At 42.7% G+C, this 71,733-nt stretch overlaps 2 protein-coding genes, 2 long non-coding RNA genes and 1 pseudogene across 6 annotated transcripts; 3 read left to right on the forward strand and 2 right to left on the reverse strand.

Moving 5' to 3' along the window:
- Positions 1-9,464: 9,464 nt before the first annotated feature.
- Positions 9,465-24,461, forward strand: ZNF582 (zinc finger protein 582). Of its 2 annotated transcripts, none has more exons than XM_008528650.2 (5): positions 9,465-9,622; positions 11,211-11,297; positions 12,559-12,685; positions 12,944-13,039; positions 22,050-24,461. In XM_008528650.2, exons 2-5 carry the CDS (start codon positions 11,289-11,291, stop codon positions 23,366-23,368), a joined length of 1,551 nt encoding a protein of 516 aa, XP_008526872.1. In that variant the 5' UTR covers positions 9,465-9,622; positions 11,211-11,288; the 3' UTR covers positions 23,369-24,461. The 2 variants fall into 2 exon arrangements, with proteins under 2 accessions (XP_008526872.1, XP_008526873.1); XM_008528651.2 differs by having other exon boundaries at positions 9,494-9,622; positions 11,211-11,314.
- LOC139073672 (solute carrier family 25 member 36 pseudogene) lies at positions 20,436-21,693 on the reverse strand (annotated as a pseudogene).
- A 3,066-nt stretch (positions 24,462-27,527) lies between the features above and the next one.
- Positions 27,528-33,049, forward strand: LOC139073579 (uncharacterized). The gene is made up of 3 exons (XR_011522470.1): positions 27,528-27,656; positions 32,647-32,751; positions 33,018-33,049. It is a non-coding gene; the product is annotated as an uncharacterized lncRNA (long non-coding RNA).
- A 7,603-nt stretch (positions 33,050-40,652) lies between these two features.
- On the reverse strand, positions 40,653-42,565 carry LOC139073576 (uncharacterized). Its single transcript, XR_011522467.1, has 4 exons — positions 42,433-42,565; positions 41,905-42,102; positions 41,720-41,798; positions 40,653-41,227 (listed from the first exon to the last, which is right to left on the reverse strand). It is a non-coding gene; the product is annotated as an uncharacterized lncRNA (long non-coding RNA).
- Positions 42,566-42,606: 41 nt separating this feature from the next.
- Positions 42,607-57,381, forward strand: LOC103556519 (zinc finger protein 331-like). 2 transcript variants are annotated; one of them, XM_070558680.1, is made up of 4 exons: positions 42,607-43,058; positions 48,691-48,774; positions 50,094-50,220; positions 53,323-57,381. In XM_070558680.1, exons 2-4 carry the CDS (start codon positions 48,769-48,771, stop codon positions 54,174-54,176), a joined length of 987 nt encoding a protein of 328 aa, XP_070414781.1. In that variant the 5' UTR covers positions 42,607-43,058; positions 48,691-48,768; the 3' UTR covers positions 54,177-57,381. The 2 variants fall into 2 exon arrangements, with proteins under 2 accessions (XP_070414781.1, XP_070414782.1); XM_070558681.1 differs by having other exon boundaries at positions 43,057-43,136.
- Positions 57,382-71,733: the final 14,352 nt, after the last annotated feature.

Here is a 71,733-nt window from a genome sequence, read left to right on the forward strand (position 1 = left end):
TGAGGTGGCATCCCACATGCCACAACTAGAAGGACCCACAACTAAAAATATACAACTATGTACCAGGGGGCTTTGGGGAGAAAAGGGAAAAATAAAATCTTAAAAAAAAAAGATTTGCCTTGAGATAACATTTGTGCCAATCCTCCTCTATTTTGTATGTGGGTTGCCACCACAGCATGGCCACTGCCAAGTGGTGTGTAGGTCCACAACCAGGAACCGAACCTGAGCTGCCAAAGCAAAGTGTGCTGAACTTAAATGAGGCCACAGGGCCAGCCCCCTAGCATATCTAAATTTAATGTAATAATCTAAGTACATAATCTTGAGTAGTAGAGATTTTCAACACAAATTATCCATAATCAATCTATAAATCAAAATTGGGATGAATTTATTATGAGCCAGGCCTGAGGAATAGAGCCTGGGGGGGCCTACTTCCCCAAGGAAGGACTCACACCCAAGAAGTGGGGTGCACAGCATGTTATATACCATCTTGGAACAAAGAGCATACATCACATATGACAGGAATCTCTCTTTTTACTACTGTCACGAGATGCTTAGCTGACACAGCAGGTCAGTGGTCACAAGGTGAGCAAAGCAGGTCAGTAATTAATCCTTAGTTTCCAGGAAGAGATGCTTATCCTTAAGGAAATGCCAATATGGGGTAAAGCCACATCCCTATTTTCAAGGGCATCATTCTTGTCTGTGGGACATTTTAAATGTTTAAAGTAGATATACAATGCATGCTCAACAGGCCATGTCAGGCCTTTCTGGGGAAACAAAGTCAGGCTGAATTAGTTCTAAATCAAATGGCTTCCTCATACACTCCAATATATCCTATTGCTTTTCATTTATTTATCAAGATAAAATATGGAATCCTCAGAGACATATCAAGATAAAATATGGAATCCATTTATTTTGCCCTCAATTGTCACAATGAAGATGCAATACATTTATTTTTTCATGAGTTAGCATTGGAGCAAATTTAAGTCTGTAATCTATTTTGAGTTAGGTTTTGTAAGAGGTGTGAAGTCAAAGATCTCTTTTTTTTCTCTTTTGGCTATAGATGTCTATGGCTCCAGGACTATTTGCTGAAAAGGCTATTCTTCCTCCACTAAACTGCTTTTGTACCTTTATCAAAAATCAGTTTAGGCCAGCCCTGGTTGCCTAATGGTTAAGTGTGGCACTCTCTGCTTGAGTGGACTGGCTTCAGTTCCTGGGTATGGACCTATACCACTCATCTGTCAGTGGCCATGCTGTGGCAGCAGCTCATACACACACACAAAAAGGAGGAAGACTGGCAACAGATGTAGCTCAGGGAGAATCTTCCTCAGCAAAGAAAAAGAAAATCAGTTCAGCTATGTGACAAGGACTTGTATCCAGAATATGTAAAGAATACTTAAAACTGACTGATAAAATACAAATAATATAATTTTTAAATGGGCAAAGGAACCCTCATACATTGCTGGTAGGAATTTAGAATGATGCAGCTGCTTTGAAAAACATTCTAGAAGTTCAAAGTTTAAACACAGAGTTACCATATGACCCAGTAATTTCAGGCCTAGACATACACCTAAGAAAAATGAAAACATACATACGTGCAAAAACTGCTACCTGTTCACAGCAGCACTATTCATAATAGCCAGAGATGGAAACAACCCAAGTGCCCATATCATTCAGCCATGAAAAGTAATACAAGTAATGAAGTACTGATACACAGGCTACATGGATGAACCCTGAAAACATTATACTGTGTGAAAGCCAGTCATGAAAGACCACATATTCTATTAGTCTACTTATATGAAATATGCAGAATAGGCAAATTCAGAGACAGAAAGCAGATGAATGGTTGCTTTGGGCTGAGGGGAGGGAAGGGAGAGTGACCACCAATGGATACAAGATCTCTTTTTGTGGTGACGAAAATGTTTTAAATTTAGATATGGTAATAGTTACACAGCCCTGAGAATATACTAAAACACCATTAAACTGTATACTTTGAATGGGTGAATTGCATAGGATGTGAATTTTATCTCAATAAAATTGTTAGAATCAATTGAGCATATTAGTGTGGGTTTACTTCTGGATTCTCTATTCTATTCCCTTGACCTGTGTGTGTATCCCTTTGTCAATTCTCTCCATTGTCTCAATTACCGTAGCATAACAGTAAGCACCAATATTGGGGAGAGTAATTTCTCCCACTTTATTCTTTGTCAAGATTGTTCAGCCATTCTAGAGCCTGTGCCTTTCCATATAAATTTTAGAAAAAGCTTATCTATGTCTACAAAATACCTTGCTCTTATTTCCTTGTGCTTGGTTTGGGTTTATTTTTGCTCTTTATTTTTGCTCTCCTAGTTTCTTGATGTAGAAACTTAGAATACTGACTGGAGACCTTTCCTTAATTCTAATGTAAGCATTTAGTGCTATAAATTTCCCTTTAGCACCGCTTTAAATATGTACTACATATTTTGTTAGGCTGATGTAAAGAAAACCTACACTCTTCCTCCTGTGTTTCTCCTGTACTACTCACACAGAACATGTCATTACACTTCTGACACCAGACGTGTGAGGGTTTTTTTGCCCACACCAAGCAATTCTGCAACACCAGCTGGGTGTCCTACAACTTAACCAATTCTGACAGAATCTACCTGGAGATAACATCAGATCTCACAGATTTAGGGCTCAGTGCCATAAGACTGCCCTGTTTCAGATGCCAATCACAAGTCCCACTTGTCACCAGTGCTTCTGACCGACCGGCTATAAATCAGAGGATCCCACAACCCCCTCCCTCGGGTTTGATTAATTTGCTAGAGATGCTCACAGAACTCAGGAAAACAGTTTACTTACTATTTACCAGTTTATTAGAAAAGGATATGATAAAAGATACAGATGAACATCCGGATGGAAGGGATGCACAGGGCAAGGGATGTTGGAAGGGCCCACTTCCTGGTTCGTAGACATCCATCTTCTTCCTGTAACCTCACAGGGTGGAAGGGGTGAGGGAGCTCTCCAGTTCCACCCCCATGACCCAATCATCTCCCAAAGGTCTCACCTCCAATACTATCACTTTAGGGATTAGCTTCCAACATACGAATTTTGAGGGGACACAAACATTCAGTCTATAGCACTGAGCAAATAAATTAAGAGGGTTCAAGTGTATATTATCTATAAAACTTTCTTTACAAATAAATACATATTTGAAATATTGAAATACTGCAAATGTTTGAATTTTCTTCTAAGTAACTGAGAGACAAACTTAAAACTGGAAAAATAATATAGATAATTGTCAGTAATAACAGTAAAACAGCGTTAATCCTGAATAATTGCTATTAATGAAAAACACAACATAAAAATAATCACATGCACAGTTTTGTTTCCTTCATTTTATAGATTGTGTGTCAGAAAAGTTACGGGAGGTGCCCATGGTCATAGTCTCATGGGGAGTAAGAGGCTAAGATAGGGTTAGAATCCACTTTGTTGTTGTTTCTTTCTGTTCTGAGAGAGAACCAAGCACTACAGGCTATGGTCTCCCCACAGGTGATCTCGTTCACGTGATAATGGCTGGTCACATCCACGGAGAGAAGGAATGTGGCAGAAGCATGAAGGTAGCTGGGGGTTTACAGGAGAGGGGAGCTAGTTACTCTGTATCTGCTTTGGCACAGGAGAGGGAGAGTGACAGTGATCTCTTGGGAGGTGGTTGACAAGGCAGCTGTGGATTTGATTGAGTAGGGAGGCATCAAGACATTCATGTAGTGAAAGTGAAAGGAAGAGGTAGCCAGCCTCCAAGACTGCCCCCAATGATCCTTGCCTCCTAGTATTCAGATCCTTGTGTAGTCTCCACCCACAGTGACTCAGTCAGAGCTGGTCTATGTGACCAACAGAGTATAGTGGTGTGTGACATCAAAGGCTTGGTTAAAAACGTCAATGCAGCTTCTGGATCACTCATTTTAGAGTAAGCCAGCGACCACGTCGTAGAGACACTCAATCGGCCTTACGGAGACGCCCACAAGGAGTGGAACTGGGGCCTCTCGCCCGAAGCCAGGACCAACTTGCCAGCCATGTGAGTGAGACTCCTGGAAGCATATATTCTGGTTCCAGCTAAGCCCTAGATGACACCCTGACTGCACCCAGCTAAGCTGCTCCCAAATCCTCGACTCACAGCCACTGTGAGACAGGATCAATACTGACTGTTGTTTAAGCTGTTAAGTTTTGGGGTAACTTCTGCAACAACAGGTAACTAATCCAGAAATCAAAGAAATCAAAATTATGAGAGACAACATCAGAGAGTAAAAAATAAATCCGAATGACCCAACATAAAATAGGAGCATTAAAATTAAGAAACTAAAAGAGATGAAAGAAAACTATCATACAGAAGAAAAATTTTGGTCTTTCTTTTAAAATAACCATGTAACATTTACAATCAGTCATTTATAAGTCATGAAGAAAAGTTTAATAGATCTTCATAGTACAAATTTGACACAGAGCATTGATTCACCACACTTTACAGCATAACACATTCCAAACAGACTGAAGTGCATTTGAAACATCCCCACACAGTTCTACAGAAAAATAAAGATGCACATATAACTTAGGGGCAGGAAAACAACTTTTGAGCAATATAAAAGGTAGAGAGGATAGTGAAAAAAATTTGATATGCCTCAGTACATAGCAGAATAATACAAAATAGCTACCTGATAAAAATATTTCCCAATTTAAGATTCTAGTCCAGACATCGCCCCTGAAATCATGCTCAGTATTTCCACTTGTATGTCTAGCAGACATTTCAAACTGTCACGTTCCAAACCAAACACCCAACCTTACCTCCACAGATGTCCTCCTCTCCAGGTCTTCCTATCTCAGTTAATGTTTCTGATCTTCCAGTTTTTCAGCCCAGAATTCCCTAGTTATTGACTACTCCTCTTTCTCTTGCTACTCCATCCAATAAGTCGGCAAATCCTGTCAGCTCCAACTTTAAAATATATATGGAAGCCAACCTCTTCTCATGTCCTCTTCTGGTACCATCCTGTTCCTAGATTAGGCCTCAGGTGGTCATTCAGCGGAAGAGAGAGACGGTTGGCCCAGAGCCGCAGTCCCTTCTAGGAAATGTAGTCCAGAGCCCCACAGGTCAAGACAAGCAGAGAAGGCAACCTATCTGCCTGATCTGAGTCTGTTCTGTCATACTGGCCAGCCACAAACAACCTCTCCCTACTTGGGGATCTGGGGTTCCTCGCCTTCAGCCTCAGTATGTGGTCCTGTCCAAATTTGTTCCCAGTTACGTCACCCAGCTGCCTGACACTCACAGCCTTATGAGACCCAGCCAACCCTACAGGACTGACCAGAAACATTGATATTAATTCCATCCTTTGTGGTTTTCTTGGAAGTGTCCGGCCTAGTACAAGTCTGGAATGGCCCAGTGACTCTCCTTTGGGCACCCTCTCATTCCATCTCCTCCAGGTTCCAGCCCAGAGTCCAGAGCTCCAGTCTCTTTATTTGGTTCAGTTTCCATGAGGCCTCGTGGCCTTTGTGACATCATGAAGCAAAGGTCCTCTCTGAAGACGCTTTCTCCAAGGTTCCACCACATTGGCTCACTCACCACTCAGAAGGCAGAGGCAGGGGCCAGCCCAGTGGTACAGTGGTTAAGTTCGCACACTCCGCTTCAGCGGCCCAGGGTTTGCAGGTTTGGATCCCAGGCACAGACTTACACACCACACATCAAGCCACCGTGTGGTGGTGTCCCACGTACAAAACAGCGGAAGAGCGGCACAGATGTTAGTTCAGGGATAATCTTCCTCAGCAAAAACAGAAAGATTGGCAACAGATGTGAGCTCAGGGCTAATCTTCCTCACCAAAAACAGACAAAAGAGGCAGAGGTAGCATTTCCTCCACCCACAGGTGCTGAGGTCTGGTTTGGTGGAAATACCAACTCATCCGCTCCACCAGCTGCGTCCTTTAGCAAGTCATTTAACCTCTCTCCATCTCCATTTACTTCATATACAAAACGAGGAAAATACCTGTTTCATACTGTAAATATATGTGAAGCACAAAGCACAGCTTTTAATATGATTAGTTTGGGAATGTTGGAATCAGACAGCTTCTCAACACCAAGGAGTCTTTCAAAGAGGTGAGAAGAAAACTTTTCTTGAAGAACAAAAGGGACAGGATCCTGAGAATAGTGGGAGTTTAATTAGACACAGCAGGGCATTTGTCCTCTCACCCTTCCTTCCCTCCTTCAAACATGCTCAAGCCAAGGCCAACAGGAGTGAGATGAGAAGCACTCCTTCAGGCGTGACATTTAAGGGGGCACCAAGAAAACTCAGTAATCAAAAAACATAATAGTTTAGGGGGCCAGCCCTGTGGCTCAGCAAATTCCAATCACTTCAGTTTCCCCAAGCTCTGTTATTTGTCTCAACTTAGCATATCTGTTCTGCTTTGCTTGGGTTCCTCCTCCCTGCATTGCGGTCTGGAATACGCCTTCACAGAGAAAGCCACTGTAATTGTACGAGCTCATTTATTTCCTTCTCTTGCAGGGATCAGAGTCCGGCACTACCAGTTGTCCAATGTCTGAAATGACTTGTTTCCTACATATGATCTAGTTTTCTATTTGCTTATAAAGTGGGACGACAAGTTTAGTACTATTACAGCATCATAGTTAGAAGCAGGGAATCCTCCGTGATATTTTTTGAGCATTTCCTTACTTTTTAGCACAAGATATTCCATACTCATCTTATACTTTCCCCGCCCCAATCCTGGCATCAGACATTTCTCCAAGAAGCTTTGGTTCCTTTCATTAGAGAATGGAACTTACAAGCCAAGGTCTGGACACTAGGTATGGACAATAAGTATCATTGATACTGGGGCATCATTGCTTCTAGGCCCATTCACCAAAGAGAAACAGAAAATATACAAACACATAAACACTTTTTCTTAAAGCAATAATGAGACTAATGAGTTTATTTTTTTAATGAATTAAATAAACTTTATTTTAGAAGTTTTTGATTTACAGAAAAATTGCAAAGATGATACAGAGTTTCCATATACCCTGCACCCAGTTTCCCCTACCTTTAACATCTTATATTAGTATGGTATTTTTGGTAAAATTAATGAAGCAACATTGATACATTATTATTAACTAAAGTCCACACTTTATTTTTTCTTAGTTTTTATCTAATGTCCTTTTTTTGTTCAAGGATCTCATCCAGGATACCACAATATTTATAGTAGTCATGTCCCCTTAGGCGCCTCTTGGTTGTGATGGTTGCTCAGAATTTCCGTTTTTAATGACTTTCACAGTTTTGAGGGGTTCTAATCAGATACATTTGTGTGTGTGTGTGAGGGAGATTGGCTCTGAGCTAACATCTGTGCCAATCTCCCTCTATTTTGTATGTAGGATGCTGCCACAGGGTGGTTCGAGCAGTGCTAGGTCCGTGCCTTGGATCCAAACCTGCAAATACCAGGCCACAGAAGCGGAGCACATGAACTTAACCACCAGGCCGCCGGGACAGCCCCTGGTCAGATATTTTGTAGAATTTTCCTGAATTGGCATTTATTTGATGTTTTGTCATTAGACTGGTGTTATGTGTTTTTGAGAGGAAGACCATAGAAGTAAGGTGCCATTTTCATCACATCTTATCAAAAGTACTTGCTATCAGGATGACATCACTATGGCTATTAACCTTATCACCTGGGTGAGGTACACACATTTTTAATGATGAGTTCACACGAATTCAACACCACAGGATTTACGCTTGCTTTCTATTTCTCTTCTCCCACAGTAAAACACTGGCTCCCAACAAACCAATACAGTATATTTATTCACGTGATCAATCTTACAATGTATACAAAATAGTTTCCAAATCGCCACCACAATGCTATTACCAAAAAAATCTAAGCTGAGGTCAGAAGTTATTTGCATTTTTTGTTTTGTTTTTTGTTGTTATACATTAGGACTACTAGCTCCTTATCTGAAATATATAGAGTCATAAATATCTTTTGTTTGTCATTTGTCTTTTGCCTTTACTTTTGGTGCATTTTGCCTTATAAAAGTGCTTTAGTTTTATGTTCTCAAAGATAGCAATCTTTAAATCTGGACTTTTGAGTCATAGTTTTTCCATACATCCAGGCTATATGGAACTCATCTCTGTACACGTCTGGTACCTGTATGGTTTAATTTAGACCTCTGATCAATTTGGGGCTTATTCTTTTGCATGATGTGAGGTATGAGTCCAATTTTCTTTTTCCAAATGACTATCCAGTTATTCTCCAAGATTATTTATTAAAAAGTCCATTTTTACCCCAATGATTTGCCGCCCTTATTATACACTAAATTTCCCTCTGTATTTGATAATGTTTCTGGACTTTCTACTCTCTTCTACTGGTCTGACAATTCCTGAGCCAATACCGCAGTTATAATTATAGAAGCTTTCTAGAATGCTTTAATATCTGGCAGCGTCAGCACATCTCACATCTTTCCTTTCTTGGAGTATTCCCAGCCATTCTCGCATGTTTATTTTTTTATTTGACCTTTAGTGTCAACTTGTGTATTTCCAAGGTGAAAGACAGCGTTGGCATTTTTGTTGGGTTTAAATTAAATTTCTAAACTAACTTAGAGGAACTGACATCCTTGCAGCAACATGGACACGAACAAATGTCAGATAAAACGTTTCAAGAAGGCAGGCACAAGAGTACATGTTCTAACGGAAACAAGATCAAACCCAGAGACCAGAGCTCAGGACGCTGGGCCCGGCTCGAGGACAAAGGTACCACAGGGAACCTTTCCCCTCGGAGACCAGGCAGGACGGGCCCGACCAGCACGGGGACCCCGGACCCCGACGGACAGGACGAGTCGAGTCCAGGGCTTCTCACACCCTCACACCCCAGAGGTGAGCCCCTGTGGCAGGAGGGGACTTGGCCGAGACACGTCACCTCATAACAGAAAACTCCTTGCATCGCATTGAAAACACACCTGCCGCTTTTGCATTCCCCCTCACGATCTACATTTATTTCGGCTTAGATGGAAGGCTTAAAACTAGTTACCAGATAAACTCTTGGGCTTTTTCCTCCCTCCAAACCTCCTGGTAAAATGGCTGCTCCACGGAAATGGTGATTTAATAGGTGAGAAAAATTTCACACAGACACAGGTTTCACAGTCACACGCCAGCGTGCAGCCAGCGCTGAGGGGCTCCGGTCACACACTCAACGACCAAGTCAGAACCAGAAACGACAGGCACCGTCACAGGAACCCCGCACACACGGTGACCCACAGTCACCCGCAATCAGAGAGAGGATCCCGCGCAGGCCGCACCCGCCACGACACAGACCTTCACACGGCGACCGCTGCCATCGAACAGCTCCGTCGAGTCCCCCAGGGTCCCCCACACGCGCACGGGCCCCGCCCACCCCGAAACATCGCGAGATCCGCTTTGGGGCTTCACTTCGGCCTTTACTCCTAGAAACTACGTTTCCCAGAAGAGACTGCGGAGCTGGCCCAATCGCGACGCAGCACCGGCGGGGTGTTGTGCGTCTGCGCCGTCTTCCGGCTCCAGGCGGCAGGTCCGCCGGTGCCGAGGGGAAAGCGCGCGCGGGGTTACGGGAGGCGCGACTGTGGTGGCACCTGGATCTGAGGTGGCGGCAGGTGAGGGGCTTTGGAGCGTGCCAGACGCTCCGAGGTCCTTGCGGGAGGGGGCGCCGCGGTCGGGCGGGACTCGGGCCTGGGAAGAACCGGAACGTCTCGCCCCAGCGTCGGTCTGCGGCTTTCCCGGCTCTGGACTACATTTCCCATCGGCCCCCGCTAGCGCTCCCTTTCTGCGTCTAGGCTCATAGCGCGGGTCCTTGGAGCCTCTAGGTGGTGTGGAGGGGTCCCAACCCCCTGAAAATGCCTGTGGATGTTTTACATTCATTTTTACGCGTGTCTTTTTTTTTTTTTTCCAAATCTGGGACGAAGTCTTGTTTCATGAGATTCTCAAAGAGCAAGACCCCAAAAGATTTGGAACCACTAGTTTAGAAGCAGAGGCTTATACTTGGGAACATTTTAGATAATCTTGTTCAAAATCTATGTCCAACAAGAGGGAAATGGTTGAGTAAATCACGGGCCACTCATACAATAAAACATTATACAGCTAATACAAATAATGCTGAAACAGTGGTCATAGTAAGGAAAAATGCCTATTACATGATATTAAGGTTCATAATTATCTCATTTACACATTTAGAATTAAATATTTGTAACATGCCAGGCACTGTCCTAAGTTCCTTTATAAAATGCTACTAGTATAATGATGAACTCAAGAAGTGGTTAAATGACATCTGTCTTAATACTTGGATATTTTCTATTCCAGTTTTGTTTTTGTTTTTTGGGTTTTTAGCTCATGTTAGTAGGTGGGTGGGTTTGACTTCTTTTGCTGAATGTTCTCATGTTGTACAAAGGGTCCAGTTGTGAATATCTTTCATTGTGGGTTAATGTTGCCCCACATCATTTTTGATAGTTGCTTGGCATCTGTCATACGGCTGTGCCAAAAATGATTCAACCACTTGCCTACTTGTCAAGGACTGTTATGTACTAATTTTGTGTTTCAGCAAATATTGTGCATTCAGCTTTGCTCACTGTAATGTCTCCGTGCAGGGGCATATTTATGTGATGGTAATGGAATACTGGGCCTGCTCCATCTAATTTGCCCATTGCAACCACACCCCATTTGTTGACTCAAGGCAGGGTCCACAAAGTGGCGTCCAACAGGCCTTAGGTAGTGCTGTGGGGTTCTTTGTGAATTTGGAAGTTGGATAAAGAGCCAGGGAGACTTGAGGGCGTTACATTGTGGGCATGAGAGAGTTAAATGGTCTGGTTCTGGAAAGGCTTCGTTGTGGGCTGGGCTGATGCAGTTCAGGCAGACTGTGCTCCCTGGCCTGAGGACAGCCTTCCTTGTCCTTGGGACACCATGTGATCTCAGTCACTGTCCCAGGTGTGAGCATCCCAACCTCAGATTTGCATCAGTAACAAGATGGAGTTCTCTGGGTATTTAGGGGAAATGGGAGAGAAAGAGCCACTGGTTCCCTGTCTCCTTGCAGGAGTTAAAACTGGGTTTCCTGGAATTGGGTGAGGGCCACAGTTTGTCTTAACTCTCTCTAGTTTTTGTGGGGGTGGGAGTTAAGGGTTTACTTGTAACTGTGGCATTCTGGGAGCTGTGAGGCAAGCCTGGCCTCATGTTTGCTCTTTCCTCCTCCAGCTCTGCCATCTCAGGACTCTGCCCTTCCCCAAGAGGAACCAGGAGGACGACCCATCAGCCCATGGAATTCTAAAAGTCATGTCCCTCGTGAGTTTTAAAATCATGTAAATATTTGCTTTCCTTATCCTGAAGCTTCTCACCTGGTTTTATCCAGGAATCTGGTTCTCAGAGGTTCCCATTTTCAGGAATTAAAAAACCAGGCAGCTAGTACCCTCTCCCCTTGCCCTCTCCACTCTGACCAATGCCCATGGATTTATTCTGTATAGCATCCCACATCTTCTGATGGCTTGTCATTCTGCCAGGAGGCCAGATGGAGCAGAAATCATTTCCCTGTATAACTTGAGAGCATCCCTTAGAGGAACCGAGGTTTGATGAAATAGAGATGAATACTTATGAGGAACATCCCATAGGAAAGCAAGGGAACAGGTCTTGGTTGGTCTCGATTTCAGTGTAGGGCTCAGTCTCCTGCTTTGGGAGGTATTGATGGTTGGGTGTGTACTTGAGGCTCAGCTGGGAATTCTTGAGAGATTAGATGCCAGGATTAAGGTCCACTTTGGGGTTGAACAGAGCATTTGAATCTGGGTCATTTTCCATCAGCTTCTTCAGCTTAAGAGCAAGAGAAGGGCAGAGCTAGGGACTGGGAGACCATCAGCGAGAGGGCTGAATCGTTCAGAATCTGGATAGTCAGTGCTCGGAAGAGCCTTCAGAGATCCGATCCAATCTTTGCATTGAAAACAAGAGAAGAGTTAAGTCATTTTTCCCACTAGATAGAAAATTGTACAGCTAGTAAAAGTAATCTTAGTTCAGGAATTTTCTCATAAGGAAAAATACTTGTGATATGTTCTGACATAATGATGAATCTATGTCTTCAAGCAATTCTCAACTTACATGAAAATCCTATTTTCTAAGATAGAAAATATTTCTTTAATAGAATATTCAGGGGTAAGTCTATCAAAAATTGTTGGTCTGGCCTTTTTGATTATTCCATAAAAGTAGAAATTATAGGTTTCACATTGAGACTGTAGACATGCCAAGGACAGAGTAGGCCATGTGCTTTATTACACTGTTTTTGTCAAAATTGGGAAAACTCCATTTTGCTGGGTTTTAATTTTCATCCCAGACCTGGGTATAAGAGCTTTGGTTTGTAGTAAAAAGGAAAGTTCAAGAGCATTTGAACATTCTGTTTTACTCAGGCCCATTTTCTCCTGTCACGTGTTCACTTTGGAGGCCTCCAGCCTTCCTTTTCACCAGAACACCCATTCCTGCAAAGACCCCCTCCATCTCCTCTCATCCCACCGAGAAACATTTCCTTGAAATATGCATATATCACACCTGCCTGTTGTTCCAGGGGTCAGACTTGTTCAGGGATGTGGCTGTAGTCTTCTCCCAAGAAGAGTGGGAATGGCTGGCACCTGCTCAGAGGGATTTGTACAGAGACGTGATGTTGGAAACCTATAGCAACCTTGTCTCACTGGGTAAGGTGACCTGGCCTCTTAATTTGGACATTACCCTCGGGCACTTGTGTTCCTTCCTTGTCAATTTCGGGGTGCCTTTTGAGCGGTTAAAAGGCAGCTCCATGGGCTGAAGCTACATCTTCCCTAACCCTCAGGTGACTGTCACATCTTTTCCTGGCTCTTCTTGCAACTGCCTTTCCTGATTGATGACCAGGCCCTGCATCATAATTCTGGGGACCCACACCATAACCCAGTGGCATGTTTTTTCTTCAAATCCAGGTCTTGCCATTTCCAAACCTGATGTGATCTCCTTCTTGGAGCAAGGCAAAGAGCCCTGGATGGTGGAGAAAGTGGCGACAGGAGGCCTGTGCCCAGGTGAGTGAGGCCTGTGTGGGGAGAGAGAAGCCATCGCAGATAACCATCCAGGTGGTCTGCAAGGAAGCAGGCCCTTTGAGTTAGAAAATTTTCCAAGTTGCCAAACTCAGAGGTCAGATCCCAGTCATCATCTTCCTTAGCTTGTCAGCAGCATTTGACAAAAGTGGTTGCCTCTTCCTTCCTGAAATAGTTCTGTGTGTTTGGGTCATCACTACCTCTTGTTCTTGCCTACATCATAAGCCATCCTCAGGGGCCAGCCCCAGTAGCCTATTGGTTAAGTTTGGCGTGCTCTGCTTTGGCAGCCTGGGTTCAGTTCCCAGGCGCGGACCTATACCACTCGTCTGTTAGCAGCCATGCTGTGGTGGTAGCCCACATAAAAAGAAAAAAAGGAAGACTGGCAATGGATGTTGGCTTGTGGCAAATCTTCCTCACCAAAAAACAAAAAACCATCCTCAGCCTTCTTTCTTGGATCTTCTCACCATTTCTAAATGTTTGAGCACCCCAGGTCTCAGACTTCAGCCTCTTCTTTTCTGTTTATTTCCATTCCCCAGGACCTCCATTACCAAGCTATAAATACCATTCATACCTGTGCTGTCTAATATGGAGCTACTGGCCTCCTGTGGCTATTGACATTTAAATTAATTACAATTAAATACATTTTAAAATTCATTACCTCCGTTGCACTTGTCATATTTCAAATGTTTAGTAGCCACTTTGTATCGAATAACGCAGATACAGAACATTTCCATCATTGCCAAAAGTTCTGTTGGACAGCCTGAGTTACTACCTTCACCTTCAGCTTCTCCCTGAAACCCCAGATACGTATAACCAACGCCTTCTCATCATGTCCACTTGGATGTTCACCAGGTACTTCGAACTTAACAAGTCCAAAAGGGAGTCCTCGATCCTCCCTAGCAAATCTACTCTTCCCCTTTCTTCTGCACTTTAGTAATAGGGGACTCGATTCTACTACTTACTCAAGTCAAATACTCTTGAAGCATCCTTGACTCCTCTCTTACACTCTTAGTCAGTCTGTCAGCAAATCCTGTTAGCTCTACCTCAAAATATATCCAGAATTTAACTACTTCTCACCAACACCACTGCTACCATGCACATCCACACTACCGTCATCTTTGGCTTGGACTATTGCAGTAGCCTCCTCCCCGTCCTCTGCTTCCACTTTTGTCCACTACATTGTATTATCCACACAGCAGCCAGACTGACCTTCTCAAAACTTCAGTGAGAGGGGCCAGCCCTGTGGCTGAGTGGTTAAGTTCACATGCTCTGCTTCAGCAGCCCAGGGTTTGCCAGTTCTGATCCTGGGCGCGGACCTACACACTGCTCATCAAGCCATCCTGTAGCGGTATCCTACAAAGAACTAGAATGACCTACAACTAGGATATACAACTATGTACTGGGGCTTTGGGGAGGGCAAAAAACAGAGGAAGATTGGCAAGAGATGTTATCTCATGGCCTATCTTCCTCACCAAAAAAAAATATTTGAAACAAAACAAAACTTCAGCGAGGATGTATCCTGCTCAAAACCTGCCAAAGACACCCCATTTCACTTAAGAGAAACCCCAAAATTGATACCATGGACTAGCAAGCGCTATGTCTTTGTCCAATATAGAAGCCACCAGCCACATGTGCCATTTAAATTTTAGTTCTAACTAAAACTAAATAAAATGTAACATTCCATTCCACAGTCACCCTGGCCGCATTTCAGATGCTCAGTAGCCATGTGTGGCTGGTGGCTGCCATATTGGACAGCACAGACTAGAACATATTAGTATCACAGAAAGTTCTGTTGGTCTGTGTTGCTCTGTATGATCTGCCTCCCCTCTGATTTCATCTCCTGCCACTCTCCCTGTTGCTCATTCCGTTACAGCCACACAAGCCTCTTTGCTGTTTCTTTCACATAGGGGTTGGCCAGTGTTTTCTTTAAAGGGCTGGACTGTAAATATTTTAGGCTTTGCCAGCTGTCTGGTCTCTGTCACAGCTACCCAGCTCTGCCGTGGTAGCTCGAAAGCAGATGATACGAGTTTACCAGCCCCAGCTTTGGCATGGCAAGCAGGCTTCTGTCTCGGGGCCTCTTCCCTCACTGTCCCCTCTGCCTGGGGTGCTCCTGCTCTGAGTGGGGGTTTCTCAACCTCAGCAGTGTTGACATTTTGGGCGAGATAACTCTTTGTCGTGGGGGCTATCCTGTGCATTACAGGATGTTTAGCAGCCTCCCTGGACTCTATTCACTAGATGCCAGTAGACCCCTCCCCTCATTTGTGACAACCATCAACATCTCCAGACATTGCCAGATGTCTCCTGTGGGGAGAATCTTCCCTGACTGAGAACCAAAGTTACAGTGTGACATGAGACCAAAAACATATCGATAAACAGTTTCCACAAAGTACAGTGAACTGTAAGAGAATTTCAGATGGGGAGCAAAGAACTAAGCATTACAGGTATGGTCGATTCATCCACACTGACATGGTCATCGGCCCCTGGGAGTGGGTGAGGTCAGCTGTGGAGTGAGCACTGGGAGAGAAGGCATGTGCTGCCGTGTCACCTCCCATACTCACGGTGCCAGGGATGAGGACGTGGGCAGCTTCGGGGGCTGTTATTCTGCCCACCACCCCTATAGTGTCAGAGAATAGATTTGTGCTTTTGTTTTGTCTTTTGAGTTGTGACGGCACATATTTGTTTGAGGTGCTCAATTTTTTTACTCCTTAGATGTGTGGGTTTGTGTCATATTTAAAGAGGACTTCCCCTTCTGAGGTTATAAAACGAGTCTCCTATGATTTTCTCTAATTTATTTATGATGTTATTTATGATCTGTATGGAATTTATCCCACTCTTAAGTTGTGATTTCACGTTGCTTTCCAGATTGTTATGGAGTTATTCAAACAGCATTTATTAACTAACTTGATCGTTTTACCACTGTCTGTAGAGCCACCTTTATCATCTGCTGTTGTAACACTGTATTTGGATCTATTTTTGGACTTTTTATTCTACCTCCTTAATCTCTCTAACCATGTGTGTCCATCCCATACTGTTTTAATTATTGAGGGTTTAAATGTATTTTAAATATCCAGTAGAATTAGTCCCTCTTCATTCTTATTTTCAGAATTTTCTTGGCTAGTCTCATTTATTTTTCCAGCTGAACTTTATTTATGTATTTATTTTAAGGTATCCTTTTTTGGTGAGGAAGATTGGTCCTAAGCTAACATCTGTTGCCAATCTTCTTTTTTCTCCCCAAAGCCCCAGTACATAGTTGTATATCCTAGTTGTAAATCCTTCTAGTTCTTCTGTGTAGGATGCCGCCACAGCATGGCTTGATGAGTGGTGTGTAGGTCTGTGCCCAGGATCCAAATGAGCAAATCTCAGGCCACCAAAGCAGAGCATGCGAACTTAACCGCGATGCCACTGGGCCAGCCCCTGAGCTGAACTTTAGAGTCAGAATACTGATTTCCAAAAACAAAATTATATAATTTTTTTTTTACTTGTTGTAATTAGTAAATTATAAATTTACTGAGATCATGGTAAATTTATAGATTCATTTGGGAGAAAACTGATTTATTATGTAGCGTCTTCTCTTGAAGAACACAATAGGCTTTTCCCTTCATTGATGTCCATCCCTGATGAAGGTTTTAACATTTTCTTTATATAGATCTTGTACATTTCTTACTACATTTATTCTTTGGTATTTTATATTTATTGCTGCTATTGGAAATGGCATAATCCATAATATAATATGGCATTCATCCACAGTATACTCCAACTTGTTATTTTTTATATATGACAAAAGCCATTTATATCTTCAGATTAATTTTGTAGCTAACCCAACTTACTGAATTTTCTGTTTATGACAGTTTTTCACATAATTCTCTTGAGCACTCCAAGTATTCAATTATATCATCTGCAAATAGTGAAAACGTTTTTGCATTTTCTACCTCTGAGATTTTTCTCTCTTGCTTGATTAGGATGCTGATTATGTAGTACTCCCAGAACAATGTTAATGGCGATATTTACATATTAATCTTGTTCTCAACCTATAGGAATATTTTTAGTGTCTTCTCATTAAGCATAATATCAGATTTAGGAATGAGATAGGGATATTTTATTAGGTTAAAAAAGTACTCACCTTTTCATATTTTAAGTTTTTTTCTTTCAATCTATAAACTCTGGATTGTATGAGTAGACCTAATACTAAACTCCTAATACTGAATAACGACTCTATAAACATTCAAGTGTTGCATTCTTGAGCCAATTGTGGTAATTTATAATTTTTCTGGAAAGTGTTCCTTTTTAATTTTTTTTTAAGTTACAGTAAAATATATATAACAAAATTCACCTTCCTAAAGTGTATAGTTTATTGGCATTTATTATATATACAGTGTTGTACAACTGTCACCATTATCTAGTGTCAGAATATTTTTATCACCCTGTGATATTGTGATTTATAACAAGAAATATATTTTTGGTCTTCATCTCTGTTTGGCACACAGCTCTTAAAACCCTTGGACTCTCTGAAGGCATAAGTATCTCCTTATATGCTAAGGAGATGACTAGTGGCTGGGATCTCCTGGATAGCTTCAGGATGAGGGCTGGTTGAGAGGGGAACTAATTATGCAATGAGAGGGTTGGAACTTTCAGCTCCACCCCGCAACCTTCAGGGAGGGGACAGGGGCTGGAGGTTGAGTTAATCACTACTGGCCAGTGATTTAATCAGTGATGCCTATGTTATGAAACTTCCATAAAAACCCCTAAAGTATGGGGTTCAGAGAGCCTGCAGTTTGGGGAACACACGGAGGTGCTGGGAGGGTGGCACCCAGACACAGCATGGAAGCTCCACGTCCTTTCCCCCATGTCTTGCCCTGTGCCTCTCTTCCATCTGGCTGTTCCTGAGTTACATCCTTTGTAATAAACTGGTAGTCTAGTAAGTACACTGTTTTCCTGAATTCTGTGAGCCGTTCTAGTAAATGATTGAACCCCAGGAAGGGGGTCATGGGAACCTCCAATTTATGGGGCAGGCAGAGGCAGTCTTGTGGGACTGAGCCCTTAGTCTGTGGGATCTGACACAGATAGTGTCAGAATTGACTTAAATTTGTAAGTCGCCCAGTCAGTATCTGCCAGAGAGTTGGAGAATTGCTTGGTGTGAGGGAAAAACCCACACATATTTGGTGACCAAAAGTGTCAGAAGTAAAGTATGGAGAGCAGAGCTGTGTTGAGAAGTGTGTTTTTCCTAGACATACCCCCAAAAGGAAACCCTGTAGCCATTAAGCAGTCATTCTTTATTTCTGCCTCCCCCCAGCTCCTGGCAACCACTGATCTGCCTTCTGTCTCTATGGATTTGCTTTTTGTGGATATTTCACATAAACAGAATCGTATAATATGGGGTCTTTTCTGTCTAGCTTCTGTCACTTAGCATTATGTCCTTTAGGTTCATCCATATTGTAGCATGTGACAGGATTTCCTTCCATTTTAAGGCTGTATGTATATGCCAGGTTTTTTTTTTTTTTTTTTTAGTGAGGAAGATTTGCTCTGAGCTAACATCTGTTGCCAGTCTTCCTCTTTTTTTTTTTTTTTTTTTTTTGCCTGAGGAAGATTAGCCCCAGAGCTAACAGCTGTCCCCATTTTCTTCTATTTTGTATGTGGGGTGCCACCACAGCATGGCTTGTTGAGTGGTGTAGGTCTGCACCCGGGATCCAAACCCATGAACCTGGGCCACTGAAGCGGAGCATGCCAGATGCCTCAGGGCTGGCCCCAGCCACGATTTTTTTATCCATTAATCTGTTGATGGACATTTGGGTTGCTTCCACCTCTTGGCTTTTGTGAATAATGTTGCAACAAACATGGAAGTGTAGATATCTCTTGCAGATTCTGCTTTCTGTTCATTCAGATATATACCCAGAAGAGAATTTCTGGATCATATGTGGTAATTCTGTTTTCAATTATTTTAGGAGCCACCATACTGTTTTCCATACGGACTGCACCATTTTACATTTCCACCAAAGGGTTCCAATTTCTTCACATCTTTGTCAAGACTTGTTGTTTTCTGGTCTTTTTTTTTTTTTTTTTTTTGGATAGTGGCCATCCTAATAGCTGTGAGGAAATATCTCTTAGTTTTGGTATGCATTTTTCTAATGATAGTGATGATTAGTAGTTCCACTTGTCTGTTTTTGCTTTCGGTGCCTGTGTTTTTGGTGCCATATCCAAGAAATCATTGCCAAATGCAATGTCATGAAGCTTTCCTCCTATGTTTTCTTCTAGGAGCTTTACAGTTTTAGGTTTTACATTTAGGTCATTAATCCATTTTGAGTTAATTTTTGTATATGGTGTAAGGTAAGGGTCCTGCTTCATTCTTTTGCATGTGCATATCCAATTGCCTCAGCACCATTTGTTGAAGAGACTATTCTTTCCCCATTTTGTGGTCTTGGCACCCTTTTTTTTTTTTTTTTTTGAGGAAGGTTAGCCCTGAGCTAACTGCTGCCATTCCTCCTCTTTTTGCTGAGGAAGACTGGCCCTGAGCTAACATCCATTGGCACCCTTTTTGAAGATCATTTGACCATATGCATAAAGGTTTATTTCTGGGTTCTTTATTCTGTTCCATTGGTCTGTATGTTTGCGTTTATGCCAGTACCACACTGTTTTGATTACTGTAGCATTGTAATATGTTTTGAAATAAGGAAATGTGAGACCAACTTTGTTCTTCAAGATTATTTTGGCCATTTGGGATCCCTTGAGGTTGCATATGATGAAACCAAACATTTTAATGCTAAGACTGTACATAAGATTTGTAGACATTATTTAATTGGTTGTCCAAAAACAGTGACTATTAATGTTATATAATTAACTTTTAAAATAACTCTGTCAGGTCCTGTCAGGAAAATGTGAAAATAATACAGAGGACCTCACTTCTTTTATTGCTATTTTGCAACTCTACAGGGAGTTGAACAGAAGCCAGAAGTTAGAAAATTATGACTGTCAGTACTATCTTAATTTAGATGAGTGCAGAAGTGCTCATGGAATAAACAATACTATACTCTGACTGCCATAAATCAACAAAACTCAACTGTGTTAGGTGTCTGTGGTAGAAAAAGTGGCAGTTTGGAGAGAGGAGTGCTTTTAGTTTATGCCCGTAGGGGCAGCTGAGGGTTTTTTGGTTTTGTTTTGGGGGGTTTTTTTTGAGGAAGACTGGCCCTGAACTAACATCCATTCCCAGCTTCCTCTACTTTATATGTGGGATGCTTGCTACAGCATGGCTTGATGAGTGGGGTATAGGTCTGTGCCTGGGATCTGAACCAGTGAACCTCAGGCCGCCAAAGCAGAGCATGTGAACTTAACTGCTACGCCACTGGGTTGGCCCTGACATTGCCAAAAAGACCAAGGAGTGTGTGATCACTTTAATTCCTAAAACCAAACTTCCATTTGGGCATAGTTACATGTTCCCAAACTAATTTTCTTCTGTCCACCAAGCTGGCTTTAATATTCCATGGTCCACTGCAATCTTTTGGTTGTCCTTCTTTATAGGATGGCAGTTGGATGTTGCTAACCATTGAGTAAACTGACCACCAGTTCATAGGTAGCCAACATAATGGCTGTTTGGAATCTGTCTGACCAAAGTTGTTAGACCATAGTAAAGAGACCCCTAACCTTCCTCTTGAACAACCAAACGTGGTGTTTGAAAAAATATCTTTACTTTGTGCCCTCTTCACATAGTCTTGTTACAGCTTCACATGGATGCACTGTGATTGTGGCACAGGTTTCTGAGGTGACACAAGATCATTCTCACAAAATGATGCTTCTTTCACAGACTCCTTATCATCTTCCATCATCGAAGTAATCTTTTATTCCAGTAGTTTCTGCGTAATATTTTCACAAATAACCAAATGAATAACAGTCCCTGATATGCTACCATATGAAGCAGACATGCCCCTATAAAGTCCTCTTGGGTCATCTGTCTAATACACTTCATGAGCACATTCAAAAGCACCCATTTGCTTTTTCCCATGGTTCCTTGCATCAGGCTGTAACCAACTCTTTAGTAGCCAAATGGGATTGGTTGCTGTGATTGTAGTAAAATAAGCCACTGCAGCCAAAACCATGCATGGGGCAGAATCAGGATCAAATACACCATTCAACTTTTCCTTGCAGTTTGAATAAGCGGCAAAGAATGTTCTGGAAGAGGCAATCCCCAATAAACTGGAGCCTAATCCTCTTAAACAAGGAACAAGACTGCTTTTCCCAAGGTCACCTTCAGGCAGTGGAAAGATCCAGGAGAGGCTGGTCCAGTTGACACTAGCTCTAGCTATGATGTTCAGCTAAACTTCAGAGATAGAAAGCATCACAACAGAAGACCACAGATGTGTTATTACACCTTCCAGTGGATGTGTGCGAATGGCCTCCTGTACCACCACATCCGCTGGCAAGCAGATGCACCACTGTGTTCCTCTGACCAGACAAGGATCCAGCCACCCCCCTCCATCATTTTTTAAAATCAACTTTATTGAGATATAATTTATATTCAACAAAATGCATGCATTTTAAGTATAATATTTTTATGAGTATTATCAAATGTATACAGTTACGTAACTACCACTACAGACCAGATAGGGAACATTTTCATCACCCTGAAAGGTTCCCTTGTGCTCCTCCCACATAGTTGCTCATAGCCTAGCCCCAGGTAACCAACAATTTGTTTTCTGTCACTCTAGGTTATATTTGTCTTTTCTAGGTTTTCACAGAAACACTCATTTTTTTTAAAACATGGTTCAGAGATGATTCTGATCCACACTAACATTTTAGAACTACCCTTATAGAGTCTTTCTCTCTGATTACTTCCTCTCAATTTATGGTATTTCCTCTTTCTCTGTTCTACTCGTCCATTTCCTAATTGCTTAGACACATTCAAGAGTTTATAGGTATTAAGTCTAAACTTTCTAGTTTTTACTATAGAAGTTCCTTTTTCTGCAAAAGGAAAAAGCAAACACATAGTTGCTGTTTTGTTCTTTTTCAGTATTGGAGTCCAGGTATGATACCAAGGAATTATCTCCAAAGCAGCACATTTATGAAACACAGTCACCCCGGTGGGAGATAATGGAAAGCCTTACAAGTTATGGTCTTGAGTGCTTGAGCTTCCAAGATGATTGGGAATGCAGAAGCCACCTTGACAGACAACAGGGGAATCCAGATGGACATTTGAGTCAAATGATAATCAGTCATGAAGAAATGTCTACTTTCGACCAGCAAGCATCCCTTACTTTTTATCACAAAATTCATACTGGAGAAAAACCCTATGGATATAATGAATGTAGAAAAGACTTCTGGCAAGAGGACCTCCTTATTAATCATCAAGGAATTCATAGTAATGAGAAACCCTATAAATGTAAGGAATGTGGGAAGGCCTTTAAATATGGCTCACGACTAATTCAACATGAGAATATTCATTCTGGCAAGAAACCCTATGAATGTAAGGAATGTGGAAAGGCCTTCAATTCTGGCTCAAATTTCATACAACATCAGAGAGTTCATACTGGTGAGAAACCTTATGAATGTAAGGACTGTGCAAAGGCCTTTAGTCGAAGCTCACAGCTGATTGAACATCAGCGAATTCATACTGGCGAGAAACCCTATCAATGTAAGGAATGTGGCAAGGCCTTCAATCGGATCTCACATCTTAAAGTACATTACAGAATTCATACTGGTGAAAAACCCTATGCATGCAAGGAATGTGGGAAGACCTTTAGTCATCGGTCTCAGTTAATTCAACATCAGACTATTCATACTGGCAAGAAACTCTATGAATGTAAGGAATGTGGGAAGGCCTTTAATCAAGGCTCAACTCTTATTCGACATCAGAGAATTCATACTGGTGAAAAACCCTATGAATGTAAGGCATGTGGGAAAACCTTTAGGGTGAGCTCACAACTTAAGCAACATCAGAGAATTCACACTGGAGAGAAACCCTACCAATGTAAGGTCTGTGGTAGGGCTTTCAAACGGGTCTCCCATCTTACTGTACATTATAGAATTCATACGGGTGAGAAACCATATGAATGTAAGGAATGTGGGAAGGCCTTTAGTCATTGTTCACAACTGATTCAACATCAGGTAATTCATACTGAGGAAAAGCCTTATGAATATAAGGAATGTGAGAGGACTATAAATCATGATTCAACTATTCAACATCAAAAGGTGCATAATAAAGAAACACAAGTGGATATAATAAATGTAGAAAAGCCCTCCATCAGCACTTATCCCTTATTAATCATCAGAGAATTTATGTTAGCAAGCAACCATGTGAATGGAAGTAATGGGAAGAGCCCACTAGCTTAGGCTAAGCACAAATTATTCATTCAAGTGAGCATGCCTTCAGCCAGAGCTCTCCTCTGTCCTTTGTCATAATATTCATACTGAAGAAAAACTTCATGGATGTAAAATGTTTAGACCATGTTTGTCAAAGAAGCAAGGAAAGGTTGGAAAAAATTTTGTCTCTAACACATTCTAGAATCACATTTTCTAACCACAGTGTCATAACTTTAACAATAGCCAAAAGTTTTAAGTTTCTTGGAAATTAAAAAGAAAAAAGCCAAATTACTCTTGGTTAACAAGGAAATAAATCATGCAGTTACCATGAATGGTAATGAAAAGAATGACAATGAGAGATCTGGGATGTGGCTAAAGCTACTCAGGAATTTTTATGGCCTTTCAATGCACGCAAGACATGAAAACCTGAAAGATTATACTCAAATATACTGAATGTACTAACCACTTTCAGAAAAATATTAGAAGAAAGAAGCCAGAAAAGAGAATACCAAACACTCAGATGATGAAAGAACAAATTAATGGAAAATAAAAATCGAAAATGATGACATAGAAAGTGGTTGTTACTTTATCATCTCAGTTTTTATTTCTTCCTGATCCAAGAGTAAACTAAATTTACAACAGGGTTTCTTAATTTCCACATTGTTTAATTGTTTTGGGTTGCCTTTTATAACTTCTGTCACAGATAGAAGGGGTTGGTTGCCTACCTAGCAGCCATACCCAATTTCCCTTCCTGTTGGTGCATCTGTGTCTTGCCTTAGAATCTGAAGATGTCAGATGCTAATTTTCAGCCTCCTTTGCAGCTCAGGATGGCCCATATGGCCAGTGTGTTCCCAGGATCTATAGGGGCTTCTGGAAAATATTTTCCTCATTCAGAAGACAGATATATTTGGAAGACTCCTTCCCTATCATTTCTTGCTTTTAAACATTTTCCTATGAGAATATGATACCTGGAGCTGCTGCAGCCATCTTGGAACTAAAAAGAGAAACAGGATCTCAGAGAAGCTGACCCAGAGCACTGACAACATTCAGCTTCAAGGCCAATTCTGGAATGCTCTCTGATGCCTTGTTATGTAAGAAAAATAAACCTTTATTGCTGAAGTTACTTTTAGTTGGATATTTTGTAAACTTGCAGCCGAAAGCATCCTAAATAACATAACTTCAAGTTTTATTTTATTATGATGGGTAAATGTGGCCTGAAAATAGCTTCTTTTTTGAATTTGACATTTTTCTTTGTGGCTAAGTACAGGATTGATTTTTGTATGTGTCCCATAACACTGAAAAAAATATATTGTACTTTTTTTGGATACAAGATTCTATTTAAGTCAGTGGATTATAATGATCAAATTCTCCTGTTCTTACATAATTTGGTATACTGGATCAGAATTTCCTAAAACTGAGTTTTTTTAACTAAGATCTTGCATTTCCAGAGATTTTTACTCTTTATGTTGTTTGACCTATAAAGACATGTAACTTTACCCCTATTTATGAATCATACCTTTTATTATATAATATCCCATTCTGTCGAGTGTAGGGGTCAACAAACCAAATCTGGGCTGCTTCCTGTTTTATAAGTCAAGTTTTATTGGAACACAGCCATGCTCGTTTATTTACATATTGTCTCCAACTGCTTTTGCACTACAACAGCAGAGCTGAGTGGCTGTAACAAAGACTGTGGCCGTGAAGCCCATATTTACTGTCTGGTCCTTTAGATAAAAAGTTTGCTAAACTTAGCCTAGTGTAATCTTTTTGGTATTTTATTTTCATACTGTGTAATACAAATATTAGTGATTTATCTTTGTTTACCTGGTATGTTTTTGCCCAGCCATTTATTTTCAACCCATCATTTTAGTTATTTCTTACAAAAAACATACAGCCGATTTTTTAAAACTCAAAATATGAATTGTTTTCTACAGGGAAGTTCACATTTTTATTTAGTGTAATAATTTAATTTTATTCCTTTCATTTCACATTGTGTGTACTATTTATGTTATCTTGGTCTTTATCTTTCCTTCGCTGGCTGATCATTCCTCTTTTCTCTTGCTAAATTGGAACTTCCCACTGAGCTTAGGGTAGTAGTTATCTCCCCATTCTTAATCATTATTTGGGCAAAATGAGAGCACTATTATAGTCCTCTTTAAGGACCCTTGTAATTACAGTGGGCTCATCTGGACAATCCAGGATAATCTTGTCCTAAAGTCAGCTGGTTAACAACCTTAATTCTATCTGCAATTTAATTGCTCCTTGCCATGTAACATAACATTCACAAGTTCCTGGGATAAGGATGGAGACATCTTTGGAGGGCCATAATTCTGCCTACCACAGTAACTGCTTCTGTCCTGCATTGGGCAAGAGTTTCTTTCTGTCCTTAGAATTCAGGAACTTCAGCAGGATATGTTTAAATAATCTCATGTCTTTTTTCTAGCCTAAGGAAATTTTCCTCTAAATAGTGTTTAATTAGTACTTCTCAATTGTTCTATTTCATTTCTATTTTAAAACTTTAACATCTTGAATAAGCAGTATATCCTCATGATTCAAAAACCTGAAGATGTAAGAAAAGTGTGCAGTAAAAATATAGGTATGCTTCCTATCCTTTTTCCCTCCTGTCTATTATACCAACAGAACATTACCTTCCTGGGCTTGGATTCTCCAAGTGTGAAATTCAACCTCTCTATGCCTAACTCACCTTTTAGTATTGGTAATCATAATTCCTCCAAATAACTCCACATTCAGATTAGATTTTCTTTATAGGAGAAAAAACAAAACAGATGTAGAAAAGTTGAGTGACTTGCTGAAAAACACAAAGCCAGGAGGTGGGTGGTTGAGTTGGTATTTCCACTCAGGTCTGTGACTCTAAACTCTTCCATCAAACACGATGCCTGCAGAGAAACACTCCTCTAATTATTCCAGCCCCACAGAGGTGGAATCAAGGTAGTCAATTCCTTAGAGAAAGCAGGATCAGAGATGGAAGACGTCTGCCTCACGACATCGCAGAAGCCATGAGGGATGATGGAAACAAAACTCGGGTTCTGGGCCTGGCTCAGGCACAGACTGCTGCCTTGAACAAACTTTGGGACCATCTGAGGGAAAGCATCCTTAATCAGAGAATGGGCATAGTAGCCATGCGTATCCCAGACCCGTGCTTCAGGATGGGCAAGGCCAGCTCTGCAGTGCAAGGCTTCTGCAGTTTTCCAGGGCCATCTTCCAACCGGCAAAAGGAAAGGAACGTCTAACTATAACGTCAGAGCCAAGACTGGCCACACCAGAGTAAGAATTGTTTTAAAGCCCATCTTCAGATTTTAAGATTTTAGGCTGATTTTGGATTTTCCTCCATCATAATTGTGAGTTTCTTTAACATAAAAATCATGTTTTCATCGTGTTTTATATTTTTGTCCTTTGCTGCAAAACTTCAGGGTAATAAGAAACCTGGAGTTATCATCATATTTATAAATGGGGAAAGCAAACCCTAAAGAAGTTATCGCCCCCCCCCCCCCCCGCAGGCAACCACACAGACCCCTAGCCCTACACTCACGTTCCTGCCCACGCGGCCCTGTATCACCTCAAACCTGAACGGTTTCCCAACAACTGTGGTCACGCTCATACCGCGGGACTGAAGGAAGGCTGAGTCACACACTCTGAGTCACGGGGTCACCCACACACACACACGTCACACACAAAGCCGCGAACCCCGAAGCCAGCCACGCTCGCCCACGCGCCCCCCACACGCGCTCGTCGCCGCACCCACCGTCTTCGTCATTCGCTCGTATCCACTGGCCTGCTTCTCCCCACAAACCGTCACGTCACACACGGGCTGCCCCACACCTCACACTCGGAGCAGTACGCAGGGCACGTATGACAAGTGACGTCCCACAGCCACAAAAACTCACAGACGAGGGTCCGGTCCTAGGCCGCCTGACGAGGCCAAAGTTGAGGGGTCGAAAGGCCGGGCTCCAGGCATAACTGGAGCCAAGTACCGAACTACACATCCCAGAAGCCACTGCTGCCGGGGTCCAATCACCGCCCGGATCCGTCTTCCCAGCATCCCTTGGGCGACCGGCCCTTTAGAATGGGCGGGCCGTGGCTCCTTCGCCTCTGGACTATATTTCCCAGAAGGGACTGCGGGTCCCCGTGGGTCTGGCGCCTCCAGGTTCCTCAGGCTGGGCCGGAGACTGAGCTCCAGGCGTCCGGGGCGGGACCCATGCGGCGTCTCTGCGCCATCTTGCGTCAGAGCGATTGTCGCGTGTGAGGGCGAGCGGGAGGCCCTTCCGGTCCGCAGCGCGGGAGCTCCTTGGCCAACACGGTACGGAGGGCAGTACGTTGAGGCTCGCGGGAGCTTGTTTTTTTAAAATAAAGTTTATTTTCTTTCTTTTTTTTTTTGGAGGAAGATTAGCCCTGAGCTAACATCTACTGCCAATCCTCCTCTTTTTGCTGAGGAAGACTGGCCCTGAGCTAACATCCCTGCCCATCTTCCTCTACTTTATATGTGGGACGCCTGCCACAGCATGGCTTGACAAGCGGTGCCATGTCCGCACCCGGGATCTGAACCTGCGAACCCCCAGCCACCAAAGCGAACGTGCCAACTTAATTGCTGCAGGACCAGGCCAGCCCCAATAGCAGTTTTTTAAATTTGCATTTTCCTTAGGAAGAGGACTGTAGTTGTATGACTTCTCGAAGGTCTCTGAGCCTCCCCCGTATACGGTCAGAGAACACTCGAGCCCGACAGAAGTTAAAGCGGAAAAGGCAAGTTTTATTCAGAAATTATTGCCATATGGAAGAGAGAGCTCAGCACAGAACTGGGCTCCACTCCGAATATAAGAGCAAGTAGGGATCTTAGCCAAGGAGAGGGCAGAGGTCAGTGGATGGAGAATTACTATGAAAACATCAAGGATAAGGGGAGATTTTGGCTAAAGGGACTCAATAGGATTCTTTCTGAAGGCGGCCAGTGCTATTGAAGGTGAGGGATGAGGAATCTGATCAGATACCACGGGTGGGGGATTTTTGCTAAACTGACCTAGCAGAATTCTTGCTAAAACTGGACTAATTGGGCCAAGGACAGAGCCCAAGACTGGGGCCTTGAGGGCTTAGAGAAGCTTGACTAGAGTTAGTTCAACGAGAGAGTGAGACATCTATATGGGTGTATCAATAGATCCGATACAGATATTTATGAATATAGATCTCTATGTGTCTATATTTATGTGTAAACGTTTGTTGATCACCATGTAGCAAGCACTGTAATAAGAGCTTTGCATAGTATAACTCAATTCTCACAGCACCCCTCTGAGGTAACTAGTGTCATCAATCCACTGTAAAGAGCGGGGAACTGAGGCATAGAGAAGTTGAGGATCCTGGTGCAGCTGCCATTCCAACCCCAGGCAGTCTCACTCTAGTTTGTTCTCTTAATATACCATCTCTCAAAAATTTGGAACCACTGGGGGGCCGGCCCCGTGGCCGAGTGGTTAAGTTCACGCGCTCCGCAGCAGGCAGCCCAGTGTTTCGTCGGTTCGAATCCTGGGGGCAGACATGGCACCACTCATCAAGCCACGCTGATGCGGCACCCCACATGCCACAACCAGAAGAACCCACAACTAAGAATATACAACTATGTACTGGGGGCTTTGGGGAGAAAAAGGAAAAAATAAAATCTTTAAAAAAAAAAAAAAAAAAAAAAAAAAAAATTTGGAACCACTGGTCCAGAAGCAGGTGTCTGGGAAAGACCTTAAGGACTTGTCCAAAAGGAGTGCTCTACAATCAATGACTGGGCAAATCATAGACTTCTGTGTGAATCTCCCAGGTCCATCCATGTGGTGGAGTACTATACAGTTAATAAAAGTTATATTTTTGAAGAGTTTTTGATCTCTTTATACCTTTTAAGACATACTTATTTTATATTCTCTCTCAGTTTATGCTGTTACTTTGTTCTTGTTCCTGATTTGGGCTTGTCCACTGCTCTTTGGCCAATAGCAGCCAGCCTCATGCTGCGTGTGGCTCCAGTGAGCTTGTGTCTGGTCCTTGGGGCCACGGGGGCAGCTCTGCCAGGTCAGAACCCCACCCAGTATCCCCATCGACGTTTCAGACATTGCGTTGCTGATCTGGCTGAATCCTTCCTCCTGAACCAGGAACTCTGGCGATTTTGGAAAATCAGAATGGGTGGGCCACCTCATCCTTGTTTACTCATTAGGGCTGGAGACGGTTCCTTAGGGTTGGGGATGGCTGAGATATGTCCATGACCTCCCCATCAACCTCATTGTGTTAGTTTTCTATTGCTATATGATAAATTATCACAAGTTCAGAGGCTGAAAACAACATAACCTTCAGTATCTCCCAGTTTCCATGGGAGTCTGGGCACGGCTCAGCTGGATCCTTTGCTCAGGCAACAACCAAGGTGTTGGCCACACTGTGGTTCTTACTTGCAGCTCAGGTCTTCCTTCAAGGCCACTAGTTGTTGGCAAAATTCATTTCCTTACAGTTGCAGGTACCCATTCTCTTGCTGGCTGTCCACCAGGGTCACTCTCAGCTCCTCGGGGCCATACCCCTCCATGGGCAGTCCAGAACATCACTGTTTTCTTCGTCAAGGCCAGCAGGAGCATCTCTTTCTTCTGCTTTTACAGGGCTCGTCTGATTAGGTGAGGCCCACTCAAATTCATCTTCCCTTTGGTAACTCAATGTCAACTCATCAGCAGCAGAATGGGATGGGAAGGGCAGAATTAAGGGGTGGGCAACATCTTGAAAGTCTGTCCAAAATGCTCAGTATGCTCCCGAACACTGGAAGGCCAGTGCAGGAAGGAGGAGGAAGAGAATTGCAACCTGTCCTTCTGGGAGCTGTGAGCAAGCCTGACCTCTCATGTTTCCTCTTCCTTCCTTGGCTCTGCCTTCTCAGGACTCACCCTTCCCCAGGGGAGGAGTCTGGAGGAGGACTCATCAGCCTTTGCTATTCTGAAAGCCATGTCCCAGGTGAGCTGTGCTTTCTTTCTCCTTCCTTAAGCTCTGGTCACTTCATATGATTGAAGGAATATCTCCTGCCTCAGTCTCACCCAAGCCTGCAATCTCTGTTTTTTCCCATTTGAGACGGTGAAAGGAACCAGTGGTCCTGAGCCCTCACTAAGAATCCATCTCCTCTCTGTCCTGGGTTCATGTGGTCAGCACATCACTTAGAATCTCCTATCAGTTCAGTTCTGCCTGGAGGCTTGATGGACCGGAAATGCATTGCTTGGCAGAAAAATGAAAGACTACCACATGGAGTATGATTTGATGAGCTAATATGTTTAAACACACATAATAATGCTTTAATGGTAATCCACAGACGAGGGTTTCCTGTTGGACAAGATGGGCAGTGGTGTTGGTTGGTCTCTGCTGTGGTCTGAATGTGTCCCCCCAAATTCATATGTTGAAACCTCACCCCCAAGGTGATGGTATTTGGAGATGGGGCCTTTAGCGGGTGACTAGGTCATGATGAATGGGATAAGTGTCTTTCTAAGAGAAGCTCCAGAGAGATCCCTCGCCTGCTTCCACCATGTGAGGACACAAGAAGTTGGCCACCTGCAACCTGTAAGAGGCCCTTCACCAGAACCCAATAATGCTGGTACCTGATCTTGGATGTCCAGCCTCCAGAAGTGAGAAATTTCTGTTGTATATAAGCCACCCAGACCACGGTACTTTACTACAGCGGCCCGAATGAAGCCAGAATGTCTCAGTCTCAGGATGTGATGACAGTGCCTTCTTTTCCAGATCTTTTGAACTGGGGATGGCATTTGGGAGTTTGGTTATAGAACCTGGGATATTGCCTGGGAATCCCTTCAGGTGGATGTCTGATCCAAGGTCAGATCTGAGGTTGAGCCACATGTGTGAACAGTGGGCCACATGTGTGTGAGCCTGGAATATCCTCCATCAGCATGCTCTTACTTAGGAGCAAGGAAAGGGGACAATTAGGGGAATGGGCTAGGTGAGACTAGCTGGAATGCAGGAGTTCTTGAAAATCATAAACCATCAGAGCTAGGAAAATCCCTAAAGATATCTAGTTTGACCTCAGTGTCCAAAAATTTAAAAAAGGTTGAGTCACTTGGTACAATTTCATGGGAAAGTATGTAGCCAGTAACAATAAATCTATAGTAAAGGATATGACCCAGTAAGGGAGGGTAATATGCAGACACAGTGATGAACCTGACTTTTCAATACATTTTTAAATAACATGCAAATCTTATTTTCTAATACCTAACAGAGAGTCTGTTAAACATTTTGGAATGATTCCATGAAAAAATTGTTTCTCTAGTTCAAGATTTCTGAACCTCAGCACTAATGACATCTGATGCTGATAATTCTTAGCTTTGGGGGGCTGTCCTGTGCACTGGTGGATGGTCAGCAGCATCTCTGACCTCTACCCACTAGGTGCTAGTCGTGTCCTCTCCCAAGTGGTGACCACTAAAATGTCTGCAGGCATTGCCAGATATCTTCTGGGGGCAAAACTGCCCCTAATTTACAACCACTTCTCAAGTTTAACTTTTCTTGAAACATTTTATTATGAAAGCATTCATTTAAGAAATATCAATGTGTTGCCATATTTGCTCCCTAATTTCTGAACAGAAGGAGAGAAGAATTCAGACATAAGAAGTTGTGCAGTGAGCTTCTATACAGTTTCATTTATTGTGAAACCACTGAACTGAACTCCTTGTTCTTTGAAGTGTTTTTTGATGGAAATATCTCCCTTTATGAAGTTGTGTTGCTCTTAGTAGACATATCAAGAACATGTAGACCACCTCAGTTGCCAGTTTCCTCACTGTCCTCACCCTGCCTCACCTTATTCCCTTGATGTGTCTCCCCACTTCCTACAATGTCTTTTTCCATCCTTGCGATTTTCTAGTCATATTTACTTCAATGGCACAAATCCTCAATTTGTTTCCGGGTTAGTGGTGGTTAGGGATGTGACTATGGTCATCTCTCAGGATGAGCCGATCTCAGAAGGATCTGTATAGAGAATGATGCTGGAGGACTTCAGCAACTTCAACCCTCTCGGTAAGACGTTAGCACCCCCTGGAAGGTTGAAATTTGCCCACAGGGATATCTGCTGCCTCTGGTGTGAATTTCTGGGGTGCCTTTCAAGTCTCTGGTTGAGTTTCTTCTCTGTTCTCAGTGAGATTGTATAGAATCGGCTAACACCTGAAGAAGCTTCTTCCCCATTCCAAAGATGACTTCCTCCTCTTCTCTGGCCTTTTCTAGTTTCATTTCTTCATGGATAATGAGGAACCAGATATGAATTCTGGGACACCCTCTTTACAACTGTGTTCCATCTCTTTCAGTGTATGCAGGTTTTTCTATTTCTAAGCTGAATGTGATCTCCTTCAAGGAGCAAGGAAAGGAAGCCTGGGAAGTAGAGAGTGATGTCACACAAAGCCTGCACCCAGGTGAGTGGAGGATGATCAAGGGCAGTGGCACTGTAGGTAGTGGCCCAGGTCAGTTGGGAGGGAGCCTGGAAATTGAGGTAATGCCTGGAAAGATCCCCTCAGAGTCCCTAGGGTTACAGAGCAGAGTATGACCCTCATCAGCACACACTCTTGCAGGGGGCATCTCTGACTCATGAGCCACTCCTCGTGCGTCTCTCCATTCAAAGAGGAACTCGTCTGAGAGCAGGTACTAGAATAAGCATCTCTGCTTTTTCATTATCTTTCAGATTGGGTATCCCAATGGGAGAAAATGGAAAAATTTATAAACAAAGATCCTGAGGACCCCAGCTTCCAAGATGACTGGAAATGTAAAGGCACATTCAAGAGACAACAAAGAAATAGGAAGGAAATTCCAGTCAAGTCATACTCACCCGTGAAGAAATACCCACTTGGAGACAGCAAACATCCCATAACGTGCTTCAGAAAGTTCTATCTGGAAGTAGGCCCTATGTGTGTATTGAATTTACAAAAGGTTTTTGGCAGAAGAAATCTCTTAATCATCAGAAAACTCATACTAGTGAGGAATATTACAAATGCAAGCAATGTGGGAAGGACATTCTGATCTTCCTCAACATCAAGGGATTCATACTGGGGAAAGACCCTGTGAATGTAAAGAATGTGGAAAGGGCTTTAGTTCTGTATCACTCTTTACCCAACAACAGAGAATTCATGCTGGTGAGAAACTCTGTAAATGCAGGGTTGTGGAAAAACCTTTATTTGGCTCTCACAACTTAATATACATCATAGAACTCACATTGGTGAAAAGACTTATCAATGTACTGAATGTAGAAAAGCTTTTAAAGGTCACTTATCACTAATTACTCAACATCAAAGAATTCATGCTGGAGAAAAACCCTATGATGTAAGGAATATGGAAGGGCCTTTAGAGGTATCACACGACTTAAGGAACATTGAAGAATCCATGCCAGTGAGAAGCCATATAAACGCAATGAATATGGAAAGGCCTTCAGTTGTCGTTCACATCTTCCTCAACATCAAAGAAATCTTATAAATCTAAGGTTTGTGGGAAGGCCTTTAGACAGGGCTCACAGCTTAACCATCAGCAGAGAATTCACACTGGTGAGAAACCACATAAACGTGATGAACGTGGAAAAGACTTTGGTTGGATTTCGCAATTTAATGTACATATTAGCAACCACATTAGTGAGAACCTGTGTCAGTGTACTGAATGTGGAAAAGCCTTTAGTCACTTAACATTAGCTATGCAACATCAGAGAATTCATACTGGTGAGAAATCCAATGAATGTAAGGCATGTGGGAAAGCCTTTATGATTATCTCATACCTTATCCAGCATCAAAGAATTCACACTGTTGAGAAATCCTATAAATGCAGTGAATGTGGAAAGGCCTTCAATCATCGTTCATATCTTCCTAAATGTCAGAGAATCCATACTGGTGAGAAACCTTATAAACCTAAGGTTTGTGGGAAGGCCTTCAGGCAGGGCTCAGACCTTAAACAACATCAGATAATACACACTGGTGAGAAGCCTTATGAATGCAAGGAATGTGGGAAAGCCTTTAGTCAGTGTTCACAACTTATTTGACATCAGAAAATTCATTCTTGATGTATTTAAAAATGTGGGAAGGCCTTCAGGCACTGTCATCTTCCTGAACCTTAAGGAATTCATGCTACAGAAAATCCCTATAAATAAGTGAAGGAAAGACTTCACTGCTCTCATCTCTCAGGGAATATCAAATAATTTATAATTATGTATAACCTTGTCAAATGGGGAAATGCTTTTTGGTTTGACTCATGTTACATTCATCAGCAGATTGATCATCACATTCATCACCAAAGACCATATTTATATGATAATGTAGAAACACTTCCCAACACTACCTTCATTAATTATTGGAAAATTCATACTGGCAAACAACCACATAAGTGGAGAAATTTTGGAAACCCTTTAGCTTAAGCTAACCCTAATTTACATAAAAGAATGCATAAGATAAAGTAATCCTGTGAATGTCATGTGTGTGGGAAGTTCTTTAGCCATAAGACTTTTTTTTTTTTTTTTTTTTTTTTGAGGAAGATGAGCCCTGAGCTAACTGCTATCAATCCTCCTCTTTTTTCTGAGGAAGACTGGCCCTGAGCTAACATCCGTGCCCATCTTCCTCTACTTTATATGTGGGACACCTACCACAGCATGGCTAGCCAAGCAGTGCCATGTCCATACCCAGGATATAAACCGGTGAACCCTGGGCTGCCAAAGCAGAACGTGCGCACTTAACCACTGCACCACCGGGCCGGCCCCCTGCCATAAGGCTCTTTTAATCAGAAAATTCATATTGAAGACTGTAAGTAAAAAATCTCCATTCAAAGCTTATCATTTATTGCACACCAGAAAATATATAGTGACTAAAACTCCAGGCATTTAAAACAACAGTTAAACATGTATCAAAGAAGTTGAGGAGGGTGTGGAAAACTTTGTAACAAATCATAGGGGGCTGTAACTCAGTAAAAATGTAATAAATTAGACATCAATGAAAATAACATTTATGTTACCTTCTACCTAATATTTTCTGCTTCAGTGAAATCATGATAACACTATGAAGTGAATGAAAGCAATACAAAACAAAACCTGTGGGATGTGGCCACATCTATACTCAAAAAGTTATAACCTTAAATGCACTTATAGACCAGAAAACTACAAACACTAAAATAAGTGAACCAGAGACCTCTTCATAAGCTAGAAAACAAACATAACTAAGCAACAGACAGAATTAAGGGGAAAAGTGCATTGAAATTTAAAGTGAGAAGTAGGTCTTATCAACCTTGAAGGCTTTTCTTTAAAAGGGTAATATAAACATGTAGCAAATTTCATAAAAGTACTATACAGTATTACTAAAATGAAAAAGAGATAGTAACACACATAAAGGACATTACAAAATAAGGTGGAACCCTTTACATTTTTGATGCCAATAAATCTCAAATTTTAGATGAACTTCACTTCCTAAGAAGGAAAAACTAAGTTTCCAGAATTGAGTAAAGATCAGCAAAGGACAGATTTTTTTTTTTTATGAGGAAGAGTGGCCCTGAGCTAACATCTGTGCCCATCTTCCTCTATTTTGTATGTGGGACGCCTGCCACAGCACAGCCTGATAAGCAGTGGGTAGGTCCCTGTCCAGGATCCAAACTGGTGAACCCCAGGCCGCCAAGATGGAGCATGCAAACTTAACCACTACACCACCAGGCCAGCCCCTTGTTTGCTTTCTTTTGAGTTTTGAGTTTTCTTTATATATTCCAGGTATAAGTCCCTTATTACATATGTGATATGCAAATATTCTTTCTAGGCTGTTGTCTTCATTATCTTAGTGTTTTTTGAGGGGTAGAAATTCTAAATTTTGATGAGGAATTAATACATATCATTTTTATCTTTTATGGATTGTGCCTTTGGTGTCATATCAAAGAAATCTTTGCCTAACCTAAAGTCACAAATATTTCCTCCTTAAAGTCTCATAGTTTTAGGTTTCCATTTAGCTCTATCACATTTTTGAGTTGATTTTTATATATGGTAAAAGAGGTGGATCAAAGTTCTTCTTATTTCTATTTTTGCATATAGATATCCAGTTGTTCCAGCACCAACTGGTAACTTTCCATTCTCTACTTAATTGCTTTTGCTTCCTTTTCAAAAATCAACCGATCATAAATGTACAAGTTTATTTCTGGACTGTAGTCTGTTCCATTAACCTCTTTTTCTGTCTTTATGCCAAAATACTGTCTTGATTACTTTAGCTTTACAAGCCCTGAAGTCAGGTAATAAAAGCCCTCCAAATTTACTTTTTCAATTTTTTTTAACTATTCATCTTTTGCAATTTAATATGAATTATAGAATCAGCTTGTTGATTTCTATTAAAAAGCCTACATAGATTTTGATTGAGATGTTGAACCCACAGATGAGCTTTGGGGAGAAGTGATGTCTTAATATTGAGATTTCCAATGCATAAACATAACATGTCTCTGTATTTCTTCAATATTTCTCTCAACTGTGTCCCATACTCTTTAGTATACAGGTCTTTTAAGTATCTCATATTTTTGGTACTATTGTAAGTGATATTTTAGTTTCGATTTCTGATTTTCTGATGCTAGTATATAGAATGATCTTATATTCTGCACCTTGCTCACTTAGGTCTAAAGTAACTTTTTCTATAATCCATAGGACTTTCTACATGATCATGTGATCTGCAAATACAGTTTTACAGCTTCCTTTCCACTCTGCCTTTTGCTCTGTTTCTTGCCTTACTGCACTGGCTAAAACCTCCAGGACAGTGTTTAATAAAAGCAGTGAGAGCAGACTTCCTTGTCTTTTTTCTTGATCTTAAGAGAAAGGCATCCATAAATATGACGTTGGCTATAGGTCTTTTGTAGAGAGCTGTCTTAGTCAACTTGGGCTACTACTACAAAATACCACGACTGGGTGGCTTAAACAAGAACATTTATTTCTCACAGTACTGGAGTCTGTCCCTAGATCAAGATGCCGGCAGATCTGGTGTCTGGTGGGCCAGGTCTTACACCTCCTTTGGTGTCTAAATCCGCCTCTTCCCTTATGAGGCCTGGGAATTGTAATATAGGACTTTCTTGTTTCTCCTCCTACCAACGAATCAATCCTTCTCTGCTATCCACAGGCAATCCATTCCTCCCATTCCTAAGACTCTATCACCGCAATACATAATGAAATACACATTGACCTCTGATCCTGAGTTTCATCTACTGAGACCCAGTCATACATTTCCAACTCACAGTCCAAGGTATACCTCAATTCTAAATGATTCCTTAATACGCACATCACAAACGTGCTCCATTTCCTCACTTTCGATCAACGGAAATATCACGAAGCTTAGAAACTAAAACAATATTCACTCCCACATATCAAAGAAACCAATTTTGATCCTTCTACTGATAGTTTCTACTGAGTCTCCAATGTCCAGCACACGTTACAGCTTTTGGCTAGAAGAATTAAGTACGTTGTGTGTGACTGCACTGGGACAGGACTCCTGGAAGCTTGCACCTGGTGTCCTCCAGACTTTGCCCCATGAGCCTTTCCCCTTTGCTGCTTTTGCTTTGTATCCTTTTGCTAAAATAAGTCTTAGCTGTTACGTGGTAAAGAACTTAATCTTTCTCCGAGATCTAGCCTTTGCCCTCAGCTCCTGGGAGGTAATCTCTGACCTCATGGAATGTCCTGCCTGATAAAAGTATCTCTGTTTGTGCAGGGAACTTGGACCACACCAGGTAATCAAAGGATGTGACTTAGGCTGGGCTCTGTATCACAGTATCAGCGTGACCTCCAGAGGGGCTGGAGACTGAGGAGAGCCACATGAGGAACCCACCATGTCGACGTGACGGAGCCCAATAAAGAATGACACCAGGGGTCGGGGGCTTCCCTGGCAGGCGATACTCTGTGCATACTGTCACACATGGCTGGGGAGGTGTTTATGCTGTCCATGACTCCAACACGGGAATGGAAGCTCTGCATCTAGAACCCTCCTGGACTCTGCCCCATGCATCTCTTCCCCTGGCTGATTGTAATGTACATCTTTTCACTGTAATAAACCATAACCACAAATATAAAAGGTTTTTTTTTGTGTGTGTACGAGGAAGATTGGCCCTGAGCTAACATCTGTGCTAATCTTCCTCTATTTTGTATGTGGGATGCCGCCATAGCGTGGCTTGATGAGCAGTGCTATGTCCGTGCCCAGAATCCAAACCTCCAAACCCCAGGCCGCCAAAGCAGAGAGCATGAACTTAACTACTATGCTACCCAGCTGGCCCCAGTATAAAAGTTTTTAGTAAGTTCTGTGAGTCCTTCTAGTGAGTTATTGAACCTGAGGGTGATCTTTGGGATCCCTGAATGTGCAACTTGTGTCAGAAATTAGGGTGTTCTTGTGGACTATTCCCTAAATCCGCAGCCATAAATACAACTATATGCCGAGTTCTGTGACTACTCCTAGTCAATTATTGGAACTGGGGGTGATCTTGGGGGCCCGCAACACTTGACCAGTTTTAAAAAAGGAATAAATGTTTGTTAGTGAATACATCATCAATGAATACATGCATTCAAATGATCAGACTTTATTTACAATAAAGAAACAGCAGTATCAAAGAATAGTGTTTTGTAAAAATACAGAGCCTTATACAAGACAGAATGGAAAAAGGACATGCTGCTGAGAAACAGGATTACTAGTTAAAAAGAGCCTTACCACAGATGAAGAGGAAAGACATACTCTACCTCAGGGAATCAAAAACAGATTCCCTTTAGTAGATCTTTAGAGTGCATATCAGGATAATTCACTCGCTGAAATGAAATGCAGTCTCCCTTTCCTTGAATCTGCACTGGGCCTACAACTTGCTTCAATTAACAGAATGTGATGCAAGAGATGCTGTGCCAGCTCTAGGTCAAAACAGAAAGAAGGCTTGGCATATTCTATTTTATGCTCATGGAAACTCAGGGCAAGTAGTCGAGCCATCCCACTGGAAAGGGCATAAGAAGGGGTCAAGTGAAGAGGGACAGGTTCTGAGAACAAGGAATAAAGCTGAGGAAGCCAGCTGGCAGCAAAAATAGAGGCCTAGACATAGGACCCCAGCTATTCTAGCTCAGTATCACAGGTGTGAATCAAGAGGCCATCTTGGGTATTCCAGCCCCAGCAGACATCACATGCCCAGTATGAATTTCTCACCCACAGAATTACAGGAAATAATAAAATGGTCCTTGCTCTAGCTACTACATTTTCGGGAGAGTTTGTTGTGTAGCAATAAATGTTGGAGACAACGTGCCTCAGAAAACTGCAGATGTGTTACAATTTCACCTCATCTGCCTCCCTCAGGGCCTGCAACAGGAACAAGGAGTTAGGTTCCACCTTCAGCTGCTTGTGGAGAATGAATCAGGGGATGGACTGAAGATGCCTAGCTCATGCCTGGCTCATGCCTAGCTCATGGCTTTCCAATATCCCAGGACCTCACTGAGCCCTAACACAACTACGATTCACAATGATCTCAACCACCTATAACTGCCCTGAGCTGTCCTTTCCAGATTACACCTTGTCTGCACCATCTCTTTGTACCAATAGTACGTAAGGTGAAAACCCACTGAAACTTTATTGTATTGAACATGGAATGATCTCTGCATCACAGTGATAAAGCAAAGTCTAGGTCCAACACATAAACTGCTTTCTTCTGTTGTGTCAACTTGATGAACACCAAGGTACTCCCGTGGAAACAGAAATATATCACTTTCACCTGTTACCAAATGTTACCAAATGTTATTTATTTTTAATAGCTTTATTGAGGTATAATTTACATACCATAAAATTCATTTCTCAGGGTATAATTTAATGACTTTTAGTAAATTTGCAGCCATTAAATTATTTTTAATAACACTTTGTCACCAAAAATCTATCTATCTGGTCTAGTGGTATAGTGGTTAAGTTCGTGAGCTCTGGGCATGGACCTACACTGCTCATCCAGTTATGCAGTGGCAGAGTCCTACATACAAAATAGAGGTAGACTGGCATGGATGTTAGCTCAGGGCCAATCTTCCTCACCATCAGAAACCCCCCAAAAACAAAAAAAACCTAATAGACATCATCAATGAATGTCAAAAAACCTACGTTGAATGAATGAAGCCAGACAAACACAAACATACATACTGTGTGATTCCATTTATATGAAGTTAAAAGAAAGAAAGAAACAAAGGCAAAAATATTGTCATAAAAACAAGAAAGTGGTTTTCTCTGAGAGTGAGGGCAGGGAAAAGGGCATGAAAGAACTTTCAGGAGTGATGGAAATCTATCTTGATTTTAGTGGTGGTTACAGGGCTGTAATCAATAATCTGTAATCAATAGCTATAATCAATAGCCAAACTGCATATTTAATATCTGTAAATTGTATCTCAATTACAATGATAATGTACAAAAATATCAAGAGTAAGGGAAGTAGGGAACGAACGTGACAAGGTGTAGTTGTTAAAAAAGCTGCAGGCATAGGGGCTGGCCCCGTGGACCAGTGGTTAAGTTTGCGCACTCCGCTGCAAGCAGCCCAGTGTTTCGTTGGTTCGAATCCTGGGCGCGGACATGGCACTGCTCATCAAACCACGCTGAGGCAGCGTCCCACATGCCACAACTAGAAGGACCCACAACGAAGAATATACAACTATGTACTGGGGGGCTTTGGGGAGAAAAAGGAAAAAATAAAATCTTTAAAAAAAAAAAAGCTGCAGGCATAGATATTTCATGTTGTCAAAATGAAATACAGAAAGAAGCAAAAGTAAAATGGTAAAAAAAAAAATTTTCTGCATGGGGGTATATACAAGATTGTTGAAATATTTTTATGGTTTTCTCTTTAAATGTAATTTAGTAATTTCATGAATAACATGAGTCATTATAACAAACAGGACATGGAGAGAAAATACTGCCTCTTTTCCTAAAAGAAAGAAAATAGGAGTTTCCTCTTTGAGAAGAAAAAGATCTGTTTTTCAAAGTAAAATGCCTTGTTTTCTACATTTAAAGGGCTAAGAATCAACTCTGCTTGTACCTGCATTGAATTTCAGGGCCCACGCAACCACCCTGTCTGGAGCCCTACTCCAGGAAACCCAGCCAGCTCTCCAATCCTCTTCTGTGCAGCACACTGCCTTGCTCCTCATTTACAGAGAGCAGATAAGGTCTTCGCCTGAATCCCACAGATGAAGCCTCACTCCTGCCATCCAACCTCAACCTGTACTGGTGCCCTAGTAAACGTGCTGACCCTGATAAACTGGACTTCCGTGCTCCAGACACCAATCACATTCCTCTTCCCCAAATTTTCCAAAGGCCGGCTGTACCATTACTGGGACTGAACTAAGCAACAGCATTTTCCATCTTGCTTCCTCTCGATCCCCAGGGGGTGAAGAAGGTCAAAGATAACTTGAGAACTCACCTCTACTTCAAGATGATGAATCTCCAGATAAGGCTGTTATCTTTTCCTCCAGGAACCATATCTTTGACCCCAAAAAGTGCTTAGAAGAATGGTCACAGTGGAGATTCAGAACAATTCAGTGAATAAGAAATGAACATTGAAAGTAGAGGAGAGGGACAAGGAGGAGGGGGCGCCCAGAGTCCCACCTTTTGCTGGAACGAGAGGCCCCGGACCTCGTCCCTGTGTCAGTCTCTACTGCCCAAACAAGTCTCCCAAGGACAGCCTCGATGCTTCCAGGACTGAAGAAACATGATGCTACAGGAAACAAAGATAAAACAAAAACTCACCTGTGACATGCCTAGTGCCCACTTCGCTGGGTCCCTCTCCAGCGCAAGAAGAGAGTCCTGGGGACGCGGAGCAAAGGAGAAGGATGCAAACTTAAAAAGACCGGAACGTCGAACCCACCTCCACCCTTTTAAAGCACGCCCCGGAAGAAAGTGCAAGCAAAACTTCACTGTCCAGATACAACATTGTTTAGTGTACGCGTTCGTTCCCAAATAACGTAACCGGGCCTTTTTCAACGCCGGGACAGAATCACTAATAAAATGCATGATAAACGTTTTATCAACCCTCGCTGCGCGCACACAGTGACACCCTGACCACACCAATGCCCCCCGCACCACGCGGACCCTTCCAGCTCACGGGCCGCGACGCCAGGTCCCACGGGTACCCACCTCCGCGCCCCAGCACGACCCACACCTCACCGCCGCCCTCGCTCCCCCGGGGTCGGGAAGCCACCACCCAAGAAAGCGGACGACGGCACCCGTCAGAACACGAGCCGCCTGGCCCGCACGACCGGAAGTGCCCGCCTCCGCATCCAGCACCGCTCACGCGCCGCCGTGGTTTCTGGGAGTCGTCGAAGCCTCCGTGTGCGCATGTGCAGTCTCCTCGCTGTGGTCCCAGAGTTTCACGGGATCCTGGCCAACTGGGGGCCGGGACTAGGCGGCGAGGGGCGGGCGGGGGACTCGGAGTGTCTAGGTTTGTCAATAAGCCGGGACGCCTTTATCCGAAAGGGCGTGGCCTCCTCCCCTCGTGTGTTGGGCTGATACAGTGCGGGTTAAGGCACCGGAATAGAGTGCGCCAGCGTACTAGCGTCCGTGGAGGCGGGGCCTCAGTGCATCGCGACTCAGGTGTGAGGGTGAGAGGGTCCGTGCCCGCAAGTGACGGAGCGCGCATGCGTGTGATCGTCCTTGGGGGCGTGGCTTCGTGCCTGCTGGGGCAGGACGAGGGGACCCTGCGCAGGCGCGTAGAGTGCGTTGCTGTCGGTTCCTGGAGGGGCGGAAGCGGTTCGGCTCGCCAGGTAAAGGCTTCCGGGGACGGTGGTGGGAGGGGCCTTCTGGTAGCCCCCGGGTCTGGGAGTGTGCGGCTTTCTTCGCGGGTAGGTTGGTTCCTGGAGCTGTGTGGGACCGAGGTGTCAGCGCTTAGGTGTGCCTGGTTGGTTATGCTGTGCGTTTTGTGGTTCCTGTGTGCTTGTGGGGTTTGGCGTGTGGCCCTTTACGCGTCTCTGTGGCTGTCTCTGTTCCGTTCACTCCTTTTGATGTGGAACCTGAAGTGAGTTCACTCACCTGTCGCGCAGCAATTCAGTCTCTGACACCGGGTGTAGTGGAAGTAGGTAGGACTTTTATTATTGCAGGGCGCTGAGCAAGGAGAAGGGCAGCTAACCCTGAAATCCCAAACTCCTGAAAAAGTTACAAGCAAGGGTTTTTATTTGGGGTTTTAGGTGGGGGAGGGAGAGCATGTGGCCTTCGGGGCTGAAGTTCTGAGCCCTCTGCACAGGCGTGACTCTTCTATGTGTTGCATGCGGTGGGTTTTTATTTTTAAGGTCAGCAGTTAACAGTCATTTTAGCTTCTCAATCTTCCTGCAAGATGCTTAGTCAGGCGGGGCTGTCAGCAAGGTCTCTTATCAGCGGTCCTCCTGCTGATCTGCAAGGCAAGCTTAGAAACTTCGGTTATTTTGTTTCCCACGTTAACCTTGAGGGTACAAACCACAGTTTCACCATAATCCAGGGAAATTTTAACAACTCCTTCCTCGGCTTCACTTTGAGCTTTAGAGAGGCTGTGTGACTTTTTGCTAATGGTTTACTCTTTCAGAGCTTCAGTTTGCTCATGTGTAAAGTGGGACAATATTTCTTGAAAAGCTAATAGTGTTCTGGAGATTAGATGCTTGAAATGGTGCCTGGCGCCGAATCAACAGTGTACAGATAAGCAGGGGCCTGGTTGAAAGTGCTGTGGTTTTTGTTTGCAGCCAGACCCAGGTTTCAGAATCAACTCTGGCCCTTAAATCTGTCAAATGAGGAAAGTTAAATCTCTCCTTCACAGTTGTTGTGCAGGTTGAAAAGATGACATGCAAAAGGCTTACCTCAGTTGATAGATGGCTGCTGTTACTGGTTTTAAATGTGGGACTGACTTGAGCAACCACAGAACATGACACATGGAATTGTACTTTCGGCATACCATGCCTAACCACTAGTCCAGATTCTGTCCCAGAGATCTTTCGTGAATTCGAGTATCAGATCAAGACCCAAATCATGCTGATTTTGATTCTTTTCTCTGGTTCTTTTTGCTGACTGTACCAAAATCCCTCTGTCATTAGTGGGGACACTAATGTGGAGAGCTGTGTGTGGCTTTGTCTGGCTATTCTCTTCTCAGGGACAGAACTTTTTAAAAATGCTGTATTGAAATATGTACAAATCTTCAGTGTGTATACATAGTAGTGTCCAATTTTTTTTAATGCAGCAAATTTAATTTCAAAAGACATCCTGATTATTACTTGCCTACAATAGCTAAAAACTGTTTTACTTAGTTTTCAAATTCTTTCATTGGTGTTATCACGAGTTCACATGGTAAGATGTTCACTTACCACTTGGTTTGCTACACTTTGTTCAAAAAGTCCTGCAGAGGGGGGGGAGGAGGTCAAAAGAAGTAAAAGGGCATGTGTGCACAGTGATGGATGGTAATTAGTCTTTGGGTGAACATGATGTAATCTACACAGAAATCAAAATATAATGATGCACACCTGAAATTATATAATGTTATAAACCAGTGTGACCTCAAAAAAAGCCACAGCAACAACAAAAAAGTCCTGCAAAGGACCAATGACCTTCAAGAAAGTGCCCTTACCTTGCAGGTGCTCTCCTCAATATAGTCCTTGCCCTGCCTGAGGATTTTTTCCAGCCTAGAGACTCTCCAGCAGTTCATACCCTCACCTGCTTTCCATCTTTACTGGATGGACTCTGGGTCGGCAGGCCTCTTTCCATTCATGCCTGAAGTGTCCAGTGCTCTTACTCTTGAGCATTCATTATACCTTCAGAAGAGTGTGTTAAGCAAATCAAATTGATAGCTTATTACTTATTATTTTTTGGTGAGGAAGATTGTCCCTTGAGCTAACATCTGTGCCAATCTTCCTCCATTTTGTATGTGGGTCACCAGCACAGCATGGCTTTATGAGCGGTATGCAGGTCCGTACTGGAGATCCGAACCCACAGAGTGTGAGAACTCAACCACTACACCACCGGGCCAGCCCCAATAGCTTATTTATTATTTGAAATACTGTGTGTACCTAATTTCTGTAAGGAAAGTTGCTATGAGGAACTTTTAGACTTGATTGAGTCACTTTTTCTTTCATGCTTTTGTTACTTTTGTATTCCCACCTCTTTTAAAAATAGAGGATAGAAGCAAAAAATGAAAGATGTGAAGGCGAGAAGTAGGAAAGTGGGGCTGGCCCAGTGGTGTAGTGGTTGAGTTCACATGCTCTTCTTTGGCAGCCCAGAGTTGGCGGGTTTGGATCCCAGGAGCAGATCCTAGCACTGCTCATCAAGCCATGCTGTGGCCGCATCCCACATGAAATAGAAAAAGATTGGCACAGATGTTAGCTCCGCGACAATCTTCCTCAAGCAAAAAGAGGAAGATTGGCATCAGATGTTACCTCAGGGCCAATCTTCCTCACACACACACACACAAAAGTAGGAAAGAATTGAAATGGTCAAAAGAAAGAAGAGATGAAAATGACACTGTCCCAGTGGAGTCTCTGAAGTCACTTCCTTGCAGTGTAGGCCGAGTGACAGGTGGGAATGGTGTTAGAGTGGGGGTTCCTACCACATCTAGCAGACTTTAGGGATTCTGCCTTTCCATTACTTCATGGTGGCTAGTTGGAAGTTCATGGTCGTCCTGTGAGCAGCATTTTCTGAAGTGTTTTGATAAACTGGAACATATGCTGAGGTGGGAGCCCAGGATGGGGGAGGATCTGGAAACTATGTCTCATGAGAAGTGGTCAAAAAACCTGTGTATATTTCCCTGGAGAAGAGATCATTGGAGAGAGATGTGAAAGTGTGTCTCTGGCAAAAAGGAATTTAAATTGCAGTTCTTTTCCATGCGCTCTAGGAATAGAACCAGGTAGAAATAATAGAGTAGCAGATTCTGACTAAAGTACTTTTAGCAAATGGCATCACAAAATTGAATAAACTTCCAGTGAGGTAGTTAGTGGGTTACATGATGTATTGTTACTATTTTACTTTATGACATATCTTCAAACTTAAAAAAATGATGCAAGGAAAGTACAAAGAATTCCCTTACCCTCTTATCCCAATTCCCCAAATGTTAACCTTTTACTACATTTGCTTTATCCATATATTTCTCTCTATATATACATATTGTTTTTTGGGCCCATTTGAGAATAAGTTGCTAACATCATGCGCCTTTACCTAACCTAAGTATTTCAGGGTGAATTTCTTACAAACAAGGATTTTCTCTTCTGTAACTCTAGTGAAGTTACCAAATCAGTAAATTCACATCGATACACTTCTATTATATAATCCTACGTTGGTTATCCCCATGATCTCTTTTGTAACAAAAGAAAATTGAGTGTCATATACATGTAAATGTCATGTTTCTTTAGTCTCCTTTAAACTGACTGACATTTCCTCAGTCTTTGTATTTCATGACGTCATCTTTTTAAAAAGTTTTTATCATGAAATAATTTTAAAATTAGAGAAAAGTTGCAAAAATAGTACAGAACTCCTACATACCCTTCACCCAGCCACACTCAAAGTTAACTCTTGCATAACCATCATGAAACTAGGGAATTAACATTGATAAATACTGTGAACTCATCTCTCGGCCTTATTTGAGTTTGACCAGCTTTCCCACTTGTGCACTTTTTTTGTTCCAGAATCCGATCTGCGTTTCATTTAGTCGTTATGTCTCCTTAGTCTCCTCCAATTCATGACAACGCCTTAGTTGTTCTTTGTCGTTCATGACCTTGATACTTTTTAAGGAGTCTAGGCCAGTTATTTTGTAGAACGACCTTGACTTGGGTAGGTCTGATGTTTTCTCATGATTGGATTGAGGTTATTCATTTTGGAAACCAATACCACGGAAGTGATGTGCCCTTCTGGGTGCAGGATATCAGGCAGCACATGATGTCAACTGGGAATGATTACTTGGATAACATGGTTGAGGTGGTATCTGACAGGTTTCTCCGTTGTAAAGTTATTATTTTAGTCCTCATAATTAATAACTATCTTGAGAGGAGGTACTCTGAGACTGCAGATATCCTGTTTCTCAATGTGTTTTCACCCATTATTTTTATCATCCATTCTTGCCTACAACAGTGATTGCTGTGACATTTACCTCATGTTGAATTTCTTTCTTTTATTCCTTCTACATTTATTAATTGGTGTGCTGTAAATAAAAAGCTGTCCCTTCTCCACTTATTTATTCATTTATTTATATTAGAATGGGCTCATGGTAATTACTCTATTCCGTGAGTTATAAACCAATAATATAATTTGTTTTCTGAAGTTTTTGCTAGTTTAGCCATTGGGAACACCCTCAGATTGGCTCCTGTGTGTTTTGACATGCACTGTTATTTTACGAGCACTTCCTTCCTCTCTAGCACTGCAAGATGTTCTGGACACGTCCCTGACCCAGCCCTGGAGTCTCTGCTTCTCCGTGGAGTCCTGGGGTGCTTTTCGTTTTGTTTTGTTAGAGAATGGTACTTAGAAACCAAGACGTGGAGGCTGAGTGTGCTCATTACTCCTTGGGTGTTGCTGTTTCTAGGCCCTATTAGGGGACAGATAGGATCTCCTATCCTAATGACTAGATTCAAACGCACAAACATCTGTGTTTGTATATCTCGATTACATATGTTAAAACCAGTGCATTCACAGGTAACTCCAATTCCAGTACACCACTGCAAAACTCATTCTATATTTCCACTTTTCTGTGTTTGAAACTCTGTTCTGTGACAGGAGGAAACATATCTCCCACTAACCATAATATATTTACTTATTTGCTTAATCCTAGAATGCATGCGTGGCAGAATTGCTAACACACTCCAATCCTTATTTGGGGAGCATGGGGAGCCTTCTTTTTGTCTTTAGATAAGGATATATAGACCAAGTGCAGTGTTCACTTGTGAGTCAGAGTGTGTTTGCCCTGTCAGTGATCAGTTCTTAGGGAACTGACATCATTGTGATGGTTTGATCTTCCTATCCAAAAAAAGGGAGTATCTTTCTGTTGGATTAAGTCTACTTCGTGTCTTTCAAGAGTATTTGGAAGATTATATCACATAGGTTTTGCACATTTTTTTGTTAAATATATTCCTAAGTATTTCATGTTTGTTGCCGCAAAGAAGGGGTTTTGTTTATCTCTTTGTTCTCTTTTTATTGTTTATATCTATGTAGGAGATTTATTTCTCTAAGTTAATTCCTCATCTTGCTACTTTATTGGATTCTTCTTTTAATTCTTATTGTCCTGTTCCATTTCACTGATGAGAAATGATGTTGAGTACCTCTTCCTGTGCTTATACACAATGCTGAGCAGTCTTTTGAACATTATTTAAATTTTCGTGGAAGGAGAAATTTCTAAACTAGTGATGCTAGGAGCTGCCAAGTAGACCTAGTCTCTCTTATCTGTCCTTTCTCTTTCTCCAGCTACCATCTCAGGATTCTGCCCTTTCCAGCGAGAGACATCTAGCCAGAGAGGAATGCCTGGGTCAGCCCTGACGGAGCATGAAGGTAACACATGTCATGCACCCAGAACATTAGGTGTTGTTATGATTGTCAATATTTTCAATGACCATTGTGAGGAATGGATGTTGAGATATTGCAACCAGATCTCTCACAACTTTGAGAACCAATTTGTTGCTAGTGCTGTTGAGTGGATTCCGATGCCTAGCGACACTTTGGACAGCAGAGCGGAACCGTGCTGGGTCTTTTTGTGCCATCCTCTCACCGTCTGGTGCTCTAGCAGATGATGCTCTGCTGTTATTCCTAGGGTTTTCGTGGCCAATTTTTTTCCGAATCACTAGTGCTCCCACAGAGGTGTTGTGATCTGACCCTGCGCTCTATTTTGGTGTTTGACGGGGCAGTAGATAAGAGGGAACGGCAGCAGATTTGAGGCGTTTTTTTTTTTTCTTTTCATCATCCCTTCCTTCTCCTCAGCTCTGCATTCACAGGACTGTGTTCCTCAAGAGAGGGGCCCTGTGAAGGGGAGACTAACTACTGGACTAGAAGGCCCATCACAGGTGAATCATAGGCTTGTTTTTTCCTGTAATGAGACCATTATCAGTATCTGTGAACTACAGTCACACTGACTTGTCCTTGTGCTTTTCAGATGGGACTAAAACCCAGCTATGTACCATGGAAGAGGCAGAGTTAGCAAAGACGTTAGGAAATGAAAAGAATAGAGTCATGTAATAAAATGGACATCCTCATGAATACTGCAGATTTTTAAGTGCCTCAAGCTTTAATCCCACATCCAAGGACAAATTTAAAATGAAATGAGATTTTTCTTTTTTCCTTACTCATTGGAGAGCAGCTTCCATTTCACACATACACACACAAATTTAAACAAATACTTTTGTGTGTGTGTGAGGAAGATTGGCCCTGAGCTAACATCTGTGCCAATCTTCCTGCATTTTTTGTATGTGGGACATCTGCCACAGCATAGCTTGATGAGTGGTGTGTAGGTCCATGCCCAGGATCTGAACCCGCGAACCCTGGGCTGCTGAAGCGGAGCACACGAACTTAACCACTATGCCACTGGGCCAGCCCCTAAACAAATACGTTTTGAAGTATTCTAGAAAATTATGAAATACACTTAGGAAAAGAGAAATCCATAATCCCATAAAGATTTTTAACATTTGGTACATAATACAGTATGCTTCTTTCTATCTAAAGAGCTGGTTTCCACTGTCTATAACTTGTACTTGGCAAAAATGAAACTAGACCCTATAGTCCACACTACAACGCCTATATGGTACATATCTTCTTTCAGCCAAGACTTCACCCTTCTTCCCAAGGCCTTGTCAATAAGAAAGTGTTTGCCATTTCAGCAATCAGTGACATTCCGAGATGTGGCCGTTGACTTCTCCCAGGAAGAGTGGTGGTTCCTGAACCCTGCCCAGAGAGAACTGTACACAGCTGTGATGTTGGAGAATTATCAGAACCTGGTCTGGCTGGGTGAGTGCGTCGAGCCCTTAATTCAGCATCTGTTTCCTGGTGTTTCTTCCACCTTCTGTTGGAAATCTCTGGGGAACTACTGTGGCCATTATTTGTTGTTCCATGTCCTATGACAAGCACGGTTAGAAGTGGGCGGCTTCCTCTCTCCAGTCCTTCAGAAAACCTTTACATGTCTTCTGGTCATTCTTGTAAAAGCTTTTATCCTAATTCCTATGGTGGTGGGTCAGAGTTCTTGGATAATGACGGCATGGCCAATTGCCATCTTTCTAAGCCTGATGTAACTTTCCTCTTGGAGCAAGGCAAACAGCCCTGGGGGATGAGGAGCAAGGAGGCAGGAACCCCAAGGCCAGGTGAGTCAGGCACCAAGCAGAAGGAAGCCTGTCCCTGTGAAAGGCCAGCTGCTCCCTGAGTCACAGCAGCGTTAACATGTTTGGACATCTCCCTTCAGAGGGCCCTTTGAGCTCCATGATAGATACGCCTTTCATCCTCATTCATCACCCTGCCGTTATATCTTTGTTAATAATTACCTCTAGCTCCAAATGTAAGTGTATCCTTCCCCTCGTTTATGATCAGCTTTCTACCTTTACTCTCTAGATTGTTTTTCACCAGCTCATCTTCTTTCTTTCTTTAATTCATTCATAAGGCTGTTTTTCAAAAATATTCCTCAACATTTCTGTTTTCTTTATCTACCAAAAAGTACTCATTCCATCCTTTGACTGATTGAATAAATACATCTATCTAAGAGCTATTCTATTAACAAACATATGCAATCTTCAATTTGGGCCAAGAATGTGGATTTTCTAAGAGAATATAACCCATCAAGGAATTTACTGTTTAATAAGGGAGTTAAGAAATGTTCTGAAATACCTTTGGCAAAGTAGGAGCCAAGATGAGGGAATTTTAAACAGAGTGACTATTGCACAGGCATTGGAGTGGCCAAGGATCAGCACATCAGTGGTGGATGCTGCAGGGGTCTGGCCACTGTGTGTGCAGCTTACCTGTACCCTCTGGATCTGTTCAAATGCAGAGATGGATGCACCTCTTACATCTCATGAAAGGTTGCTGCTGGTCCACCCTACCTGAGTGCTGGTGGTTTGGATGGTACCCAGCTCATGTTGGCAGTTTGGGCCACATAAGCACTTGATGTCTGTTTTAGTCCATTCAGGCTGCTTTAACAAAAATACCATGGGCTAGGTGGCTTAAACCACAAACATTGATTTCTCACAGTCTGGAGGCTAGATGTACAAGATCAAGGCACTGGCAGATTAAGTCTGATGATGGCCCGCTTCCTGGTTCATAGATGCCATCTTCTCTCTGTCCTCACGTGGTGGAAGGGACAAGAGAGCTCTCTGGGGTCTTTATAAGAGCACTAAGCCCATTCATGAAGGATCTGCCCTCTGACCTAAGCATCTCCCAAAGGCACTACCTCCAAATATCATCCCATTGGGGGTTAGAATTTCAACATATGAATTTGTAGGGGAGACAAACATTCTCTTCATAAAAATGTCCCTGAGGCAGATGGTCTCTCCTGGTAGCTAGGATCATGCCAAGAGCTATTTTAAAGATGGTGTATAGTTCTCTGCTGCAGATGGTGTAAATATAGGGGTCTGAGCTGTGACTCTCCTGTCAGGGTTCCATATGGTATCTCTTTCTACCACAGATACCTCCAGTCCCATGGGATCTGCCCAGTAGTGGCATAGGCATCAAGGCTGCTTGTACCAAGGCCTGGACCTTGTTCTGGGTCTCACCCGAAGCTAGTACTTTCCACCTTACCATGTAAATAGATCAGAGCAGTTTTCCAATGATGGAATATGCTATCTCCTTTCAAGCACTGTGCCTCTCTCTTGGTAGCAGGAGATATAAGCTGCAATAATTTATCCTTTACCTTGGCAGGGATGATGCAGCATGCCCTGGACCACAGGACCCCTAAGATTTCCCTGTGTGCCACATCCCTGAGTCTTGATAGCATTTGTCTCCCACCTTCTGGAGCACATGTATCTTACCAGGTCATCCAGCTTACTTTCCACCTCTCGTTGAGGTCTCACCAGCATGTTATCAATGTAATGGACCAGTGTGATAGTCTGCAGAATGCTGAGGAGTCCAGAGTCTTCTGATTTTGCTGTGGCATAAACACAGACATTTATTTCCTCACAGTTCTGGAGGCTGGGAGTCTGAGATCAAGATGTTGGCAGGGTTGGTTTCTCCTGAGGCCTCTCTGCTTGTCTTGTAGACAGCCGTCTCCTCCCTGTGTCCTCACCTGGTTGTCCCTCTGTGCGTGTCTGTGTTCTCATCTCTTCTTACAAGGACACCAGTCATCTTGGATTAGGGACCCCCCCAATGACCCAGTTTTACCTCTTTAAAGGCCCTGTTTCCAAATATCTGCCTATCCAGTCTCTGAAACTTTGTATCATTCATGATCCATACCATACCATACCATAATCGGAGGTATACTTTGTGTCATTTTATGAATGTTTCATTCTCGAAATGATTGGATTCGTGGCCAATGGCTAGTTAGAGAATGTGATGATACTAAAAATCTTATTCCAAACCTGTAAAACCAGGATGGGTTTGTTTTACCAAATATTCAGGGTCACACTGTAAAAAGAAAAAATTGATAATCTCCTTGCACATGTTTTCATTCTCGCTGCCCTAAAGGACCAATGGTAATAATATAACAGGTGTCCATTCACACCTTTATCTGTGCTAATACACACACAACACACAGGCACAGACATCCAGGGAACGTTTTGTTATTTCTTGTCCTTACAAAATAGATATCTTTCTACGCTTGTACACTGCAACTTGGTTTTCTCAGTCAGCCTCATCTCTTCAGGTCAATATAGCTAAAACTCATGATTTTTAATAGTTTCATAAATAAGCCAGATTATTGGACATAACATCGTCAACTCAAATAGGTACTTTTAATGCATGTATTTATTTTTCCTAGTTTTTTCCCAGTAGAGTTTGACAATAAATGTCCTTGTACATATATCCTTAACTCCCATTAATATCCTATCCTAAAGCCTTTATCTAAGGATAGATTCTCGAAAGTGGGAATGTATTTATTTCTTTATATTAACGTATTTGTGTGTTCATTTTCAGAGAGTGAGTCAGTATGGGAGAGCAAGGAATTATCTCTAAGGAAGAATATAAAAGAAGAAACATTCCAGCATGAAATAGTGATGAATAAAACAAGCAAGACATGTAAAGAATATGAAGAAACTCCCTTCACCAATACATATCTTATTATCTGTCAGAAAATTCTTAAGGAGGAGAAGTGCTGCCAGTGTCACGAGTGTGGGAAATTCTTCAGTCGCCGCTCAACTCTCATTCGACATCATAGAATCCACACAGGAGAGAGACCCTATAAATGTACTGAGTGTAGGAAAACCTTCTATGAGAGGGCACACCTTAACCAGCATGAGAGAATTCACACGGGTGAGAAACCCTACGAATGTAAAGACTGTAAGAAGACCTTCAGTCAGAAGACTCACCTTACTCGGCACCAGAGGACACATACCAGAGAAAAATTCCACGAGTGCAGTGAGTGTGGAAAGGCCTTCAGCCGCTCCTCAGCCCTTATTGACCACCAGAGAATTCATCGTGGAGAGAAACCCTTTGAATGTAAGGACTGTGGCAGAGCCTTCACTCAGAGTTCACAGCTCATTCGACATCAGAAAATTCATTCTGGAGAAAAACCCTATGAATGCAGTAAGTGTGAGAAATCCTTCATACGTCCCTCTTCCCTGATGGAGCATCAGAGAATTCACACTGGAGAAAAACCCTATCAGTGTCAGGACTGCAAGAAGGCCTTTTGCCATGTGATGCAGCTCACTCTGCACAGGAGACTTCATATGGGTGAGAAACCCTACGAGTGTCAGGAATGTGGAAAAGCCTTTACCTCTTGGTCCCGTTTTGTTATTCATAGGAGGAGTCACATGGGAGAAAGACCATGAATGTCACATACGTGGGAAAACCTTCAGTAACCACTCCTTGCTCGTTACACATGATAGACACAAAGTGGAGTGAAACCCTTTGGATGCCACGAATGTGGGAAGGCCTTCAGATACAGGTCACACCTCACTCGACATAGGTGAATTCATGTTGGAGAATATTAACCAAAGCGAACTAGACTTGAAAATGTTAATATTCTCATTATTTAACAGTTAAGATCTTGGTTATAAGTAGCATAAATTGACTTTGACCCTCTTAGAAAAGCAGTTTATTCACACTGTCTCAAGAGCTCATTGAATGGATGGGACAGCAATGAATCACCTTTGAAAGTAGAGAGGAACCACAGTAAATCAGGTTTAGGAGCAGAAAGTGAAGCCATGATCCTATGACCTGGAAGGCTCTGCCTCCTGCTCCTACACAGGTCCTGTGCTGCCACCACCACGAATACGCAGTAGTGTTTTACAAATGAAACTTTACTGGCCCTCAGTAAGTGTCACCTCGTGTCTAATGTCCCGAAGCCAGGATTACAATGCTTGTGTCCTGATTGCCGAAGGCTAGGCAAAGAGATCATCTCTTGGCTTTTGCTTCTGTCCTAACAGGAGAGACACTGTATCCTACCCAGTTCAGACGCAATGGAGAGCTCCCTTCAAATGGGAGGGCCTCTGATGTTGCCCAACGTGAAAGAATGTGTAGCTACTGCTTAATGCTTTGCATCCTAAAAATGGTGTCTAGATATGATCCCAAGTCTAACTTTGAGTTAGCTGACCACAGTGTGCTTACCTGAGTTTTCTTCCACACTTCCTACAGTTGCTGTATCTTGAGGATCTCATCACTGTTTATTGCCTGTGAACAAGAATAGAGAGAAGGCAGAGACTGACACAAGGGAACATCACCAGGCATAGATATAAGGGATAGCCAAGATAGATGTTAGGGGTAGATATTCCTAAACTGAACACATAGGATTTTTTCCTTGAATTTCTGTGAAATGCACATATAAAAGCATTTATAAAGTATGTGTGCTGGTTTAGAGAAGAAGAATAAATACAGTCGTGTCACTTAACAATGGGGATATGTTCTGAGAAATGCATGGTTAGGCCGTTTTGTTGTCATGTGAACAGCATAGAGTGTACTTATACAAAGCTGGATGGCGTAGCCTACTACACACCTAGGCTCTATGGCACAATCTTATGGGACCACCATCATATATATGATCCATTGTTGACTGAGATGTCATGTGGTGCATGGCTGTACTCATAAACTCGCTAACCAAGCTAAGATGGAAAATATTACCAACACTTTAGAATCCATGAGTGTCCTTGAAATGCCGTTGGTTTTGAATGGTTCTGAAGGCCAGAAGGGATCTCAGGGAAATGTTCTGTGGGCTGGGCTTTGAAAAATGAGTAGGAGTTTTCAAAGACAAGTTGAGAAAGTACATTCAAGTCAAAGGGGAAAGAACCTGCAGACTCGTGCTTGTGAAAGTCAAGATACCTGGGAGTTTTGCTCCCCCATAAGTTATCAATTACGTTGGATTCTGTCCAGCAGTGTGCTCTGCCCCTTCCTTTATTTTTCTCCATAACCCTTATTTTATTCATTTATTATACTATGTATTTATTGTTTATTGTTTGTCTTCCCAGTGCCAGAATCTAATCTCCACAAGGGCAAGAATTTTCTCCAGTCCTTAGAAAAGTGCCTTAGATGTTTTAGGTCATTAAATAGACACTTATCAAGTAAACTGATGAATGAATGAATGGAAGGCCTTAGCTCATCAACGTGAACTCAGGGTCTTTTTTATTATTATTATTATTTTGAGGAAGATTATCCCTGAGCTAACATCTGCTGCCAATCCTCCTCTTTTTGCTGAGGAAGACTGGCCCTGAGCTAACATCTGTGCCCATCTTCCTCTACTTTATATGTGGGACGCCTACCACAGCATGGGTTGCCAAGCGGTGCCATGTCCGCACCCGGGATCCGAACCAGCGAACCCCAGGCGGCCAAAGTGGAATGTGTGAACTCAGGGTCTTGATGTGATTCTATTGAAAGAATCTCGTATTGCTGTAAGCCTTGCATCTCTTATTGTTGTAGAAACTCAGATAAGGGTCCCATGGTTTTCCTAGTTACACCGACAATTCAGTTTATACCTGTGTGTGGTTGCTTCTGTGATGTTTAGAGCATTCAGTGAAAAAGACCAAGATCGTTGTTAGTGGAATAGGTATGTTTGTCAGGATTCAGAGGATTTAGAGAGCTTTTCAGCCCCAGTGTCTAGCTGGTCCTGAGCTGAAGGAGCCCTGCTTCTCCTTGTCTATCCCCACTGCCTGCCTGGCTGGTAATCAAAATCTGATTGAAATTTTTCCCAGAGTTTGATTTGTGGAAGGATAATAAAGGAAGATAGAAATGACACTCAATATCATCATTAAAAGCATTCACTAAGATTTCTCACCCTAATCAAGGAAATGTTTGTGAACATCGGTTTGAAGGTGCTTCTCCAAACTAAGTAGATCAAACTTCTGGTTTAGCAAAATATGTTGACATGGATTAAATCAGGAGAGGTTATTACAATTTCTGGAGTGACTGGTGTAGATGTGCACCAGATAATATATATGGTATTAAATGAGATGATGACAGACATCTGTTTGCACACCGTCGTGACAGGACTTGAAAATGTTCTACAAATTGCTGGGCTGGAGTGGATGAGCCAATGGAATTCCTGTGGACCTTGGCCTGAAGCACGCTAGATTCCTTAAAAAGCACTTTCTTGCAGAGGAACTGTTTCTGGAAGGAGACCTCTGATCTCACTTCCTCTGCTTGGGTGAGGTGACGTCACTACACAGGGTTGATGCATATTGGCAATTGATGACCCATGTAACCAAGACGCAAATCAAAATAAATATTCATCACTCCTTCATATCGCCACCCTCGGAGGAAACTGCTTTGTTGTTTTTATCGCAAAGGTTTCTTCTTTTGCCTCTGTTTTTTCCTTCTTAGACCTGGAATCAAGCAGGCTGGTTGGTTTGTTCACTTGCTTTGGCGTATGTGGCTTCCCTCACTCTCCATAATGTTTTTGAGATTCCCTAATGCTGTGTCTTTCAGTAGCGTTTTCTTTCCCGAGTGGTATTCCATCATGTTAATGGAATACTCCATTCTCCTGTTGAATAAGACATTTGGTTCTTTCTGGATGTTTGAATTATGAATAAAGCTTCTATGAACGTTTTTGGATATAACTTTTTGTTGTCACAAAATGATGCTCTAGATTGAAGTTTCCCAGCCTTGGCACTATGGTCATTTGTGGCCAGATGATATTTTATTAGTGTGAAGGGGAGCTGCCCTGTGCATCGTAGGATGTTTCGCAGCATCCCTGGCCTCTAATCACTAGGTGCCAGGAGACCCTCTTCTCCGAGTTGTGATAACCAGTAATGTTTCCAGACATTGCCAGATGTCCCCTAGGAGGGAGGACAAAATCCCCCCAGCTGAGAACCAGTGGGATAGCAGTTACACTTGGGGAGGTGATGGTGTCTAGAATGGGCCCCAGGGAGACGTGAAGGGTGCTGGTAATGTTCCTGTTACTCCAAGCACTAGGTACCTGGGTCGATTGCCTTGTGCAGATTCACCAAGCTGTACACTTCGAGTTTCTACCCTTTTTGGTGTGTACATTAAAAAAAAAATATGTAAAGAATAATGCCCTCACTCATACTGACGATTTCTTAAATGCCTGAGATGAAGCCTCATGACCAAGTGTAGAAAATGAGGAACCTTCACTGTTTCTGCCCTGGAAAAAAGAGCCTCTGTGTCCCAATTTCAATGCTCATATTTAAGAAGTGTTGTATGGTTACGGTTCAGCACGTTGACAGTATGAGTACGTAACAGAAGCAGACAAAGGTCCTCTGTAATCTCATAACTCAAGGACAGCTTCTTTTCATATTTTGATGTAAAACCTAGATATGTTTTCACCCCCACACCTCTCTCACATTGTGTATATGAACATGTGATTTGCAAAACTGGTAACACATGTACATGTACTCGTTTAAACCAGATTTTTAAAAATTGTATCAAAGGTGATTAAAAATAATTTAATGTTTGGAAAAATGTGGAAATGTATTTCTGCTGCCACAGGCACCTTGATGTTCATCGAGTTGACACAACAGAAGAAACTGTTTTGAGTGTTGGCTAAGCTTTCACCTGGTGGAGGCAGAGGAGGTGAAATAGCCCTGCTTCTGATGCAGTTTCCAGAATCACATTGTCTTAATTATTTATTGCTGCTTCATAAACTGTCGCAAACCATGGGAGCCGGAGCAAGGGCCGTTTCTGAGTTTTTAGTTTCTCATGATTCTGTGTGTGAAGCATCCGGACTGTATGTGGGAGGAATGTCTACTCTCTGGTCTAGTGATTCCTGCTGGGCCTGGGCATCCAGGATGGCTTCTCCATTCACGTGGTGACACAAAGCGAGGATGGCTGGGACCGTGATTCTGGGGCCTCTCTTCACTGTCAGCTGCTCTTCGTGTCTCTTCCATGCAGCCTCAGAGCCTCTCCCTCTCAGCCGGCCGCCTCATGTGGTCTGCAGAGAGTAGCTGGACTTCTTCTGTGGTAGATCAAAGCTCCTAGCAGTGCAAACAGACGTTACCAGGCCACCTTTAATTTCTCTAATCAGTGTGTTTTGTAGTTTTCAGTTAACAGATCTTGCATAACCTAATCAGATTATTCCCTAAATATTTCATGTTTTTATTCTATTTGTATTTTTTTAACTTTTCAATTTCAGGGGCCAGCCCAGTGGCGTAGTGGTTAAGTTCGCATGCTCTGCTTCAGTGACCTGGGGTGTGTGGGTTCCAATCCCAGGCATGGACCTACACCACTCATCAGGCCATGCTGTGGTGGCATCCCACATACAAAACAAAGGAAGGTGGGCACAAATGTTAGCTCAGGGCCAGTCTTCCTCAAGCAAAAAGAGGAAGATTGGCAACAGATTTAGCTCAGGGACACTCTTGCTCATCAAAAAAAGAGTCAATTTCTGATGGTTCATTGTTAGCACACAGAAATACAGTAGATGTTTGTATACCTATCTTGTATCCTGCAACCAAGCTGAATTAAATTATTCTAGTTGTTGTTGTTTTGGTACATTTCGTAGGTTGTTCTACCTCAGAGAATCATGTCTTCTTCAAATAAAGACAGTTTTACTTTTTCCTTGCCTGTTTGGGTGTCATATTTTTCCCTAGCCTTATTGCCCTGGCTGGAGCATCTGGTTCTGCATTAAGTAGGAGTGAGAGGAGATAACCTTGCTCTGCTCCTGATTTTAGGGAAAAGGCACCCAGGCTTTTACTGCTGTGTATCATTTAGCTCGTTTTGAAAATGGTTTCTGTGGAGGTTAAGGGAGTTCCCATCTTTCCTAGTTTGCTCAGGGTTTTTATCAGGATTGGATATTGCATTTTATCAAAAGTTTTTCTGGTGTCCATTGATATGATCATATGGTTTTGAGGGGTCTTTTTAGTTTAGTTTTTTTTTTTTTTTTTTCAGCGTGGTAGATTATACTGCTGGACTTTTAAATGTTAGAACAATCTTACATTCCTTGAATAAACTCCACTTGGTCGTGCTTTATGTGTATGTCAATGTGTAGGTACCTAATGCCACTGAATTGCACACCAAAAAGTGGCTAAAATGGTAAATTTTATGTTACATGTACTTTACCACAATAAAACAAAAAGGCAAAAAAAAAAAACAAAAACAAAAAAAAACAACCCTAAAACAGCAGCAGAAGAAAGATCACACCTCTGCAGCCGGCTGTCTCAGCAAGCCAAAGAGAATCACCTTCCTTAAGGGAAAACCTGCAGATCTAGCTGTTCAGGGGAAAGGAGCCAGTGTTCCCCACATTGTGGGAGAGCCAGGTGAGCAAAGAGTGGGCCCCTCACAGCCGGCAGCCTAGTTCTGAACATTCGTTTAGGAACAGGGTCACCTTTTATTTTCTTGCTCGCAAATGTTGACCATGAGATTGGTTTTGGACTGTGAGCTCGACGCTGTACGGTGGAATTGAATGTGGAGAAGTCAGGCCAGTCTTCCCTAGATAGAGGGAGCTTCGGGGGCCAGGAAATGAGCTGGCACTCCGGCTCACTCACCTGCCTCTTCCCCCTTCTCCATCCTGCCACCAAGATGATGCGAAAGTCACCATGTCTGTGCCTGATTCAGAAGACTTTGGTGGCTCCCCATCAACTACAGAAGACGGTTCAAGCCCCTGAGTGTCGCCCACAACGGCCTCTCAATTTGATCCCTGTCCTTCCAGGAACATCTCCCACCCCTTCCCTTCTCCCTTTTTAAGACTCCAGTAACGCCACAGTATGTGACTCGGCTCCTTGGAGTATGGTGGTCCCCTCACCTGGAAAGGACATTCCTTGTCTCATTGCCTGGTGAGTCCAGGTCAGTTACTTCCCCCTTCAATGAATTCTTTTCTGCTGTCCCTGCACTTGGTACATCCAAGTTGGTGGATTTGTCCCCAGCATGAGTAATGGTTAATTTTATGTGCCAACTTGACTGAGCCATGGAGTGCCCAGATATCTGGTCAAACATTATTCTGAGTGTTTCTGTGAGGGTGTTTTTGGATGAGATTAACATTTAAATTGATGGGTTTTGAGAAAAGTAGATTGCCCCCGCTAATGTGGGTGGGCCTCATCCAATCAGTTGAAGGCCTGAAGAGTATAAAAAGACCAGCCTTCCTTAAGCAAGAAAGAATTCTCCAGCAGATGGCCTTCAGACTTCATGTGCAACATCAGCTCTTTCTGGCCTACAGCAGGATGCCTTCACACTGGGACTAGATCATCAGCTCTCCCAGGTCCCAAGTCTGCTGGGCCACCCTACAGATTCTGGACTTGCCAGCCTTCATAACTGTGTGAGCCAATTCCTTATAATAAATCTCCACCTATGTCTTCATGCATCCTGTTGGTTCTGTTTCTCTGGAGAACCTGGACTAATACAAAATGCCGACCTATCTATGCCTAAAATGCCTACCTATCTATGCCTAGCTTTGCTGTGAACTCCTTATGGACAGGGACCCTATTTTACTGGCCTCTGAACCCTTAGAATCCAACAAGAGTCCAGAGAATGTTTGTTGACTAGAGTTAAATTGACAGTATTTTAATCCCATATTTCATCTCCCTGGAGTGTTATGCAGGACCCCATCTGCAGTGGACACAATCTCAATAGGGATTTTATATGAATTATTGTTTCATATGAAATATATTTTCCGGTTCTTAGGAAAAAAGGCCTTACCTAAGATCCCAGTATTATTTTAACAGTATTATGCTTAGTTTTGTATTGATTTGCATATCTTATCTCTTAAAATGTGAGACGATTAGAATGACCTATTTCTCCCTCCTTAGACAACCGCTGTGATTAAAAAAAAAAAAAAATTTCTGTTTTTTCTCCCCTAATCCCCCCAGAACATAGTTGTATATCTTAGTTGTGGGTCCTTCTAGCTGTGGCATGTGGGACACCGCCTCAACATGGCCTAACGAGCGGTGCCACTTCCGTGCCCAGGATCCCAACTGGCCAAACTCTGGGCCCCCAAAGCCGAGCCCGCGAACTTCATTCAACGACAGGGCCAGCCCCCTGCTGTGATTTTTAAAGTACGTAAAATTACTAATAAAGTTAGTGGCTCTTTCTTATCTGGGTAGTAAGGCCATGGCTCCTCCAGATTCTTGGGCTCTTGTAAGGCCTTGTCCGTAGAGTATTGTCTGAGGCAAGGCCGATGGCTTTTCACTCAGCCTGTTCTGCCACCTGACCCTTCTGCATGGATCCGTCTTCGAGAGTTGTCATCGGTCTGCATCGCTGCCACCATCAGCTTTCGCTTTAGCAGAAACATCAGCGAATCAGGCCCAGGAATTTCAGGCGAAGCTTTGCGAACCAAAAGCCCGGTTGAGCTAGCGGCTCCTTGGGAGGCAGAGAGAGGGATTAAATTTCTCTGAAAGGGTGGCTGCCACCCCTTCGTGTAAAACTCCGATGACGCTAGGACCAGGTCGCCTACACCCCTGAGTATACTATTTTCATTTGGTCAGCGAAGCCTGTCGGGTCCCTTGCTTGCTACTCATTCAGTCTGAGCTGACCCGCCCCGGAGCGGCGATGTCCGGGCTGGAACCGCCAGGCCTCGGTGCAGACAGGGAGCCTTCCCGGCGGCGGAGCCGGTGTCCTCGGCGCCGCTGTCCGGCAGGTGGCGCTGCGGGACTGCGAAACCGCCTCCGCGCCCTTCTCCCAACCCCCCGTTGTTTCTACCTAACGCGTCCGTTTCCTTTCTTTCATCCTGAGATAGGATATTGTTTTCGTTAGATCTCCCAGGAGGCGACAGGGATCGCCTCTACATGCGGCAGTCTCGGAATAGGACAAGCTCCTCTGATCTGTGGACATTTGCAGGATGTAGAACACATCAATTTTTTAAAAATTCATCCGTTTAACATCTATTTGTTGAGTAACCAGTGTGTGCCAGGAGCTGTTCTCAACAGAAGTAAAACAGACAGAACTCTCCCCATGGTGGAGCGTACATTTTTAGCAAGGGAGCTAGACAATACACAGATAAACAAGCAAATATATAACAATATCAGGCCGAAATACAGTGGAAACCACAAAGCATGCTCATGGGACATTATGCTAGATGGTGCTGTTTTCTCATTATACCTTGAATCAGGCTCACTTTAGTTTTCAATCCCAGTTGCAAACGTTACTTAAACCCTATCAGTTGAATTCAGGCACTTATTTTTCCTACAGAAACACAGACCGAAGGAGTTCAGCACTTGCATGTTGGGGTTACAGCAGCTGCCAGGAGAAGGTGCGGTGCTCTGGCTGGGAGCTTGAAAAAGGGCAGGGAGGGTGGGGGAGAGAGGGGAGTCTGGATGCTGGGAGCAACGATAAGGGTTTTCGGGTTTTTTCCAGCATTCCCAGTGCCCAGCACTGCCCCCTGCCACGGAGCCCCATGGGAGGGTGCCCCGGACACCCACATCCAACCAAACTGTAAAAGTGTGAGTCCCTCCCCTGCCCAAGATTTCTCAGCACACTCGACGTTTTTCTTCCAGCCGCTGAGGTGGAGGCTGGGAGGGCTCCCTTTAGGGTCCACCCCAGTCAGCCTGGCTTTGCCTGTACTTTTGGTTTCAAGCAGCCACCAGCTCAGGCTTGACAAGCATAATGATTTCAGTCCATCTAAAGCTGTTTATCCTTATTGCCGACACCATTCCCCGTGACACAGCAGCCACAGCCGTGTTGCCTTTCCACGGCGTCTGTGCCCCCGCTGTCGTGGTAACATCCCTTCTCCTCCCACCCACCCTGAGGAGTGCACACAACCAAAGCACCGCTTATCTGAGGAGGCGGCGTGTTCAATGAGCAGGTAGGACAGTGGGGGACCCTGACTCCCCCCATTTAGGCCAGAGCATTTGCTTCTATATCTCAAGGAGTCTGCTTACCTCCTAAGCCCACCTGCAAGGACCCTAGTCGTTCCTCTTCTGGAAAGCTGTATCTCTATCAGGACATGTTACGACTGAACTTTGTGTTCCCCCAAATTCACATGCAGAAGCCCTAACCCCCAGTGTGATGGTATTTGGGGGTGGGGCCATTTGGGGAGGTAATTAGATTTAGATGAGGTCATGAGGGTGGGGCCCCTGTGTTGGGGTTAGCGTCCTTATAAGAAGAGGAAGAGAGACCAGAGGTTGCTCTCTCTCCATCATGTGAGGACACAGGGAGAAGGTGACACAGGTTCTCACCAGAAAGTGAATCTGCTGGCGCCATAACTTGGCCTTCCAGCCTCCAAACTGAAAAATAAATGTCTGTTGGTTATAAGCCACTCAGTCTCTGATCTTTTGCCACAGCAGCGCGTCTTAGTTCTCAGTGGGGAGTGAAGTGAGACACTGAGAACTGGGCCCTAGGTTTCAGTACTACTGGGCGTCTGCTTCTTGGCTACTTGAGCAGACAGAGCGCCACCACGCCCCCTGTGTACGTGCAGGTGCACACACGGCCCTGTGTGCAGACTGCCCTGTCTGGAAATCACTCTGAAAGATTTTCTTCTCATTTAGAGATGGTTTTGTGCTTTAATCGTGCTAGCAATTTCTAGATATTGCATTAGGTAGAGACTAAAGAATTTATGTCATTTCTAAATATTTTTAGAATTTAACTCTGTTTTCTTTGTAGACTAACATATAGTCAATAATCATAAATGTTCTATATGCACTGATAAGGAAATTACATTGACTATAATCAGATTTTGAATTTAAATATATATACTTTATTTTATTTTTTTAAAATTATTTTTAAAGATTGGCACCTGAGCTAACATCTGTCGCCAGTCTTCTTTTTTTTTTCCTTCTTCTTCTTCTCCGTAAAGCCCTCCAGGACATAGTTGTATATTGTGCTATGTGGGAGGCCGCCTCAGCATGGCCTGAGTGGTGATGTGTCTGCGCCGAGGATCCGAACCAGTGAAACCCAGGCACTGAAGCTGAGTGCATGGACTTAACCGCTAGGCCACGGGGCTGGCCCCTATTTTAGGTTTATCTTATTCACCACGTGGGTCTTTTACATTCTTACCAGTTTTTGTCCTCTTGACCTGTCTTGGGCTGAGCGATGTTTTTAGATGCTGATCTGTTTCTGTTTCTGTGTAGTAGTCCTCACATCTGGATTACTTGTTTTAGGAAAGTCATGGCTGTTATGTAGTAAATGGATGTTGGTAATTGTTTTCCAGTAATACCTTTAGTATAATAAAGAGCATGTCTTTGCTTCATTTAATGCTTTTTGGACTGGAGTCTACACTGGGGAATGTTGATGATTTTAGTCTTTTAATTTTAGCCCATTCTGGTGGGTCTCTTGGAATCTCATTGTAGTTTTAATTTGCATTTCCCTGTTGTCTAATGAGGTTGAGGACTTTTCATGTCTCTATTGGATATTTATATATCTCCATTTGTGAATGGTCTGTTCAAATAATTTGCACATTTTGTATTGTGTTGTCTTGTTTTTGTTGTGGTAAAATACATAGAACATAAAATGTATCATTTTGAAGTGTACAATTCAGTGATATTAAGGACCCTCACAATGTTGTACAACCATTACCACTATCTAGTTCCAGACCTTTCCATCACCCCAAATGGAACTCTCGTACCCATTAAGCAGTCATTCTCTATTTTACCCTTCCCCAGGCCCTGGCAACCACACATCTGCTTTCTGTCTCTATGGATTTGCTTGTTCTGCATATTTAATATAAATGGAATCAAACAATAGTTGGCTGTCTGTGTCTGCTTCTCTCAGTTGGCATGATTTCAAGGTTCATCCATGTTGTATCATGTGTCAGTGCTTCGTTCCTTTTCAGGGCTGATTATGTTCCATTGTACATATAGACCACGTTTTGTTGATTCATCAGGCGATGGACACTTGGGTTGTTTCCATTTTGGGGCACCTGTGATAGGGCTGCTATGAACATTCTTGTACATGTTTTTGTGTGGGCACCTGTTTTCAGTTCTTTGGGGTAAATACCCACGAGTGGAATTTCTGGTCATTTGGTAACTGTGTTTAACTTCTTGCGAAACTGGCAAACCGTTTTCCGTTGTGGCTGCACCATTTTCCATTCCCAGCAGAAATGCTGAGGGTTCCAATTATTCTACACTTCACCAACATGTGTTATTTTCTAGCTTTTATAGTAATAATTGTGATTATTCTTTTCATCCTCATAGATGTGAAGTGGTATCTCACTGTGGTTTTGACTTGCGTTTCCCTAATGACTAATGAAGTTGAGCATCTTTTCATGTGCTTCTTGGCCATTTGCGTGTCTTCTTCAGAGAAATGCCACCTCAAGTCCTTTGCCCACTTTTAAATTGGATAGTTGGTCTTTTTGTTGTTGAGTTGTAAGAGTTCTTTATGTATTCTTGATACTACAGCCTTAACAGATATATGATTTGCAACTATTTTCTCCTATTCTGTAGATTTTCGTTCTCACTTTCTTGATAATGTCCTTTGATGCAAAAAAATTAATTTTGATGAAATCCAACTTATCTATTTTTAATTTTTGCTGTGAAGTGCTTTTGATGTAATACTTAAGAAACCTTTGCAATATTCGAGGGAAGATTTGCCAATAAATTTAATTGTAGGAGCTTTATAGTTTTCACTCTTATATTTAAGTGTTTGATCTTGGTTAATTTTTGTTTATGGTGTGTAGTAAGGGTACAACTTTATTCTTTTATATCTGAATATCCAGCTGTCCCAGAACCATTTGTTGAAGAGATTATTCTTTCTCCTCTTAAGTGGTCTTGGCACCATTGTTGAAAATCAATTGACCATAGATGTATGGTTCATTTTTGGACTCTCGATTCTATTCCATTGAGTGACATGTCTATATTTATGCCAGTAAACCATTGTTTTAATTACTGAGGATTTGTAGACAGTTTTGAAATCGGAAAGTGTCATTCTTAATCTTTGTTTTTCTTTTTCAAGATTCTTTTGGCTATTGGGGGGTCTTTTTCACTTCCAAAAGAATTCTAGAAAAGCTTTTCTATTTCTGCAAAAAGAGGCCATCGGGAACTTTGTAGTGATTGTATTGAATCAGCAGATCAGTTTGGAAAGTGTTGCCATTTTAACAACATTACGTCTTCCAATCCATGAACTTGGGATGTCTTTCCATTTGTTGAAGTCTTTACCTGTGTTCAGCAACGTTTTGCAATTTTCAGTGTACAAGTCTTATACTTCCTTAGTTAAATTTATTCTTAAGTATTTTGTTCTTTTTGATACTATTGTAAATGAAATTGTTTTCTTAATTTCCTTTTTGGATTGTTCATTGCTAGTATAGAAATACAACTGAATTTTGGGTGTTTATCTTGTATCCTGCAACTTTGCTGAATTCGTTTATTATCTCTGATAGTTCCTGTGTGGATTCTCTAGGGTTTTCTATTATAGGACCATGCTGTCTGTGAATATAGTTTTACTTCTTCCTTTCCAATTTGGATTCCTTTTACTTCTTTTTTTTTTTTAATTTTTATTTTTTTGTCTGAATGCTTTGGTTAGAACTTCCAACACAATATTAAATAGAAGTGATAAAAGTGGGCGTCTTTGCCTTGTTCCTGATCTTAGGGGGAAAGCTTTAACTCTCACGTTGAGTGCGATGGGAGCTGTGGGTTTTTCATTGTTGCCCTTTATCGTGTTGAGGAAGGTCTCTTCTATCCTAGTTTGTTGAGCATTTTTGTCAGGAAATGGGATTCAGTTTGCTCAAATGCTTTTTCTGCATCAGTTGAGAAGATCATATTTATTCCCTCAATCTGTTAATGTGGCGTATTAATTTGAAGAGACTGCCATCTTAATAATATTGGTCTGCCAATCCATGAACCCAGTATGTGTCTCCATATATTGTATAATTCTTTTTTGCAGTTTTCAGAATAGATTACTTGCACATTTTATTATTTCATTATTTACCATCTTTCATTATTGTAAATTGAACTTTTTAAAAATTTCATTTTCAGTTGTTTGCTAGTAGTATACAAAAAATGAAATTTATTATGGTTTAAAAATGAAATTTATTATGATCCTTGTGAAATAATAAGAAACATAAGTGTTTTGGTCTCTGCCCCTGGTTCCTGCTAATATTTGTTTTTTGACCCCAGTTCCTGACACAGAACTCCAAAAACCCTTATAATTTCCTGAGTGACAGGAGTGTCTGACAAGAGCGCCTAGATCCCTTGGAGTTTCCTGGTTGACAGGAATGTCTTTTGTTCTAACGAAGCAACTCTAGGTGGGCTCCTGGATGAGGGCTGGTCATCAGCAATACCAAGCCCTGATTAGAAGCTTGGAACTATCAGTCCTGTCTCCATTCTCCAGAGAGAGGAGAAGGGCTGGAAAATGAGTTAATAATCGATCATGCCTATGTGATGAAGCTTCCATAAAAATCTCAAAAGTATAGGGTTCAGAGATCTTCTGGGCTGGTGAACACATCTACATGCTGGGAGGGTGATGTACCCCAACTCACAGGACAGAAACTCCTTCGCTTGGGACCCTCCTAGACTTTACCCTATGTATCCCTTTGTCTGTATCCTTTATCACATCCTTTATTATATAATAAACTGATGAACCTAAGTGTTTCACTAAGTTCTGTGAACTGTCCTAGCATATTATCAAACCCAAGGAGGGGGTCATGGGAATCCCAATTTATAACCAGTCAATCAGAAGTACCAGAGACAACCAGGGGCTTGTGATTGATGTCTGAAGTGGGGGCAGTCTTGTGGGACTTAGCCTGTAACTTGTGGGACCTGATGCTAATGTCAGGTAGATAAGGTCAATGCAGACAATGAATAACCAATCTTTAGATAAGAAAGATAGAGAGATATTTATTGATATGTTATGAGCTAATGTGAGGACTAGGCTGGAAGTGCTCTCTTCCCCGGGAATAAAGCTCTCTTGAGAAGCACGGTTCATAGCCTGGTTACATACCATTTCAGAACAAAGAGCATACATCAAGCGTGACAGGAATACAATTTTTTCCCAAAGTCACAGGAGATGTTTTGCTGCAGTTCAGCACGTACACAGCAGGTCAATTTAACTTTGGTTTTCTGGGAAGAAAAGCTTATCTTCAAAGAAATACTGGTATCAGCATCAGAGAAAGGAAGACATTCATCCCTATCTTTAAAGAGTGGTGTCCTTGCTTTGGGAAAATGTTCGAAGCAGATGTACAATGCATGTTTGGTGGGTCATAAGTCAGGCTGCTCTGGGAAAAACCAGTTTTAGGCTGAATCAGAGTTAAACCAGAATGGCTGCCCCACATGCTTCAGTGTGTGAAAACAGCTTATTATTTTCATCAGTGGCGTCAGAACTGAGTTGAATTGTAGGACACACAGCCGGCGTCAGAGAATTGCTGGGTGAAGGAAACCCCCTCGCCATCTGGCGTCAGAAGTGTTGCGAGTGTGGTAGTAGTGTGTGAGAGTAAAGGAAAACAGATTTTCTTCTTTCAGTTGATGTCAGTGAAGTGGGATTTGCTAGACTCCTGGGGAATTTGTTCACTGGATGCATAAGGAAATGCAAACTAATAAGAAAAAGGCAAAATATTTAATCTCTTGGTTACTGTTATGTGTAATGAAGCTAAGATGAAATTAAAGGAGAATGCTGGGTTGGACACTGATGCTGGACCCAGCTCAGATTCCAGCGAGTCTGAGCTATGGCCACTGGCCTCGAAGTGGATCCTCAAGGCAAAATGACGCGAGAAAAACAGAAAGTACCTCTGAGACCTCTGGTCACCAAGAAGGTAGTCAGTGTGGAGGGTGGGCAACACCAAGTGTTAAATAGTTAAACAAGCAGCACTTTAGTCGTGGGTGGCTCTAATGCCTTGGTAGCCTATGGGCAAACAAAAACCTAAGCCAGAGTAAATTTCTGTGAACGTCTTAAGATTAAGAAATTGAAACCAAAAAAACAACCCATCACAAACAGCCAACTAGGCTTTCCTAAATGAGGCAACCTCTTAAGCTAGAGCCAACTAAATAATTACTTTGCTTTACTTCTGCATTTTCTCTATAAGTGCCTTTTCCCTAGCTCCTGTAGGTGAGCAATCCTGACCATCTTCCATCTGGCACTCTCTGATCTGAGTCAATGTTTGCTCAAATAAACTCTTCAAAATTCTAATGTACTGCACGTCAAGTACCCAATTGCTGGTGGGAATGTAAATTGGTGCAGCCACTATGGAAAACAGTATGGGGTTCCTCAAAAAATTAACAACAGAACTACCATACTGATGAGGATCAAGGCTGCCCCAGAGAGAAAAGCCCAAGGCATCCTGCCCTACATCATCCTCCAGGAAGCACAGGATGTCCAGACCTGATCCGATCTGATTTTTTTTTTTCTAGGAAGATTAGCCCTGACCTAACATCTGCTGCCAATCCCCCTCTTTTTTGCTGAGGAAGACTTGCCCTGAGCTAATATCCATGCCCACCTTCCTCTACTTTATATGTGGGACGCCTGCCGCAGCATGGCTTGTCAAGTGGTGCCATGTCCGTACCAGGATCTGAATCGGCGAACCCTGGGACTCTGAAGGGGAACGTGGGAACTTAACCACTGTGCCACCAGGCCGTCCCCCAGATTGGATTCTTATCTAAAGGTATAGGACCACCCAATAACCAAACCCCACCTACACTGATACCATTTTAATGACTTTTTTACACAATCTTTCCTTTGTCTTGTAAAGAGATAACTCACATACCTATGCCTTAAATTTAGCCCTACCCTCAACCCGTGTTTGCAGCTCTTACTGTCCACAGGTCCTGTTCCCATGCTATTCTCTGAATAAAGGAGTAGTACTACCAGACCTTGAGAGTCCAAGAAATCTTTCTTTTAACTCCTCAGCTCGCTGAGCCTGCATCAATATGATCTAGTAATTCCACTTCTGGGAATGTATCCGAAGAAAATGACAACTTTCTTTGTCAATTATACCTCCATAAAACTGAAAAAAATTTTAACGTATCTCCATTTATCTTTTAACACAAGAAACTACTGAAATCAGAGGCGATAGTGCGAAGGAGTTGTTTCATCTTGTAGGTCGGTGTGATCTGTTTCCTGAGGAACCTTTACTGATATGGACTGTGAGAGTAACTAATTTGGGAGCTGAATCTCTGGTTTTGAAGCTGCAGAGTGGAAGAGCGTGTTTGAGTTGATGCAGGACCCACAGCTCACCGTGGAGCGATCACAGAGAGCTGTACGTGATCCAGACACACGGGAGGTTATTCCTGAGGGAACAGTCAGTCTGGTGGACTGGATAAAAGCCACTATAAGGCCTGTTTACCCAGAAAAGGAGGACTGTCCATCTCCCCATGTGAATGCCAAGTGGAGCGCCCAGATGAAGCAGCTGATAGGCTTTGTATGCAAGCCGTTGGGGACTGGCTTTACATGACCGGGAAGCTCACCTGCCGAGTATGTCTGTTACCCAGGTCATGGTAAATGCTGTGGTTAAGGGCACCCCTTTATGTGGGCACCCCTCACTGCTCTAACACTGAATGAAGGACAGTTCAGGAGGCCTTTTCAAATTTGCTGTTTCTGTCTCAGCTTCCCCTCATGGTTCTGACAGATACTAATAAAGCCATTAGGTTAACTAACAAGAGAGTGAGAAAAAGCAGAGAAGAGAGTTAGGGGACTGATCTTAGCTAGGTGGAAATTTTTAAAAAGTCATTAAGAGGGGCCGGCCCGGTGGCACAGCGCTTAAGTGCGCACATTCTGCTTTGGCAGCCCGGGGTCCGCCAGTTCAGATCCTGGGTGTGGACATGGCACTGCTTGGCAAGCCATGCTGTGGTAGGCGTCCCACATATAAAGTAGAGGAAGATGGGCACGGATGTTAGCCCAGGGCCAGTCTTCCTCAGCAAAAAGAGGAGGACTGGCAGCAGATGTTAGCTCAGGGCTGATCTTCCTCAAAAAAAAGTCATTAAGAAATAGGGTGAATAAGGCAAATATTGACAGGAGAGAAACAAAGAAGAAACAGAGAGTGGAGAGTCATGGGGCCAGCTGTCGCTTGGGGCAGTGGTTAAGCAGATTAATCAAGATAAAGATTGACAAAAGGGCCAGGGTTCCTTGCCTGGACCACCCCTGGGCACCCAAGCCTTT

This window comes from Equus przewalskii, chromosome 9 (assembly GCF_037783145.1).
Source record: "Equus przewalskii isolate Varuska chromosome 9, EquPr2, whole genome shotgun sequence".
Lineage (NCBI taxonomy): Eukaryota > Metazoa > Chordata > Mammalia > Perissodactyla > Equidae > Equus > Equus przewalskii.

Excerpts from the sequence above, each read along its gene's own strand:
- ZNF582 (XM_008528650.2), top strand. Across the intron at positions 12,686-12,943 it reads TAGCAACCTTGTCTCACTGG|GTCTTGCCATTTCCAAACCT; the intron begins GTAAGGTGACCT and ends CTTCAAATCCAG. Across the intron at positions 13,040-22,049 it reads GACAGGAGGCCTGTGCCCAG|TATTGGAGTCCAGGTATGAT; the intron begins GTGAGTGAGGCC and ends GTTCTTTTTCAG.
- LOC103556519 (XM_070558680.1), top strand. Across the intron at positions 50,221-53,322 it reads TCAGAACCTGGTCTGGCTGG|AGAGTGAGTCAGTATGGGAG; the intron begins GTGAGTGCGTCG and ends GTTCATTTTCAG.